At 53.9% G+C, this 65,493-nt stretch overlaps 1 protein-coding gene across 1 annotated transcript; it reads right to left on the minus strand.

The window, feature by feature from the left end:
- Positions 1–14,221: 14,221 nt before the first annotated feature.
- Positions 14,222–39,809, minus strand: LOXL1 (lysyl oxidase like 1). Its single transcript, XM_045449128.1, has 7 exons — positions 37,434–39,809; positions 23,080–23,188; positions 20,053–20,190; positions 19,412–19,568; positions 18,507–18,602; positions 16,735–16,850; positions 14,222–14,562 (listed from the first exon to the last, which is right to left on the minus strand). Exons 1-7 carry the CDS (start codon positions 38,587–38,589, stop codon positions 14,556–14,558), a joined length of 1,779 nt encoding a protein of 592 aa, XP_045305084.1. The 5' UTR covers positions 38,590–39,809; the 3' UTR covers positions 14,222–14,555.
- Positions 39,810–65,493: the final 25,684 nt, after the last annotated feature.

Here is a 65,493-nt window from a genome sequence, read left to right on the forward strand (position 1 = left end):
GGTGGGTCCCCCCAAAACCTTGCAATGAAAATGATGAAGAGGTGGGCCTTGGGGAGACTTGTGTATGGGAGGGATGAAAGCTGGGAGGAGAATACTTCTGGCTCATTCCGGTAAGTAGTTCTTGGAAGGGAGGGGAGGGGTGGGGAGGGAGAAAGCAGAGGATAAAAGGGGGTCATCTACCACAGTCCTCCTTCACCAGGAGCTATTCCCCTAGACTGAGACTCTGACTTGTCTTCACTGACTTTCCAGAGCCTGGGACAATGTCTGCCGCACTGGTTTTTAAAACTCACTTGTTGGGGCACCTGGGAAGCTCAGTCGGTTAAGTGTCCGACTCTTGATTTTGGCTCAGGTCATGATCTCACAACGACATGAGTTTGAGCCCTGCATCAGGCTCTGCGCTGATAGCACAGAGCCTGCTTGGGATTCTGTAACCCTCTCTTTCTGTCCCTATCCTACTTGCTCTCTATCGCTCTCAAAATAAATAAAAATAAACTTTTTTTTTTTTTAACGTTTATTTATTTTTGAGACAGAGAGAGACAGAGCATGAATGGGGGAGGGGCAGAGAGAGAGGGCAGACACAGAATCGGAAGCAGGCTCCAGGCTCTGAGCCATCAGCCCAGAGCCCCACGCGGGGCTCAAACTCACGGAGCGTGAGATCGTGACCTGAGCCGAAGTCGGATACTTAACCGACTGAACCACCCAGGCGCCCCAAAGATAAACTTTTAATAAACTAACTTGTTGAATGAGGTGGAGTAGTATTAGATATGTTGAGGCAGATATTAGGTATGGATGGCAGAAAGAGAGAGAGAGAGAGGGAGAGAGAGAAAGGGACTGAGAGGGACAGACAGGCACAGACAGGGAGAGGGAGACAAGAACAAGGAGAGACAACAAAGTTGGGAGACCAGGACAGAGAGGGAGCAGGAGTCAAACTGCTGTGCCCTGCCACAGTGGTGAAAACAAAGCCATGCAGATCACCCTGGAGGGGCCAGAGTCACCCCAGAGAAGAAGCCTGGGGCCTGGGGACGACACCCAGGGGCCTCTCCTGTCTCCTCTCTGAAGGGAGCCCACAGAAGCCCAAGCGTGAGCTTGTGGCACCACCTGGTGGCGATTTGGGAGATTGCTGGTTTCTTTAATCCAGAAGCTGCTTTCAAGGGGAAAGGGATTTTAGGGGGCAGTGACGCAACCTGAGTGGAAAGCAAATGAAGAGGGGACCAGAGCCTGGGAAATGTACACCTCGCCTGACCACACACACACACACACCATGTGTACCAAAGGCCAGGGTCGGTTTGTTGGAGAGAGTGGGTAGGGAGTGGGGGGAGTGGTGTTGGAGTAGGAAGCCGGGAGGACTTGGCCAGGAGAAATTGGGGAGGTTGACTAGTGTGACCAGGAAACTGCAGATCATAGAGTTAAATCTGTAAAATGGGGCTAATTTTATCAAAGAACAATTTTAAGAACTTAAACATTTTAAGAACTTCCTAGGATGAAGTACTATCACTTTTCAAAGTTCCTCCCCAAATCAATTATTAAAACGCACAGAATTGCCACATTAAATATAACACATTTACTCTAAAATAATACGAAGTGAGGGGCGCCTGGGTGGCTCAGTCAGTTAAGCGTCTGACTTCGGCTCAGGTCATGATCTCGAGGTTTGTGGGTTTGAGCCCCGCATCGGGCTCTGTGCTAACAGCTCAGAGCCTGGAGCTTGTTCCGGATTCTGTGTCTCCTCCTCTCTCTGCCCGCCCCCCACCATGCTCATGCTCTGTCTCTCTTCCTCTCTCAGTAATAAATGTTAAAAAAAAAAATTAAAATAATACAAAGTGATTTTTGTAACTCTGCCTTGGAAATTATTTGGCTAAGAGTAATTCATTTACACTATAATTATCTGCGAATTCTCTGCACTCTTTGGGCATTCACTTGCATTCTTGAAGTGCTTGAAGAGTTTTAAAAAATCTAATCTACAAATTATTTCGAAACGTAATGAAATACTTATGAACACTACATTTAATAATTAAAGAAGTTGACAGAATTAATGACATAAATTAACAACTGATGACATTTTGTAGACGTTTCATTAAACATTTATTAATTTGGGCTATTGTATGTTTTGCATTTGGGAGCTGGGGCTTTTCTAGGGCTTTCAACTTTTATGCAGGTCTCCAAGCACGTGAGAAGGGCCATACATGCCTTGGGAGAGGGCCTGGGATATTCTAGAACAGCAAGGCAGTCAGGTGTGGCTGGCGTGGAGACTGGGGGAAAGTAGGAAGGGATGAGGCTAGAGGGGAAAATGGGGCCAGGTCACGTAGGGCCTTGTAGGCCATCGTGAGGACTCTGTGCAATGGGGACTCACCGGAGAATTCTAGCAGAGGAATGTGAGAGACCAAATCTACAAACTGACAATGGCCAGGCTACATATAAAAACAGAAGTCTGACCTGAAACCTGCAGAAACCACCCCCCTTTTCTATGATAACCAGGCCAGGAAGCCAGCCTGCCGTGAGTTGGGTTTTTGAGACGCCAGACCGCTATCTCTGGTGACAATCCAGGAAGCCAAACAATAGCTTCTGTAACAACTGGCCCCAAATGGTCAGAACTTGATGCATAACTGACAGGTCTCCTACTTCTTGTCCTTCCTTCCAACTTAGAGTCAACCAGAAAAAGCCAAGCATGCACTCCTAACCAATCACACAGGATGTCTGACTTCTGGTCAGCCCACCTGTAGCTTGCCTATGCCAACGGCCTTCACTGGGGGCACACCTGAGGCTTCCCCATTTTCCACCATCAAGCCTTCCCACTCCCCTGCCTGCCTTTGAATCTCTGCCAGAACATAAGTGACAGTGGCTGACTCCCTTCCAAAGCCGGCTTCCCATAAATAGCCTTTGCTTTTCTCCTTTGGTTGGTCTTCATTTATTTCCATAAATGACAGAAATTGCCTTCCATTTTAAAAGCTGCTCTTTTTGAGAACAGGCTGTATGTAAAAGCGGGAAGACCCATGAAGAGGCAGTTGCAATAATCCAGCCAAGAGATGATAGTGGTTTGGACCGACCTGGTAACAGGGCAAGTGACTGGAAGGGGGTGGATTCTGGCTATATGTTTTTTTAATTAATAATTAATTAATTAATTAATTAATTAATTTTGAGAGAGAGACAGCATGTGAGTGGGGAAGGAGCAGAGAGAGAGAGAGACAGACAGACAGACAGAATGCAAAGCAGGCTCCAGGCTCCAAGCTGTCAGCACAGAGCCTGATGCGGGGCTCGAACTCACGAACTGTGAGATCATGACCTGAGCCGAACTGGGACGCTCAACCCACTGAGCCACCCAGGTGCCCCTATATGTATTTTTTTTTTATTTTGAAGTAATTATAGATTCACAGGAGGTTGCAAAGGAATGCACAAAGAAGTCCTATGTACCTGTCCCCCCACCCCCCTCTCCATCTCCCATAACCCCAGCACAGTAGCAAAAACAACAAATTGACATTGGCATAGTGTAATTTACTCAGATTTCACTGGTTCTATGTGGACTCGCTTGTGTGCGTTTGCATGTAGCTCTATTTAATTTTTGTCACAATGTGAGCCTGGAGTAACCACCACAACAATCAAGATGTCCAACTGTACCATTGCCATGAGGTCCCTTGTGTCACCCGTTTTTAGCCACATCCCTCCCTTCCCATTCCTGACCTCCAGCAGCCACCGATATGCAGCCCTGTAATTATGTTACCCACAATTGTTACATACGTGGGATCATGCAGGATGTATTCTTTTGAGACCAGCTTTTTCATGCCATGTAATTCCCTGGAGATTCATCCATATTGCTGCATGTAACACTAGCTCATTCCCCTTTGTTGCCAACTAGTGTTCCCCGGCAGGGATGTACCAGGGTATGTTTAACAATTCACCTGGGTAGTTTCCAGGCTTGGACATTTGGGTAGTTTCCAGGTTTGCACTATTGCAAATGAAGCTGCTTGGGAACATTTGTGGACAAGTTCCTCCGTGAAAATAAGTCTTCGTGCCTCTAGGATAAATGCAATTGCCAGGCCGTCGGTAAGTGCATTTTTAGTTTTGAAAGGAACTGGTTATATTTTGAAGACAGAGCCACAGGATCAACCTGATGGGTTAGATGTGGGTGGGAGAGAAAAGACAGGAGTCAGGGAAGGTTTGAAAAAAACTTAGCGCAGTGCTGGGACGCGGTAAGGGCTCATGTCAACTAAATGGCAGTTACGCCAGAGACAGCAAACACAACGCACACTGTGGGGAAATGAGAAGTGAGATACTGGAGGTCATGGGCACCGGGGAGTCACTCAGAGGACACTCAGGGCATGGAAACCCCTTTGACTATCTGCATGTATTAAAAGCGAAAGAGAGGAGTTCGGCTTTCTCCCGGGATGCAGAAAGCCCCAAGAGAACGTCACTTCTAACAAGACAGAGCCAGATAATCTGCAAACTGAAAGTTTAAAAACCCACCAGAGAACTGAGGTCGTTGTGAGCGACCAAGAGAACTGAACTCCAAAGAGTGAAAATTGCCCCTTAAGGAACGACAGGACAGTTGGCCTCGGGAGCTCAGGTTGGGGGCGGGGGAGCGCCCCGCCTTTCCCAGGAAGCTGATGGAAGGCCGAGTGGGAGGAGCAGGAGAGGGGAGAGACACCGCCCCCCCACCCCCCACCCTCCGCACGTGCAGGAGGTGATTGGCTGGAGGGCAGTCCCTGCGACGTCTCCTGTTTCTCAAGGAGGTTGTCTCTAATAAACCACTTCCGGTGGGGCTGGTTGGGGGCGCAGCAGACTCTGATCCCAGGGCTGCTGGAGGAAAGGCAGAAACTAAGATCCTCTGTTTCTGGGGAGGATAAAAGTCCACGCCACCTCTTGCCTTTTGGGAGGTGCAGGAACCTCTCTTCTAAGTCCCACCGAGAGACACGAGGTGAGGGTCAGGAACACTGCCAGGACCAACCCTGAGGTCCAGGTGCACAGGTTCTGTGAGGCTGGCCGGGAGATCGGAGAAACAGTAACAGCAATCTACCACTGGGGGGGGGGGGTAGGGGAGCAAGAGCACGCGGAGGGACGACTCAGCCATTGGAGGCAGGCAGGGACCTCTGAAGGCTGAAGGTGGAACACCAACGGGGGGGGGGGGGGGGGGGCGGGGGAGCGGGGGGGCGGGGATCCCTCGCGAACCCTAAGCTGTGCCTCCAAGAAACCCGCTCTAAATATACAGACCTGGATATTAGGTTAAAAGCAAAAGAATGAAAAACAGACATGCCATGCAAACACCAATCCAAAGAAAGATCAAGTGCCTATACTAAGACAAAGCAGACCCCAGAACAGAGAATAATTCCAGGAATAAAACACATAATGATAAATGGGTCAAGTTCATCAAGAGGAAAACCAACCTCAGGGTGGAGAACAGACCCCCAGGATACATATAATTACAACTGAAAGAACTGAAAGCAGAAATGGACAGATCCACTTCTCTGAATACTTCAAAGAACGAGTGAGTAGACAGAAAATCAGTCTGGATGTGAATAACTCAAATAACACTGTTAACCAACTAAACCCGACTGACATTTATAGGACACTCCACCCAACAACAGTGGAATACACATTCTTTTCGAAGCACGTGGAACTGGACCAGCATTGATAATATTCTGAGCCATAAAACAAATCTCAACAAATTAAAAATAATGAAAATCATACAAGTATGTTCTCTCATCATAATAAAACTATAAATCAATAACTGAAAGATACCAGGAAAATACCCAGATATTTGGAAGTTAAACGATATATTTTTAAATAATTCATAATTCAAAGAAGAAACCATGAAAGTAATTGGAAATATTTTCATTAAATTAAAAAAAACCACACAACCTGGCAAAATTTGTGGGACAGAGTTTAAAGCACTGCTTAGAAGGAAATGATAGCATTACATGTTTATATTAGAAAATGTAGAAGAATATGTTGGTGACCTAGTTTAGATAGAGATTTCTTAGATAGAACAAACAGTACAATCCATTTTAAAAAAAAAGATTGTATTGGCTTTCACTAAAATTAAAAACTTCTGCTTTTCAAAAGGTACTAGGAAGAAAATGAAAATACAAACTCCAGATTGGGAGAAAATATTCGCAAAACACATAACTGATAAAGAACTTGTATCCAGAATAGATAAAGAAGTCTTCCAACTCAATAATAAGACAGGCCATTTAAAAATGGGCAAAGGATTTGAAGAGAGACTTCATCAAAGATGAGATATGATGGAAAATATGTACATGAACAGATGCTTACCATTATTAGCCATTAGGGTATGGAAAATTAAAAACATAATGAAATACCAAATACAACTACATACCTATTAGAATGGCTTAAAAAAAAAAGACAATACACAGTTCTGGCAATAGCCACTTTGTGGAGCAACAGTGACTTCGGAAAGCAGTTTGGCAGTTTCTTGTACGGTCAAACACGCATGTATCATATGACTCAGTAACCTCATTCCTAGATGTTTACCCAAGAAAACTGAAGATGCGTGTCCACTCAAAGATCTGTATGTGAATGATAACAGCAGTTTTCTTCATAATGGCCCCAAACTAGAAATGACCCAAATGTTCATCTTCTGGTAAATGAAAGAACAAACTGTAGTCCAGGGGATGGAATACTACTCAGCAGTAAAAAGGACCAAGCTGTTGATACATACGACAACATGGGTGAATTTCAAAAGCATTATGTTGGGGCACCTGGGTGGCTCAGTCGGATGAGCATCAGACTTCAGCTCAGGTCATAATCTCACGGTTGGTGAGTTCGAGCCCCGCGTGGGGCTCTGTGCTGACAGCTCAGAGCCTGGAGCCTGCTTTGGATTCTGTGTGTGTGTGTGTCTCTCTCTCTGTCCCTCCCTCGCTCGCACTCTGTCTCTGTCTCTCAAAAATAAATAAACATTAAAAAAAAAAGCATTATGTTATGTGAAAGAAGACATACAAAAGGCCATACACTATATAATTTCATTTATATAAGATTCTAGAAAAGGCAAAACCATAGGGGCAGAAAACGGATTAGTGGTTGCCAGGGGCTGGAGGTGGGGGTAGAAAATTGGCCACACGGAAGCATGAGAGAACTTTCAAGGTGATAGAAATATTTTACATCTTGATTGTGTGTGTGTGTGTGTGTGTGTTTTACAACTGCACATACTTGTCCAAACTTATCAAACAGTACACCTAAAGTGGGTGAATTTCACTGTATGTAAATTATTCCTTACTATATCTGCATTAATTTAAAAGTGAAAGAGACGATTGCTGTGAATCAGAAACAAGGTGGCCTTTGATGTCACATAGCCTGTAAACAGAGTCCTGCACCTTCTGGTGGCCTCCAGGTACAGTGACAGTTTGTTTTCTGGCTAAGAAGCTCCCAGACAGCTGGGACCCCAGACAGAGGCCAAGGCCCGCACCTCTTGTCCAGCGTGGGTGCACTGCCAGCTGGATCAAATCCCTTGGGCCCAGGATTTGGTTGCCCAAGTCACCGCAGGCACTGTCCCCAAGTTTTTGGGGGGTATGTATATTGATACCTCAAAGAGGGGATTCCATCAAGACTTGATTATTTAATCAGATGTTACCAAGCCCAGCAGGGAGAAGGCAGAGGACGTAACCTATTTAAAAGCAAACAAGCAAAGACCTAAGAGCTTCTCGAAAAGAAAAAGAAATGACAAATTATCAACCTCACAGGGTATTCCAGCTGACCACAAGTTTCTAGCAAGTAGCAGTAATTCAAGTGTAGCCTTTTTGTATTTCTGCGGGCTTTGCATCCTGTCTCTGCATCCTGCGAGGGGCAGTTAAGAGTGTAAGGGAATGTTGGGTACCTTTTGTTTGGACCCAGATATTAGGGTCCAGTTTAGCCCCAGCACAGAGCAGGGGTGTGGGAAAGCATGCCAAACACCCGCTGTTGGATAACTGTGGGCATCACTGACTGCATTAGAGAACACGATAATACGGGGTTCTGCTCGCTGGCCTTTTATCCAGGACTTTTGTATCCAGTGCCAAGAATAAAACTGGTCTGTGGTTATTCCTCATGAGGGTGGGCAGGGTGACACGGTTATCTTTGTCAGATTTCTGTGTCAGGATTATGTTAGCTTCATAAAATCAATTCAGAGGCATAAAATCTCTCTGTCGTTTCCCCCATATGCTCTGGAAAAGTCTAGCCTAGAAATGACCTCCTCCCCTAGTTTGAAATAACTCATTCTAAAACGCTCTACCGGTGGTGTCTTTTTTAGAGACGACAGCTTGTAAAATTTCTTCTGCGGTGACTGGCCTTTCACTCACCGAGCCAATTTTGGCAACTTGCAAATATATTCCTAGAATATTATTATTCAATGTTGAAACACTAATTAATAAGCGTGGAGTTGTATGTACTGTTCTCTTAAATTTCAAAAATAATCGCCATGGCTGCGTTAACATTCCCTTTCTAATCTCGTATTTTGTGTTGTTATTTTTCTTGACTGGACTAATTGATGGTTTGCCTATTTTATTTTCTTAAATGTATTTTGTTTTTATTTTTAGAGAGAGAGAGAGAGAGAGAGAAGATGCACATAAGCCAGGGAGAGGGACAGAGGGAGAGAGAGAGAATCTCAAGCAGGCTCCATGCTCAGTGCAGAACACAACGCAGGGCTCGATTCCACGACCCTGGGATTATGACCTGAGATGAAAATCAAGAGTCAGACGCTCAACCGACTGAGCCACCCAGGCGCCCCAATGACTTGTCTATTTTAATTAGCCCCTACCTTATAAGCATTCTATTTATTTATTTATTTATTTATTTATTTATTTATTTATTTATTTTAATGTTTATTTTTGAGAGAGACAGAGACAGAGCGTGAGCAGGGGAGGGGCAGAGAGAGAGGGAGACACAGAATCTGAAGCAGGTTCCAGGCTCCGAGCTGTCAGCACAGAGCCCAATGCCGGGCTGCCTTGGCTTTGAGCCGAAGTCGGACGCTTATAACCAACGGAGCCACCCAGGCACCCTCCTTTAAAAAAAATTTGTTTTTAATGCTTTTTATTTATTTTTGAGAGAGAGAGAGACAGAGAGCGTGAGTGGGGGGAGGGGCAGAGAGAGGGGGACAGAGGATCCGAAGCGGGCTCCGCACTGAGTGGTGAGCCTGATGCAGGGCTTGAACTCACAGACCATGAGATCATGACCTGAGCCCAAGTGGGACGCTCGACCGACTGAGCCACCCAGGTGCCACTTCCCATAAAGAGCCATCTAAGTGTGATTTATAGGACTTCTAAGAGGAATTTTGCTTTCCTTCTCCCAGCCACTTTTTAAACTGTTGTTTCCAGGAGTCATGATTCCAGAGAGTTGCAGAGGAAGGAGATGAAGGTTTGAACAGTGGTCTGGCTGTGCTTCAAAGCACAGGCATATGGCTTTGGGTCTGGTCCCAGATGTCTTTGAGGATCTGGTGGAAGCCACGCCCCCATCTCCAGAAATGTGCCTGCATCCGAATCCTGGCTCTCTTATTTACTAGCTGGGGGATAGTGGGACAAGTCACATGGCCTCTCCATGCCTCAGCTTCCCCATCTGCAGAATGGGAATAATAACAGTGCTGCCTTTATAGGGTCACTGTGAGGAGTAAAGACTAACATTTGTATAGCATTTAGAGCAGAGCCTGGCACATGGCTGTGTTCCAGACGTTAGCCATCATTATCATTTCAATTTTTTTATTAGTTTATTTGTTTAATGTTTATCTTAGAGAGACAGAGTGCAAAAGGGGGAAGGGCAGAGAGATTGGGGGACACAGAATCCAAAGCAGGCTCCAGGCTCGGAGCTGTCAGCACAGAGCCCGATGCGGGGCTCGAACTTACAGACGGAGAGACCATGACCTGAGTCAAGGTGGGACACTTAACCGACTGAGCCACTCAGGCGCCACCCCCCCTCCTGCCCTGTCTTTTTCTCCTCCCCTGCCCCACCCCCAGAAGGTGCTTGTGCTTCCCCAAGCCCTTGGCTTCGTGATCGAAGTGGCTTCGTGAACCCAGGCACACACCATGGGGGTGAGGGAAGGTTGCCCCAAAGAGGAAGAGGAGAAGAGGGAGGGATTAGGGAGGACACGGTGGAAGCAGGCAGAGGAAGGGGGAGGGAGACCTCCCCTCCCCCACCCCGTCCCCCACGACCGAAAGATGGGCCGTCCCTCTGTTAGTAGCAAGGACAGTGTCCTGCCTGGGCAGTGCCCTGGGGGGTGAGGTGGACCTCAAGGGACATGGCTGCGTGGGGCCCTTGCGCCCAGCCTTGCAGGAAGCAGGGATGCCCTCCCTGGGGAGTTGTCAGTGGGCAACTGTGTGCTGCCTCCCGCCGACTGGAGACCTCAGGGCCCCTCCCTGTTGTTCTGGGCCTTTTGAAACCCTTAAAGTAAACCGACTCAGGACATCGGATTTCCCACCTAGTAGCCAGCAGCTCAAAACTAAATTTCATTTTGAAGAATTAAAAAAATTGGGGCGCCTGGGTGGCGCAGTCGGTTAAGCGTCCGACTTCAGCCAGGTCACGATCTCGCGGTCAGTGAGTTCGAGCCCCGCGTCAGGCTCTGGGCTGATGGCTCAGCTGATGGCTCAGAGCCTGGAGCCTGTTTCCGATTCTGTGTCTCCCTCTCCCTCTGCCCCTCCCCCGTTCATACTCTGTCTCTCTCTGTCCCAAAAATAAATAAACGTTGAAAAAAAAATTAAAAAAATAGAAGTGATTTCACACAGCCAGGGAATGTGGAAACCCAAATGCATACCTACTTCCCTTGCCTTGAGTATTTTGAGTGTCACTGCTAAAGCCTTTTCAGGACCTTTTCATTCTCAGAAAGTTCTGCGACAGTTTCCAGGGTGGCGTGTGTCTTGTGCACCCTTGGGTCTCAGGTTCTGGCTGCTCTCCTCACCCATACCCCCAGGCCCCAGTGAGCTTCCTGGGGTGCGGGCGCCACCACTCATTCTCCCTGGCCAGCTGGTGCCAACCTTGCCCACGGGGACCATCTGCACGATTCAGTCTGGGGGATGCTGGGCGGCACTTTCCAGAAGTGCCTTGGTTGTTGTAGGTACCCGGATGCAGCCATAGGGAGGAGCAGCTAGGGAGGGCCCGGCCCTATCAGTGGCCACAGGGCTCAGAAGCTGTGGTTGGGCAGCCAGGGGGGTTTGGCCTCTTGTGGGCAAGAAGGGGAAGAGATACCTGGTGGGAGCTGGGAAATCGGGTCCCCCACCCCAGGCTGGAGGGGTAGGTGCTGTCAACCTCACTCAGTCTGGAATCCGCAGGGCCCCACAGGAACCTCTCTCAGGAGGCTGGCCTGAGGGGTGGCACCAGGCGTAAGATGTGGCCTGGGGCCACCGTGGGTGCTGCGGGATCGGGCTGAGAGACCTCCGATGCAGAGGGGTAGGGGCTGGGTCCCGGGCCCCATCTCTTCAGGGTCAAAGTTCAGAGGCTTTTTTTTTTTCGCGAAATCTGTAAATAGCCTCACAGCACCCCTCCCCCGCCCCTTGCTGAGCAGTCTATGAAAGTGCTCTCTCTTGAGTCAGTTCTACAGAGGAAAAGCTCCTCGCCTAAAAGAACCAGCTCTGCCGTTCACACTGTGCTTACCAGATGCTTCCATGAGACAGGTCTAAGTAGCTTCTCAAAAAAGGTGGGAATTTTGTGGAGCCGGGGGAGCCAGGACCGGTAATGTTTTCTCCCAGACCCTGCCCTAACGAAGAAGGTGCTGCTGTCCTGGGTAAGGAACAGGTGTGGAACTATGTTCCTCTGGGGAGGGAATGGAGAGAGGATGGAGGCTGTGACTAGTGAGCAGAGGGATCTGGGTCCAAGCTGCCCCATTAGCGGGATTTCATCGGAGGCCCCGTCCCTGGCCAGGGTCCACCCAGCCACACCTCCCCCTGCCCAGGGCCTACGGACTGCCAGCCTTTCTGAAGGTTCCAGATGCAACCTGGTTTGGCATCTGATGCCCCCGCTTCAGGCCTCTGTCTGTGGCGTCCCCCATGGCCAGTGATGCCCCAGGCCCTCCTCAGGCTGCAGTCTCTCCCTTGGCTGCCCTGCTCTGAGCCCAGCAGCAGTCCCCAGGCCTGTCCCCACACAGCCTGGGCTTTGCATGGGTCACCTCTCCTCTCCTCTCCCTCCCCTTCCTCACCCTCCCCTCTCTTCTCTTCTCCTGCCCAGTTCGCTGGCAGATGAGGATCAGCACTAGAGCCCTAGGAGCCCAGCCACTTAGGGCACAGATGGGGAGATGGGGGCCTACCGCAAGGGAAAGTTAGGGCCACAGGCAGGTCCCCTGCCACTTGCAAGGCGTCTGCTCTCTGTCCTTCCTGCTTTCCGGCCATGCCCATCCCAGATTGTTAGTACCTAACATTCTGTGGCCTCGACCTAAGAGGAGGCTGAAGGGAAGCCCACTGCGCCTCGAGATGTTTCTAACAGCGTCATCTGAGAGTCGTAAGCTTCTCTGCATGGGCGCTGAGCAAGCCCAGGGTGGGGGGTACTGGGCAGGTGTCCGGGACGCCCTTTGCAACCTAGGTGGCTTCCTGCATGTGAGTGCCTAGATGTGCTGGTGGAGACCCTCCGGCTTTGTGAACCCCCGGAGGGAAGTGGTGAGAGTCATGGCTCACCCACCAGGTCTCCCTTCTTCCCCCTTGGGAGGGGGTTGAGTGCCGAGCTCAGGTGGGGCACGCAAGCATTGCCAGGGACCAAGAGGGACCCTGTGTGGCATTGAGGACCTCACTGACCGGTCAAACCCCATAGCGTTTTCTTGGAATGTGAAGAATTCCAGGCAATCACCCTTTTCGGGCTCAGGTGGGGAAGGCAATCTTGCTCCTCTTGCTGTGATGCTCCTCAACCCTCTGGTCCCTGGAGAGCAGCAACCCCCCGGCCCCTGAGCACTGTGCATCCCAGGGGCCTTTCTTCAGCTGGAAGCACAGATATACCCCCCCCCCCCCCCGAACACACCTGGCATGCGGCCCTGGCCTGGGTTAGAGCATGGGTTCCGGCACTGGGTCTGGTTTGAACTCACCCGTGGCCTCAGACAGGCTTGCATTCTGGACTCCAGCCGTCTGACCTGGAAATTGGGGACTTTTGACTCTACCTTATAGGGTCCTTCTGTCTGGAATTGGGGACCTTGTCTGAGACCTCCCTTGCTCACTCCTGGGGACACCTAGAAAGGAGAGGGGTGGGGCTGGAATCAGACAGCATCCCTGAGGCATACGTGGGCAAGAAATACAGCAGAATGGGGTGACCCCTGGATGACAGGCTTCTCCAGCCCCTCACAGAGAGTGGCAGGGTCTCAGCACCCACCCTGTGCCAGGGGAGAGTTGAAGCCTCTCACGGCTCAGTCAGGGAAGGTAGGAGGGTACAGCCATGCTTCACCCCGTCCTGCTGACTGGGCTGGGGAGTGGTCCAAGGGCTCCAGTGGGCTGGGGCCAGGACCCTTCTAGAACTGTGTGGCTCCGAGAAGCCCTCCCTCTCCACAATGTCCTTCACAATGTCACCCAGCCAGTGAGCAGGAGAATTGGCCCTGGACCCTAGAGCCCTGGTTCTTGGACCAAGTGCCCTGCCCTTTCTCACTAGTGTTAATCCCCTAGGAAAGAAGGAGGCCGGCAGCAGGTGGCAGGGGCCAGCCGAGATAGCCTAAGGGCTCTTGGGAGGGACAGAGGGGAGGTGCCTTCCTTCTGCTTCTTCCTGCCCGGACTCCCCTCGGCCAAGTAGATTCTTGTCCCTTCCCTTCCTGGGAGATGCCACCTGCCTTCAGAAGTTTCTACCATCTCCCCGGGGCTGTCTCACTAGGTGTGGTGAACACTCTCCTCCCTGCCCTGTGAACTGCCCCAGAGCAAGACTGATGCTCAGCCCCGGCACAGGCCCGGCATTCAGTTGGAACTCAATATGTGAGTAAGACAGTAGGTGGCTGGAAGAGTGAGTGACTGTGGGAGAAAGTGGGGGTGGGGGGGATGGCGAGGCTGCAGGAGGAGGGGAGGCAGAGGAAGGAGACCCCAAGGAGGGGTGAGTGGGCTAGAGCTGCCCACCCCATCCTGCCAGGACCCCTCTCTCAGGGATGTGGGCCCCTTCCCACACTGTGGGCTTGGCCTTGGGATAAACCCACGGGGTTTCCACAGTGGGCTGGATGCCCTCTTGGTCGAGCTGTGGTCCTGGAAGGTGGCGGCTGCCATTTCCACATTCTGCTAGGGGAAGGAAGAAGCCCGAGGATGTCCCCTGAGCCCAACTTTGCTTTGGCCAGTCCAGCCGGCAGGCCACATGCAGAACCGCAGAGTAGAAAAACCTTGTTTTATTCAGCCCGGGGCCTGGGCAATCTTGCTCTGTGGTAAGGCCAAAATACAAACAATAAAAACCAACCATCGACAAAATAACGTTGTAGAGAAGAGTTAAGTACAAAATTGGGCCTGGCATCCGGAATCCCTGTGGTTTCGGTCTGCGTTTGCTCCCTGAGGCCGGCAGGGAGGGATGCCTGTGGCTTCCGGCTGCCCCTGCCTGTGGGTGGGGGCTGGGCCCCTCGGGGCCAGGTCTGTCCTGGCAGGAGGCTTCCTGGGGAGCCGGGCCGGCTTTGGGAAGTGGGGACATTGGCCGTGTGTCCATCCTCTCCAAGATCAGGATCTAAGGAAAGAAAGAGAACAGTGGTAGGCTGCAGGGCAGGACCCCTCACTCGACTGTCAGCAAGCCCACCTCTGCCTCCCAAGCTGAGGGCTCCCCTTCCGCAGCCCAGATCCCTGGGACGGGAGGCCCCAGCTTCAAGAAGAGGGGCTTCATGGACTCACCGACCCACTCAGGGTGCGGTCTCTGCACCACCCCCTCCCCATGCCCCGAGTTCCACAGTGTTTTCTAGGCCATTAGTAGAGCTGCTACTGTCTGGAAACACTTTTTTTTTTTTTTTTTTTTTTTTTCTAACTCAGTACTTTTCAAAAAAGCCTCCTTCTTCCTTTTCAGAAACATGAGCGAAACCCACAGGCGTCAGTCCCATGGCCTTTCTGGGAACACTGCGTCCGGCTTCCTGTGCGCTGGCCCGGCCGCCCGCCTGCGGTCAGGGTAGCAGAGACGCTCTAATAAGACCTGAGCCTTTCCAAGCACTTATGTAAAGGGCTTGGAAAGAAGGGCCTCAGCCTTCCCTGGCCCGCAGGCCCCAGGGGAGCTGGAGGGGTGCATGGGGCTGCTTCTCTGTCTGCCCTGCTGAGGGGCCTAGCTCATGGCATCACCGGAAAATGGGATGCTTTTCAATCCACCTTTCCCAGCAGCAGGCAGGACAAGAGAGGGATGCAGGCTCCCTGCTTCCCTGCGTATCCCTCGACCCCCTTTTTTCTTAGCTGCCCCTTCCTTCCTTCCTTCCTTCCTTCCTTCCTTCCTTCCTTCCTCTTTCTCCTTCCCCAGAATTGCTTCCCAGAGGCCCTCTACCACTGAGATGGCCCCTGAACTGGGAATGGCTGAATAAGAGAGGCCCTGAGGAGGAAGGAGGTCAGAAACCCAGGCCTATGAGAGAGCCAAGTTGCCAGGGATGGGGCAGGCGTCAGTTGTTTTAGACAGACTCTGTGACCTTGACAATTTTGATCAAATTCAATTTATGAGGAATCTGATCTCTGTATTCAACTAGAGGCTGCTGTTCTCATTTTTAGCATACGTGGTGTAGTGGGGGTGGGGGTGGGGGTGGTGTGTGTGAACAGTTAGCTTAATGGTAGCAGCCAAGGGTAAAAGGGCTGTATCTAAATGGGCCCTGACTCTGATCACACACTGAGCCTTAATCCTGGTCACACACTGAGCCCTGACCCTGGTCACACACTGAGCCCTAATCCTGGTCACACACTGAGCCCTGACCCTGGTCACACACTGAGCCCTAATCCTGGTCACACACTGAGCCCTGCCCCTGGTCACACACTTAGCCTTGAGCCTGGTCACAGGCTAAACTTCCTACCTGTCAATCATTGATAAGCATATGCTGACTCTCTGGGCCTTGGAATCTCTGCCATTTGTCACCCAGCTGATGGCCTAAAGCAACTCCTGGGCTTTTTGTTTGTTTGTTTTTAAGTGGAAAAGAGTTGCTGTGGTCTGATCATTTTAAATTCACATGGATGGGGTGGGGTTTCTTTGCGAGTTTGTAAGCAGAGGGTCCCTTTGCAAAGTGGCAGTTGAGGACCCCGCCAAAGGCTTGGGCCAGAGTGCATCAGCTTCCCCTACGACTGGGCCCAGGCGTGGATGAAAGCTCATTCCAGCCAGTATCAGTTCTAACTCGGGGCTGTTTAACTCAATCCACTTGATAAGGCCACTAACGATTCACTGAACACCGTTATGAAGGATTCTCCAACCCGCAGACATCAGGCCTTTCAATCTTTCAGTCTCACAAGCCTACAGGGGAAGGGCCTATTTTGTAGTTGCGAAAAGTAGTTCGGAGAGGTGAGGCGAACTGCCCAATGGTCACAGAGCGAGGAAGCCTCAGAGGCAGGACTGCAGACTTCCACCCAATCATGCTGCCTCCTGCTGGTTCCCACCTGGAGCCACACAATCTGGCCCCAGATCAGCACGCCAGGGCCCGGCTTCCACCGCGAGCACTCAGCCTGGGGCTGGCATGGACGAGGCTCCTCCTGCTTAGCCTGTGGGCTGGGCCCAGCCACAGCTGGGTTTGGCTAGGAAGGTGACCCAAAGCACAGGTATCTTGTGTATTTCATGCAGCCCTGCCTGCCGCTCCCTGGCCACCCCTCCCCCCCCGCCCCCCCCCCCCCCCCCGACCTCAAGGGTAGAAAAGGGGCTGGGGAGGGGAGGGTGGTGGGTGTGCACACTTACTGGACAATCTTGCAGTTTGTTGTAGAAACATAGCGACCTGTATAGTGAATGTTGCATCTCACCACATTGTTGGTGAAGTCAGACTCCAAAACAATATACTTCGGGTTCACGTGAACCTGAAGAAGAAGGGGAGCAGAGGGCAAAGGGACCTGGTCAGGGGGCTGCATTTCACCTGGTCATTAGGGAAGGCCCCGGAGACGCAGACAGACAGACTGGAGGAGACAGACGACAGAAGGATATAGGACGATGGAGGAAGACCCCTCAAGACCAAGAGATACGGAGACACAGCCACACTGGTGGGGAGACATGGAAAGAGAGAGAGGAAAGAAGAGACAGCTCGTGGTCAAAGAAAACATCGCCAGATCACCCTTATAGGAATGTGGGAAGCTTCCCCGGAGCCAGAGCCTGGGCCAGGTGGGCCCTCCACTGGGCACTCAGGGTCAGAGAGGTGGAGTCACTGCCCCAGGGAACACAGCAGTGAATGGGGGGCAGGGGCTGGGCAGGGATACCAAGGCTGGTCTCCTGAGTCTGAGGCTGGCACCCTGTTACCACCCATGCCTGTCTAGATGACCGATGGAAGGGTTGTCTGCTGCCAGGTGGCATCTCCCGCCCTGGAGCTGGAGAACCTGATGCTCAGTGAGATGATGGCCCACCCGTGCCTTTTGTCTGAAGAACCACTGGGACACAGGAAGCCTTCTAAATGTCGGATTAACTGGGGAGGGGGCGCTTCACTGGGGTAGGCTACACCCAGACTAATGTTTGCAGAACATGGAAGAACATGTTACTTTTAAGTCCTTTACACTCCCCAAGGGCAGGAATTGTGCATTACTTAAGCGGTTCCAGTCCCTAGTGCCTGGAACTCAGAGGGTCCTTTGTACATGTCTGGTGAGTGGATGAACCAAGGGAAGGAGAAGAACCCAGGCCCCTGGGTGAGTTGAGCAGAGGGGCCTCTGAGCCTGCTGGGAGGTGCTTGGGACCGGACTGTAACCAGTGGCTTCCGGGTTGCTGTGTTCTGAATGCAGCTTTCCCGGCAGGCTGTGTTCATGCAGGTTGGAGCACCTCCCAAGCCCATCGTCACTGCTCACAGCTCTGTCTTTGCTGCTCTGGGGTGTGGAGCTGCGGGTCCAGGGGCCCTGGTGGAATGGTTCCCCACCTTTGCTTTGCACCTTCACAGAGGAGGCTGACCTTTGACTTCCCCAGGTGAGACCGCGATGCCCCGGCCCCAGCACAGCCTGCATAGATGTACCACATGGGGCTGTGTGTCCTTAACATGCTTTTCTACCCACTCTCACCCCACCCCCAGGGAAGTGGCTCTGGAGTAGCATTCATTGCAGGAGGGGTTCAGGCCAGAAGGGACTCTTGGTCACAGGAGCCCTGGGCTTTGCAGGGGTCACTGTGAGGAGTGGAGGGTCTCTTCAGAGAATGGCAGGGTCCCCTTCCAGATGGCACAAAGCCTGCCCTGTCTGCAGACAGGGGGGTGCACCGCACTTCAAATCCTCTGTCGCTTAGGGAAGACAGTGTCACTGCCTCCTGTAGCATCACCGCACCTGGGCCGAAGGTGCCTTGGTGTCTCTATGGAAAGAGAGGCTCTGTCGGCCTGAGGCTAAGAGCCTCCAGGGGGAAGAGGAGACCCCCACTCCAGGTTGATGTCCAGGATGCCACCTCAGCAGCTGGGGGAGGAGGGGGTGCCCCAGTGGCTAAAGCATATCCCAGAGGCAGGGGCACTGAGCACAAGCAATAGTAGGGGGAGTGGCCCAGACCAGGAGGCCCACCTTGAGGACATAGTTCCCGGGCTGCACATCAGTTATGTCAATCCACTGGCAGTCGATGTCCGCGTTGTAAGTGTCATAGCAGCCGGGGCTCAGGCCCTGGGAAGAGGGGACAGGATCAAGGCTGGGGTGCCACCCTGTGCCTTTCCAGCAGTCTGGCCCCACCTTCCTCTGGCCCGGGGTAGCTGTTCAGAGTGGGTGTGTCCCTTCTTTTTTTTTTAATTTTTTTAAAGTTTATTTCTTTATTTTTGAGAGAGAGGGAGAGAGGGAAAGAGAGAGTCCCAGAGCCGGGTGCGGGGCTCAAACCCAAGAACCGTGAGATCATGACATGAGCTGAAATCAAGAGTCAGAGGCTCAACCGACCTAACCACCCAGGTGCCCCAGGGTGTGTCCCTTCTGAAACCAGTGGGTGGATGGACCAGAGAGACAACAGGGAGGTATAATAGCCGGGCAGAAGGGACTGAAGGAGGGGGATGGCTGGAGAGATGGATGGAGGACTGGATGAAGAGACAGAGGGGCAGGACAGATAGACACTCGGTGGATGTTTGGACAGGCTGATAGAAAGGTGGGTTTGGGTGGACGACCAGGCAATGGAACACCACGCCATCTACATTTCGCTGCAATGTTCCTTTCTCTCCTTGGGCAGCACACCTGGGAGGCAATGCAGGGAGGGGCCCAGGCAGGGGAGGGGGGTGGGCGGCCCCCACAGGGCCCTGTGGTGGCCTGATGACCCGTGAGAAGACCCTTGCTCTGATGGAGCTGAGTGGAGCCTTGGCGTTGACCCGTCTTCAGCCTGGCCCAGCTGGACATCGCTCTCTGCTCCCTGGTCCCCTCTGGCCCCACTCCCCTGGGCAGTCTTCACCCCCATGCTCCCGTGTCCCCACCGCGGTGCCCTCGCCTGGCCGGACCTGCGTGTGAGAGGTGCATGCGTAGCGCTTGAGGTTGCCGAAGTCACAGGTGCTGTCCTCCAGGCAGAAGCTGGCCTTGTGGCCCTCGGCTACCTTCTTGCCTGTGGCTGCATCCAGCAGGTCGTAGTGGCTGAACTCATCCATGCTGTGGTAATGTCTGGGGGCAGAGGATAAGAGAAGGGAAAGAAGGGGGCCTAGTCACCCCTGGGCTTCCTGTGACACCGCCTCCTGACCAGTCTGGGCTCCTGGGGCTCCTTGGTTCCCCGTGTCCCTCAGGGCAGTGTCTCTGGGGCTCCCCACCTGGCCAGGTCCCCTGGGAGGGCACCCCCTCAGGATTCCTCGCGTCCTTCTTGGGCTCCCACGTGTACCAGCCTCCCTCGGGCAATTCCCCGTACTCTAGACATTTCTGTCCCCTAAGACGGATCCTCCTAGGTCCCCCTCCTGCAGTCTAGCTTTTGCTAAGGAACTCTTGCCCTAGTGGTGGATCCATGGCAGCAAATGTCTCCCGGGAGCGCCTGCCCCCCCCCCCCCCCCCAGCACATACGCGGTGGGGGCGGGGAGAGGAGAGGCCCCACCCGGGCCCTCCCACCAGCCCCTGCCCATCCCCGGGCACCTATGGGGGAGAAGAGGGCCCCACTCACTGGTGACAGCTGTGCCACTCCCAGGCGTGCCGTGGCCGGTGCGGGAGGAAGTCCGCGGCGCCCTGGTTCTTCACTCGCTGGGGGAAGCGGAGTAGCACCCGCACGTCGTAGTCAGTGGCCTCGGGAGTGTAGGCCGTGCTGCAGGGACAGGGTGGGGGACCGGGGTGGGGCTGGGTGCCGTGTCACCAACGCCCAGAGCCAGCTGACCTGTCCCTGACCGTCCTCACAACTGACTCCCTGTACTGAGGCTGGGGCTCAGGTCTCTCCCCGTCTCTCCTGACCACACGGGCTTGGCTGTACCCTCCTTTGCGGCTTCCACCCTGTGGCCGGCAGCTGCCAGAGGGGTCTTTCTAAAGCAGCGTCTGGTCTGGCGATGACAATCTCATCTGCAGGTGACTCTCGGTGGGGGACAGCCTCTGGGGGTGGGGGGACCTATCGATATCTCTGGAGGGCTTTTTAAGAATGGCCCCATCCAGGAGATTCTGATAAGTGGTCCCTCCTCTGGATGGGGCCCCGGTTGCTGACCAAAGTACGCCATGTCTCAGGTGCAGGACTAAGACACAGGCTCGGGCTCTTCCATGTCAGAGTCTCTTCACTTTCCCGTTCCTGTCTGCCCTGCTGCTCCCCCACACATCCTGGGTTCCAGCTTCAGACACTGTTTCTCAAAAACAGACTTCACTCATGCTAATCTATACTTTTGCCCGTGCTGTTCATCGGACCCAGAACTCACCCAGCCTCCTAAGCGCGACACAGGCTCCCTCCTCCAGGAAGTCTGCCTTGATTGCCCCACCAAGAAGACCCTTGATGGCCTGTGATCACAGCTCTAACAGCACTGCCTACGGCACAGCCTGATGCCACATGCTCCTCTGAGCTAGGTCGGTGTGACTAGGTCCTTTCCCTGACGGTGTGGCTTCTGGAACAACGATCTGCCCTTTTCTGTTTGGGGAGCACAGGTCTGAGGCAGACTGCCTGCTCACAATTTGCTTGCTGACCCCCAATTCCCAGCTGACATGGGCTTTGTGAAAAGAGAAAGGGAGGGGGAGGAGAGGCGTGAGGGACAGCAGCGAGGGGAGGGAGGCAGACAGAGACACACACGTGCAGAAGGGCTGACTGGAGCTCCCCCCCTTCGTCAGAGTACTGCTGATAATCGTCCAGGCCGGCCTCAGGGGCACTCCCCTGGCACTCATTAAGGTCTGGGTCCTAAAGCCAGAGGCAGGAGGTGGCCAGTTGTGGGGATCAGCTCTCTCTGAGAGGATGTCTGCACAACAGGCAGTGCAGGCTCCTGTCTGCCAGGACGTAAGGCCCTTGGCCTTGTCTGGGGGAGGCTTGGAATCTGTCTGTGTCTGGGTTGGAACAAAACATCCTCCTTCCCTCTGTTCAATTAAATCCTGCCCTTCTGTTCAGCCCAGCACACCGTGGGAACCCATCAGGGTCTAGGTTCTAGGCCCGGCTTGGCCACAAACTCGCGGTGAGACTTGGAGCACGTCCCCTCCCTGGTCTGGGCCCTGCCTGCAGCCCACGCCGCCCGTGATCCCAGAGAGCCCCACCATCCCAGGCCTCAGTTCCGCTGGCCCTTCTAGCTTTGTGCCCCAAGCCCAGCTTCCTCTGCCGCCTCGGCCCTTGCTGGCCTTTCCTCCTCTGACCATTTTCTCCTCCTCTGACCATGAGCCACTCATGCCAGCTCTCTCCCCACTCTCTGTGACTGGGTCCTGTCATCGGGGCGGCTGAGGGGCCGCTCTCCAGTGGCCCAGGACAGGGGGCCGGGCTGCCTCTTCCCCCAGCCCATCTGGGAGCTCGGGTCAGGGCCCACAGGATGCTTCATGAAGATGGGATGATAATTTAGCTTTGACTCAAACTCCTCAAAACTCAGCTTCAGTGGACTGCCTTGCAGGCTGTCGGGTGCCCACTGCTGGAGGGACTGGTGACAGCAAGAACACGATCATTATGCTCCCTTCCCAGGGACAACTGAGGGGAGACCAGACCTGACTGGGCAGGCCAGCGGAGTGGTACAGTGGACCTCCTTATCCGCAGTCTCGTTTTCCGTGCTTTTGGTCACCCACGATCAAGGGCAAGACATTCTGGACCTAGGAAGCGGTGGGTGAAGTTACAATCTGGTGTAAGCGTCTTATCCCGTGACAGACAGATAAGGCCTTGTGGTCAGCTACTGAGTGGCAGTGCACTAGCAAGTCCGTAAGTGGGAAAATGTGGAAATTCCAAAGGGCTTCCCAGATACTGAAAAGTGAAAGTAAATAAAGACTCCAAAGGGGGGGGGGCGGGGAAGGCAGCAAGTAATTAAGAAAAATAGATGTTCTCAACATAGAGAGATGTCAACAAACGAGTCAGGACAATGTAAGCTCTAACAGATTCTTTTAGCACAGGGAGATGTCCCCAAAGCATATGTATTTGAACAGAATATTCGCCTTCAATAAATTCAGAAGCAAGGGCTGCAGGAGGCAGAGACGCCCAGGAATAACAGAGAGTTGGCTGTGCTCACCTTCCGGTTCTTGCAAACTGGTCTCCTTTCCCGGTCTCTCTACTGCCACGCATAACTGGGGCCCCTTTGTCACCCGCGCCCACTGCCCCTGCTGGAGAGCCACACCTGTCCTCCTTGGAGAGGGCTCTGTACTCCTGCCCTCTATCCTGAAGGCTCTTTCCCCCATTGGACTTCCCTGGGTCCTTGTGGGAGCACCTTCTCGTGAGGCAGCTCAGATTGGAAAAGTTTTAGTTCCTCTCTTTGCTCCCCAGTTGCCTGGGGCGACTTCATACTTGCAGGGCTGGAGTGAAGATTAAATGCCCCAGTAAAGTTCCTTGTATAGTGACTTATACAGAAATGCTCACTTGTTCCCTTCTCTTCCTGACTCCCTGCGGGCAGGCAAGGCTCACAGATGAAGAGGTCAGGGTCCTGAGAGGCTCAGAGGCTTGGCCAGGGTCATTCAGACTGTAGGCAGCCTGGCTGGCATGAGCACAGGCTCAGGGTGAGTCCCAGAGCCTGTCTGGACATTCCATGCTTCATCGTCACCTCCTTACCTGGCCAGACACTTCTCCTCCGCAGCACAGCGCAGAGAGTACAGGTGGGCTCTCTGGACATAAGTGGATGCTTGCACGTAGTTGGGGTCCGGGACCAAGTCAGGGAGACCTGGGGATGGAGTGGGGTAGATGGAGGTAGGGGAAAGAGTTGGCATCGAGGGGTGTCAGGCTGGCCACGGCTAATGCCCAGAGACCTCCCCAGCCCCAAGCACCCTTTGCTGTTCTCCTTCCTCTACACAGGTTGTCGCCTCCTCCAGGAAGCCTCCCAACCTGAGCCAGGGGTGTGACTGGAACTGTTTCCCCTGGGCTCAGGTGTGGGCCAGAGAGGTGGGGGACCTCCATGCTGTGGGAGCCTCTGAGCGCCCCCTGGAAGAGCTGGGACGTGAGCGAGGTCTGGGAGGCGGGATAAGGTTTGGTGAGCTAGAGAAGAGGAAAGGGTATTCTTGGCAGGGCGACCAGCACGAACAAGGGCCTGGAGGCAGGACTAAGTTGAAGCAAGCAATTTCCGTACACTGCCTCCCCTGTCCTTGTTCCCCAGGCCTCCGGACCCCAGCCCCCGTCTGCAGACAGCTTTCTTCTTGAACCACCAGGAGAGCCCTGGGTTCTGGCCCCACGTGGGTCCCAGAGAGCTCATGGGCAGGGCCAGGTAAGTGCTGGTTGGCACAAGTGGGGTGGACAGGAAGGGAAGGGCTAGTGGGAAAACACATCCCCAGAGCAGGCTGCTGACAGGGCAGGATTCTCGGACTGGGCGCCCAGCCCGACCTTCTTCAGGATTCCTTTCTTCCTGCCATCGGCCCCCAGACCTGACCGCACCCTCCCCTGTCTGCAGCTTCTGGCCTGCAACCTGAGGGGCCCAGCTTCCTCTCCTGCAGGACCCAGGGAAGTCGGGAGTCTGCTCAGCTCCTGTGATCACTTGTACCCCGGGACATGCTAGAGCCAGGGATCTGTCCACCCTGCACCTCCCCCACGTCTGTGCACAACTTGGTCCCAGGGAGCGTAATTAGGAATTAGCAGAAACCAAACTCAGGTGTCTAGACCGTCTCCGCACTGGAATAAAGAAGGAAAGATCTGATCTGGTGCCGGGCGTGCGGGAGTGGTGGGGGCAGGGCGGGGTAGGAGGTGGGCAGGGGGCACTCCAGAGCCTTCAGCTCCATCCCAGCTTGGCCACTGACTTCAGGGTTTGCGAGCCGGGGGCTCTTTGTCCCCTCACCCTCAGGCTTCGGGGATTCTGGCAGATAAGCAATGACATGAGCCTACAGGTTGCTTAGTTTCTTTCAAGCTCTCTGCTCTTGGGGGACAAGTAAGGTACGGGGACTTGAGTCACACAGACCAGATTCCAGCCCCTCTTCTTGCTGCCAAAACCCTCTTGTCAGGTTCCAGGTCCCGAAGGTGAGGCAGACCCTCACACACACACATCCCTTGGGCTCCAGACCCCAGCCCCGCTCACCCTGGGCCTGGGCCTCATGCGGGAGCCTGGTCCAGGCAGCCAGCGTGATCTCACCTACTCGGAATGGAGAGGAAGCTTGGAGCACAAGGGTGGGTGAGGATGAGGTGGCTCCTGGCTGAGGGGGGCCGTCTTGGCCAGCCTAGGTCCCATTACTCAAGCTCCAGGAATGCCTGCAGTCATTTCCCAAGGGATCCTAGGGCCCTCAAAGTGAGGGCCCACCTCGGTGCCAAGCTGGTTCTCGCGCTCTGGTCCCCGGAAGCCTCTGGTGCGGTGGGGGGGGGGGGGGGGGACGGCGGGGGAGGTGAGGAAGACGGGAATGGTCCCTCTCCCCATCATCAAAGTGCCTTTCCCATAGCAACATGTGGGGGTGGGTTAGCTGGGCCTGAAGCCTCACGAGATCCAGTATTTGGCGCCAGACGGCCTGCCTCCCCCACCCCAGGCCCGGTTTCAATAAACAATGCACAGATGGCTCCTCAAAGCTTTTCTGGCCCGACCCTTCCTCTCTAGGCCACTCCATGGAGTGGCTGTGCAGTCCAGGGAAGTTAGAAAAGCCAGCTACAGAAGAGGCCAGAAGTACTCAGGGCCAGCGAAGGCTGGTGCCACTCCTGGCCTGTGACTGAGCCCTGACCCTGCTCCTATACTGAGCCCTAATTTTGGCCACACACTGAGGTCTGACACCTATCAACAACTCGGAACCTCAAGATTATGGACTAAAAACTCTGTACTTAAAACCATTTTTAGGGAATTGCTTTGACATCATTAATCCTTGTTGGTTATAACTGAGTGGGTGGAGGTTTTTGGTTTTTGTTTTTTTTTTTTGTAAACTCCAAAGCCATGGGGGGAGGGGCACCTGTAGCATCTACATGTGGGGATTCCGGAGGAAGACTAAGGACAGACAGCTCAGAGCTGCTTGCTGGTCACAATCTGAGCCCTGGCCCTGGCCACAGGTGACCATCTTCCTCTTACTGTTGAGGAATCTCAGATTCACACGGGTGCCTTCTGCTCCAAGAAGTCTCCCTTGACTGGCAGTGACATTCCAGGCTCACGTACTTCTCCTGTCTCCCTGCTGGATCTGTATTGATCTATAATTAGATTTCATCGTATTTACCTGTGTCTACTTCCCTCCAGATCCTGCACTGGGTACCCCTCACCCCCTAAGCAGGCAACCCACCATGCTTTGGGGCTGACTAACTGCCCCGTCCCATTGGCCTCTGTCAGGCAAGTTTCTTTAGTGATTAGTGGCTTAATACTTCATATTTTACCCTGTTCCTTGCAAGGCACCAGGGCACATGGAGGTGCTGGAGGGAACCAAGGCTCAGAGAGGGCAATGAATTTGCCCATGGTGGCACAGTGAGTTGCAGCAGCCCTAGGAGGAGCTCCCCACCCCTTCCTAGGACTCTACTTATCACTCTTTTTATACAAATGAACTTTTTTGAAGTATAATCTATACACAGTCAAATGCAGATTTAAGATACACAGTTTGATAAGTTTTGACAAATGGTATACACAGTGTGACTACCACGACCATCAAGCTAATTATTGTTTCCATCATCCCGGAAAGTTCTGTCCTGCCTTTCCCAGTAAGTTCTTTCCTCCCCCAACCACCCCAAGTAACCATTGATCTGCTTTTCAATCACCTTAGACAGTTATGCCTTTTCTAGAACTTAAACGGAATCACTCCTATTATCTTCTTTGTTCTGTATCTCCGATCATCACAGGGGTCCTGTGACTCCCCTAACTGGCTTCCCCTGGCCATACTCCACCTCTGTCACGCTGGGGGAAGCTGCTGGAAAAGAAAGTAGCCTTGGGAGTTCAGGCTGGGTCCCCCTATGCCTTTCAGAAGAGGGGATCCCCTGGGAACCCCGGGCCCTTCCCTCAGCTGGCATGTTTCTCTAGGAAGGAACAATGCCTCCTTCTCCTCCTGCTCTCCCAGGAGGCATTCCATCAGCAGTGGGACCTGCAGGCTTGAGATCTCAGCCCCCAAGGGCCGGGACTTGGGGGGCAGCCCATGTGTTGTCACAAGGGGGTCAGGGAAGGCTTGAGTGGGGGCTCGCGGATGCAGGAATAGGGGACTGGTCTCCCGTTTCTGGCTTATGGGGTACAACCAGGCCCTCCAGGCAGGGTGGCCAACGTGGAGTGAAAGACAGTTATAACTGGACCATGTGCTTATCCCCCATCCCCAAAAGTGTGCATTTTTATTTTTTTTTTATTTAAAAAAAAAATTGTTTTTTCAACGTTTATTTATTTTTGGGACAGAGAGAGACAGAGCATGAATGGGGGAGGGGCAGAGAGAGAGGGAGACACAGAATCGGAAACAGTCTCCAGGCTCTGAGCCATCAGCCCAGAGCCCGACGCGGGGCTCGAACTCACGGACCGCGAGATCGTGACCTGGCTGAAGTCGGACGCTTAACCGACTGCGCCACCCAGGCGCCCCAAAAGTGTGCATTTTAAAAGGAAGTCTCTAGAGAGAGGGTAAGGCTTACTCGGAAGGCAGGAGAACGCTTAGTCTTGGAAATACAATTTTGAGGAGGGCCTGGAACCTTTTATCCAGAATATATGGAATCATGCAGCCCTTGGACCTAGCACTGGAGATTCTATAGAGTGGGTTCCAGTGGGAACTTCTCCCAGACACCCCCATTTCTTTAAAGGCAGAGACTGAATTAAGCATAATTCTCATTTCGGAGCAAACAAACCATTATCACTGGTCTACACCAGGCTCCCCCTTTTGGAATAACATTTTTTTAGTGTTTATTTATTTTTGAGAGACCGAGAGACAGAGCACAAGTGGGGGAGGAGTAGAGAGGGAGACACAATCCGAAGCAGGCTCCAGGCTCAGAGCTGTCAGCACAGGGCCCCAGGTGGGGCTCAAACTCATAAGCTGTGAGATCATGACCTGAGCTGAAGTTGGATACTTAACTGACTGAGCCACTCAGGTGCCCCAGAATAACATTTTTTTTTAACCTTCGTCATCACCCCTGACCTTCAGATATGTCCCTGAACATCTGTGTCTCTGTATAAAATCTGCACCGTGTTGGGGGTGGGTATGTATCCTTAAAGTACATAAATGATATTGTTTCACAGTCTCATCCTGTTTCTTGATTTTTCAGTCAATGTATAAACTTTTAAGATCTACCTAGCTCATTATCTGTCATTGCTAAATAGGACTCCACAGTGTGTACCCTCCGTGGCCAATATGGCCAGTCTTCTGGGTTGGACACCCAAGATGGGGCCAACCATGGAAAGTGTGGCTGTACGGTCTGCCCAGGCTACCCAAGGAGTCCCTGGTCACCAACAGCATCCTGCCTTCTGCTCCCAGGAGGCAGACAGGAGCTTGGCCTCTTACCCTATTCTGTCACAGACTTTCTGCGTGACCCGAGGCAGGACTGGGTCCTCTCCAGGCCTCACTGCCTCCATTTATCCAGCTCTGATCATTCTCCATCCTACTCAAGGCCTTTTGGAGCCCTGGGCCAGTCCTGGGCACCCTTCCCCAGAAGCAATGTGCTGACTGTGGGGGTTGGGCACATAGGGATTCAGGCTACACCAGGGTCTGGGCCAGGGTTAGAGGGACACTGAGTCAGAGGGCAGTAAAGGCCCTTGGGGTAGCTGAAGCCGGGCTGCTGCTCGGCCGGGGAGGGGCTGGGCATAGGTGAATCAGGTCCCAAGGCCATGCTGCAGGCAGCCTTGGAGGGGACCCCGTCAGACCCTCCAGGGCAGGGAAGACACAGAACCGAGGATAAGGATCTTCTGCATTCCTGCTCCGTCCCTGGGGCTTCTTCTGAGTGGGCATCCAGGGCCCCTTCACAAGGTGCTCTGGACAGTCGGCCATGCTCCCCACCCCAAGCTGACCTATGTGCCAGCCTGGGGGAAGCTAAGGCCTGTTTCCCTCTTCCCTGGCAGGACTTGGCTGGGACCTTCTCTGGAAAGACATCGGAAGGCAAGTTTGCCGTCCCATCCAAGCCCCCATTGTACAGTCCCTTCCCTTTCCTTAGGCTCAGTTTCCCCATCTGGACTATGGACACACTAGCCTAACCTGCCCATGAGCAGTTTAATGGCTCCCCAAACACTTGGAGATTAAAAGACTTTTCAGGAGCTCTTTGGTCTATTCCCGAGCCTCGGGCAAGAGCCCAAGACCTCTCACAACCTCTACAGACGATACTTCAGCAGCCAGGAAATTCTCCCACTGTCTGACCTAAATCCTTCCTGCTTCATGAGAAATCTGTTCCCTCCTGCTCAGCGGTTCCTGGAGACTGCCCAGTGCAGAGGGCCTGTGGTTACATTCCTGTCCCTTGCCCACACCTCACCTGTTTCCCTCTTGGCTTGCCCCTTTCTGTGGGTTCCATAAACCTCAGCTCCTTTGAACTCTTTCCTCCCCAGGCCTCCTGCTCACAAGAAGCAGATGAAGGAAAGTGGAATGCAAAATAGCCCTAATCTCTTGAGCCTGGGGCTGGAGGATAAACAATGTCCAGCAGGAACCGGTCAGTGGGTTGTGAAATATGTGTGCAGCAGGATGTTTTGGCTCAGCAGCCAGACTCCAGAGGAGCCCTTAGGTAGGGAAAGCAGCAAGCTCACACAGAGATGAGCTGACAGGCCCTCCGGGGTGGAGGCGGGCAGCTCCCAGCCCTGTGAAATCATCATCTGATAATCAGGACATTAAATTGTCAGGGTTGGTCTGGGGGTGCCACCCCTGTGTGGCGAGCAGGTCGGCGAGGTGGCTGTGGGGTTCGCCACATCCTACCATGAAGGGGCGATCCCGGCCCGGGAGAAGGAGCCATGAGAGTCATAAAGCCAGGCCCAGAGCCTGCAGTGGGTCCCCACTGCCTACAGAATCAAGCCCAGACTTCTCAGGGTGGCAGCTGAGGCCTTTTGTGGTCTGGCCTTCACCTGGCCTTTCAGATCTCATAGCCCGCAGGGTCAGGAGGCAACTCGCTAGCAAACCTGACCTCTTCTGCCCCTGGCCTCTGACACCACGGTGTCTCGTCTTGGAATTCCGGGCTTAAACACGCACCCAGAGCCTTGCAGGGGCACACAGATCTCAGGCCCCAAAGCCTACCTTGTCAGTCCTGACCACCGCTCTGCCAGCTCACGTCAGCTGCCCCCCACTCGACTGGGAGAGACAGTCCTCACTCCTCCCTGCTGCAGGGCCCAACTCCGAGGAGGGGATCTGGGGCTGTGCGTTCAGATGCGTGACAAGGGGAACAGGCTGGGGCTGAGCTGGCAGGAGGCAGACATTCACCTTTGGGGAGGTCAGCCGCCTTTCCCTCTGCTGCCTCCCTGCACGCCTCACCCCCTCACACTCTACTCCGTGTGAACACAGCCTCCGCCCCTGCTGCCCTCCCTTCCCCTGCAGGCCGGCGGGGTGCCCCCTGCCCCTACCTCCAGAAGTCTTTGTGGGTGCTTCTGTCCCCTGGGTCCCTCCCTGCCCCTCAGACCCTTCACAGGGACTTGAACTTTCATCGTTCTTACAAAACCTGCTCAGCCACCGCCTTCGCATCTCAGCGTATGGCAGCTGAGACCTAGCGGTGCAGGCTACACACCTTTGTGTTACGCCTGGCCCCTGTCTTTCTCTTACACCCCACATCCGGCCCATCAAGAAATCCCATCAGCTCCCTCTCCAAAATAGATCCTGAATCTGCCAAACCCCCCCTCCCCCGTCGTTCCTGCTCTGCCTGCCGCTGTCACCTCTGCCTCTATCTCAACGTTTATTTATTTTTGGGACAGAGAGAGACAGAGCATGAACGGCGGAGGGGCAGAGAGAGAGGGAGACACAGAATCGGAAACAGGCTCCAGGCTCTGAGCCATCAGCCCAGAGCCCGACGCGGGGCTCAAACTCACGGACCGCGAGATCGTGACCTGGCTGAAGTCGGACGCTTAACCGACTGCGCCACCCAGGCGCCTCACTCCGCCTCTATCTCTATACCAGCTTCCTGTCAGCCTCTTGCCGGCCTCCCCACTGCCCATCCCCGCCTAGTGGTCAGAGACCTTGTTTAAATGTCACCGATCAGCTCAAAGCCTGCAGTAGCTCTCCAGCGAATAGAGAGTGGAAGCCCAAGTCCTCACAGTGTCTTCCAGGGTCCTGTTACCTCTCTGACCTGCCTCCTATCACGCCCCTAACTCCTGGGCTACTCTGCTGTGAGCAAACCGGGAACACACTTGAACCCCCCTACCCCCACCCCAGGAATTCCTGCCTCAGGGCCTTTGTACTGGCTGTTTCTTCTACTGGAATGCCCTTCCTGATTGCTGCGTGTCTCATTCATTCGCCTCCTTCAAGTCTCTGCTCCAATGTCACCTTCCTGAGGCCGACCTTAACCAGCAACCTGCTCATCCGCCCTCCCCCTCCAGATCTTATCAGTGCTCGCCACATTCTATTATTTACCTATTTATTATGTTTATGCACGAAAATACAATATCCACAAAGGCAACGGTTTTGTCTCTTTCATTTCACTAATGAAGACCCAGCTCTAGACCGTGCCCAGCATGCAGTAAGACACCCATAAATATTTCTTGAATGGATGAGTTTCCTCATGAGAAACCTGCCACCCAGCTGTGGGTCCGGGGGTGGGTGCACGGCGGTGGGGGGCTGGAGACACGGGTGAGCTAGCGGTGGGCTTGGGCCCCTGCACCCCGTAGCCTGGTTTCTGGCTGCTGGGCCGAGATCTCGGAGGGCACAGGGCTGGGTCTGATGCACCCCTGACTTCACCGTACCCAGCTCGGGGCCTGGCACCTGTGTGCCCTGGGGAGCACATGCCTCAGTCCCTGCAGGGTCTGGCGGCATCTGCCTGCACGAGCAGACTTCATTACCAAGCAAAGGCTGGGACTGACTCCCAAAGTCCTTTCTTTTGACAAAGGATCAGCTTTGGGGTTGGAAAACTCATGGTTCCAGTTGGTTTACAAGCAGGAGGAAGGGTGGGTTGTCTCCTGAGGCTCTGATGGCAAAGCCTTCCCCACCCGAGTCCCTTCCTGCTCTGGCGTTCCGACACCTCATTTCTAGGTGGCACTAAAATGCCCAGTTCCTGAGTGGCCGTCAGCAAGGGGGAGAGGACCCGGACCCAACCCTAGCCCTGTGATCCCGAATCCGTACAAAAAGGCCCTCTGGGTCCGGCTGCCTGCGGCGAGGAGGCTGTTAGGTCAGAGCAGGGGAGGCGACAAGACCCAGCCTTTCCTTCCGGCCTCTGAGCCGACTGCCGCTCCGCAGGAATGCCCGGCACGGGAATTGGAAGCAGGTGTGGGCTGCCTGGGCGGCCCACCCGCCTCCTCCCTCCCTTCCTCTCCTGCCATTCCAACACTGCCCTGGGGAGTTTCCCATGTGTTCCCGGCTTGGACACGAGTGGGGTGGACTCAGGCCGGGGCTGCTGGCGGGGGTGGGGGGGCCCCTTCAGAGATGAGAGGACACTGAGATGGGGGCTCCCCGGGGTTAGGGGAGAAGGAGGAGGGGGGACAAGAGGCCAGAACTCCCAGGTCGAGTGTGGCCGCAGCCTGGTGCCCGTAAGGCTCTGATGACGCCCCACCCTGCTCGGAGGCTGTGTGGGGCCTGCGAACTTGAGGCAGACGTCCAAATTTTGGCTTTCCAGGAGGTGTAGACCTGAGAGAAACAATGGACAAGGAGCCGTACCCTTCCCAGAGAGTCGGCTGGGGTCCTTGGATGAGGGACTGTGAACTTCTCTAGCCTAGTCCTGGTCTGCACCATGGCGGTGATAATACTCTCTACCTCACAGGGTTGCTGGGGGGATTAAATGAAAAAGAAAAAAAAAAAAAAAAAAAAAGAAAACAAAATGCTTAGCATAGTGTCTGGGGCATAGCGCTCAAGAAATATCAGCAGCTAATATTATTATTTAGAATAGGAACTGTCTCTTTTTGCAGGGATGGAGGGTTTGAGAGCAGGGGAGAAAGGATGTGGCCTTACGACTGGATGATAACAGAGGAGACAGGAAGTCTGCCTGAGCCGAGGCTGCCTGGGACACAACTTGTTTGTTCCGACACTAGTGACCTTCAACTGCCAAACAGGGAGCAGGAAGAGGACCCAGGCCCCTCTGTTGCCACAGCTCGCCTGAGCCTTTACAACAGCTTCCTCGGCCTGAAGGCTCCATTTCTTCCTGAAGGAGCACCCAAAGCAACCTCAGGGAAGGAAGAAGGGAGGGAGGCTGAGCTGTGATTCCGGCTCTACCGGTCACCAGTGATGTGACCTTGGACAAGTCACTGAACCTCTGAGGGCCTCAGTTGACTCATCTACAAAATGGGGATGAATGATACCCAGGGTTGTCCTGAGGATTCAGTGCCTCTAATCCTGAAGCTCCAGGAAGAGTATAAGACACTTAGTGAGCATGACAGAAGTGCTTGTGAAATAAATGCCCTGGAATCTGCAGTGAGAATTGCAAGGCTTTGTGGATACCACGCCGAGAAGGGACTCTTTGCGTCCAGGGCCTTGCAGATCCACTGTCCCATCTCACCCTGTCACCACAGGGCCTGGAACACAGCAGACAGTCAAATCTCTGTTGAACTACCAAATGAATGAGTGGGTAAATGAGGAGTGCGGGATAAGCAAGAATACAAAACATTTTAAAAAATTACGTATGGCCGTTAAGAACCCAGGATGGGACCGCCATCCTGGTTTCACTACTAAGAGGTCGTGTGATAATCAGCAAATGAGCCTGTCACCTTATCTATGAGATGGGGCAAAGAGCAGTAGCTGGCTGGTGGGGCTGCTGCTCCGGGAATGAAGAAGGGTGATGTGCAAAGTGCCCACAAACGCTAGTGCCATTCTCTGTCCCCGGGTTGCAGTTGGAGGAACTGAGGCCCAGAGAGCTGGTGGAGGAGGCCCAGGCTCTCTCCCTGCCCCCCAGCCTACCCCATCCCCCGCTCGTAGGTGGAGTGTGGGTCCTCCTGGGGTCATCTCCGTGCAAGGCAGAGATGACGGGCTCGGTTTGAATTCTGGCTCAGGGGCACAGCTGTGAGACCTCCCTAGGTCTCAGTTTTCTCATCTGTGCCAGAGGAGCATAACCTCTACCTTTCCAGGAGGCTGTGAGAATGAATGAAATTGCACATTTAAGCCGCCCAGCTCAGCGGGTACCCTTCAGCAAATGGCTGGGTTGTTATTATCTTCCCTGCCTTGGGGCCTCAACTCTGGACACTTTCTGGGTAGAGGTCTGCGAGATGGGGAGGTGGCCTGGGGGGTGTGTGGGGGGGGGTGGGTAGGGGCTGGGCCAGGCATTGGGGCTGCTCTCAGGGACTAAGGGGCCCCATCTGGCTTCCTGAGTGCAGGACGCTAGATGGAGAGGGGAGTACCCTAGGAACATCCCTGGGTGTGCAGGGAGGTGAAACATCCAGGTTGAGGAGCAGCCCAGTTCCCATGGGGCTGTGGGGGCGTGAGACAGGGAGGAGAAAAGGAAGGAGATGCCTCTGGTTCTGGAGCAATAGGCTGAGGCATTTAAGTTTTATCCTGAAGGCCTTCGGGAGTTATAAAACTCTCTCGAGCGGGAGAATAATATGGTCAACACTGCAAGGATTTATCCGCCCCACATGTAGAGGGACTGGCCAGGGACAGGCTGAGAGCAGCCCCAGCTTCCTCCTGGGCTCTGATTGGCCATGCAAGGACAGAGACGGAGGACGGCGCCAGGCAAGGCTGGCACAGCCATCAGCGATGCCCCGGGAGAATGGCCAGGGAGGCGGCTCCATGTTGCTTTCACAGGGTTGCCAGGGCCGGGGAATGAGGCCGGGGCTGGAAAGGGGAGCCCTGCGAGAAGAGTTGTGGTTTTCTGGGACCAGGAGTTATCTTAGCCCAAAGACCACCAGCTCAGAAAAGCTGAGGCTATGGGAAGGCAGGAGCAGAGAAAAGGGGCTGGGAGAGGAGGGCCTGGCCATGGTGGAGGGAAAGGCAGGGGCCACAGCTGGGCCTGGGAATCCACCAGTCACCCTCCGGGCCTCTGCGTGGATTTGCCGAGAGCCAGGCGAAGTATGTGACCCTCTCTGGGCCTCTGTTTCCTGGTTTTCTCTCCAGTTACAAGTTTCAGAGTCAGAGACAATGGTATTGCAGGAGGCCTGGGCAGCCCCAGCCCTGGGTGGGAGGGAAGAGGGTGAAGGCGCCAGAGGAATAAACCGGGCTCTGGACAGGCGCTTGGAAACTGCCCAAACATGGAGGGACGTGGGCGGTGCGCACATGTGTTTGGTGTTGTGAGGACACATCCACGCCCACACACACACAGGCTGCCAGCACCCAGCCTCAGACCCCTGGGTGTGTGGCCAGGAGGAATGAGGTCAGTCCCGGAGAATCTGCCCTGGACTCCCACACCGGGCCTGGGGGTCTGATCTCAAGCACAAGGCTTGGCCTTCTCTTAACTGGGATTTTCCATGGTCTGGGCCTAGCAGGGTGGGGAGGGGGAACCAATGATCGGGGAGAAGGTACTGTTCCCTCTTTGGCTTCTCAGTGATCCCCAAACTAGCCTGTACCCTCCTCCCCCCCAACTCCCTCCCACCATCCCCTCCATGACTAGGGGAAGGAGCACCTGGAGGATGCTGATGGCCATCGCTTGCAGCAATGCATGGGTACCTCCTCCTCCGGGAAGTCCTCTCTGAGCCCCTAGCCCCTGACTGGGGAGGCCCCTTGTGTGGGCCCCCCTAGCTCATCCCTCTAGTGCCTGCCCAACCATAGCACTGATGTGTCCCCCTATGCTATGCCTCCCCCAGAGCACGGCCTGGATTGGATGCATACCAGCACACTGGGCGCCTGGCAGTCTACCTTCAGGGGGAAATGTCTTTAACCCCAAATGAACTGTGGGGCTCAAGAGCAAGACCAGAGGCCCTGATAAGCGCCAAGCACCCCCAGTCCAGACTTGGCCTTGCCCTGGCCGGTGGCCTCTGAACTTTAAGAACTGTCAGGCCAAAGAGGGGGCCCTAGAAAACACACTGGCTTGGAGCACAGGTGGGAGTCCCAGGCCTGACTCTGCCAGCAGTTCTATGGCATCTGAGGTCTCAGTTTTCTCCCCTGCCCAGAAAGTGGGGCACTTCTGGCTGAGCCCCACTCTGAGGTTGTGTATTCTAAGAAGAGCCACCGTGAAAGCTTAGCTCCCTCTAGACGGGATGACCTCTCCTCCAAGGAGCTCTAGGAGCAAATGAGGCACAACTATGAAGCACCCTGCAGCAGGATGGTCCTGGTGAGGACCAGCTGTGTGTGAGGCCACGCTGGGCAGGAGGATGTTCGTCATCACAGAAGTCCCCCGCCACCCCCAGCTCCTGTCCTGAGCTCCTGCAGGTTCTCGAAGTGGGATTCAGCACCCAACTTGAGTGCTGTGCCAGGGATGTGAAGGAGTGGGTGCTACCAGTGTGGACCTTCCTCACCCCTAGCCTTGGGCTCCAGCTGCCCCTAGGGAGACAGAAACCTTACCTCCACCCCCAAGAGGCAGCCTCTCACCCAGGTCAGTGTGGCTGGAGACAAGAGAGCAGTCCCAGTGCTGACAGAGCCAGAGTAGCAAAGGCTGGCGGAGGGGGGTGGGCGGTGTACCTGTGCCCCTGGGCCCTGCAGGGCTCAGCCCTCCCCTGGTGAGTCCCGCGCAGCGACCTCAGTGCTGAGCAGAGAATCGGGGCACCGACTGCCGCCTCAAGGAGGCAGGCCAGGGTTGCGATGTGGACACACAGGGGACTGCATGGAAAACCTTGACCAAAGCTGACTTTGGACTGGCGGCTACAGAGGCGGAAAGGGGGAATTCTAGGACAGCAGAAGATGGGCCAACAGTCAGCTAACCTTGGCCAGACCACAAGTGGGCCCTCACCACAGTAGCCTGCCTGCTAAGAGCATGTGTGGAGTTGTCCATCTGAAGAAGGAAATCTGCCCCTTCGCTGTGTTCTCACGTACAGACGGCTTGGGCCTTCCCTAGACTAGGTCCTGTCTTCACGTCCCCTCTCCCCCCAAAAGATGCCAAAAGGGAGGCCTGTCGGCAGCTCCCTCCCAGGACTCTCCCCCACGCCCAGGACTAGAGTGAGCTGAGCGAAACGAGTGAGACACTGGCCTGGGCGCCAAAACACTCAGGAACCAAGATGAGTAGTATTTGAGGCAATACTTTTAAAAACCAAAGCTGGTGCCAAAACATCTGTGATGAACAAAATATCAAAAGTTTAAATAAAGACAGGATCAGTATTTCTGAGCTTTCAGTTTGCCTCAGGCTCCAATAGGGCTTGGCATGGCACCACTAACTCTACTTAAAGGCTGGATATTTTGTTCATCACAGGTTTTTTTAATGTTTGCATTATTGTTGATCTAAAAATGCCATTAAAATATTACTTTTCTTGATTACTGAGTTTTTTGACATCCCCTTAAATTTTGCACCCAGGCCAATGCCTCACTACCTCTCTAGTCTGGCCCTGGCTGTGTCCCTCTGAAGGAACTCCTGTCATCTAGTCTGGACTCTTGCCTAGGGGAAGGGCTTCCTCCCTAACCTCCTGCTCAACCAGGCCAAGCTCACAGATGCTAGTGCCTGGGACCTTGCCACACCTCCAGGGGCATCCCCTAGGACCCTGCTGACCCTGAAGTTTTCTGATGTTGATGCTCCCTGCTTCACCCTGTGTGGCTGGCTCAGGGGCATCTCCAAGGGTGCCCTGATTGAAATGAGGGAGGGCCAGGGAGAAGGGCTCCTTCCCTTTGTCCCCAGATGACCCAAACCAGGTCTGGAAGGTGCCTCCTCCCAAAGCCTGGCCTCCAGCCCCTACCCATCAAGCCAGGGTCAGAGCCCAGGCTTCCCTGGTCAAATGCTGCCACTAACGATGAGAGGACCCGGGGAAGGTTGGGAGGTGAGACGCACGGTGGCTGTGGAATTCCTTTCTTACTTAGCTCCGGGGAGGCCCATGGAACAGTTCCGCCGGCCATGACCGTGACCGATCGTGCCCCCGGAGGGTGGGCGGCGGGGCGCGGAAAGGTACTCACCGCGGCCGTTCTGGTTGGGCCGGTACACGCTGCCCACGCTGAGGCGGCCCTGCTGCGCGCCGCCGCGCTCCCCACCGGGCGGGGGCGCGTCGGAGCTGCGCACCGGCAGGTAGGGCGGCTCCAGCACGCGGAACGGGGGCTGCGGCTCCACGGCCCGCGGCGGGACGTAGGCCTCGGGCGGCACGTTGGCGTAGGGCGGGTACCAGCCGAGGCGGGGGTCGGCGGCGTAGGCGCCGCCGCCGGCGGGCGGCGCGTCGGGGCCCGGGTCGGGGTAGGGCTGCTCGAAGCCGGCGGTGCCCTCGTGGTACAGGCTGTGCGAGTAGCGGCGATCCAGGCCGTCGGCGGGCGGCGGCGGCGGCGGCGGCGGGGGCGGCGCGTAGGGCCTCTCGGGGGCCGGGTAGAAGGCCTGCGGCGGGTACTCGGGCTGCTCCTCGCCTCCGCCGTACTCCTCGTAGCGCGCCCGCGGCTGGAAGGGGTAGATGACCCCCGCCGAGGCCACGGCCGCCGCCCCCGCGCCACCGCCGCCGCCGCCGCGGTAGTACACGTAGCCCTGGTCGTAGGTCCGCGACGCGGGGTCGTAGGTCTCGTACTGGCTGACGAAGGGCGCCTGCGGGTAGGGGAACTGCTGAGGGAAGGAGGGCGGCTGGCGGTAGGTGGTGGCGAAGGCCGAGGCCGAGGCCGAGACCGAGGAGGCGGAGCCCCCGTGTCGTTGCTGGGAGACGGAGGTGCGGACCCGGGCCATGCCAGTGCTGTCCCCGACGGCCACCTCGCGCCAGTTGTCGGGCACCTGGCCGAAGCCGAACGGGTGCCGCGCCTGGCCGCGCACGGTGTCCGAGCCGACGCGCCCTGGCAGGGGCAGCGACGGGGCTTGCCGACGCCGGGGGCCTCCTTGGCTGCGCCGCTGCGGGGCCTGGGGTGCGCCGGCTAGCAGCACCCGGGAGCTACTGTCGGTGCGCTGGGGCCCGGCCGGCACATACTCTGAGCCGGAGTTGAGCAGGCTGTACACCTGCCCGTTGTTCTCCCACTGAATCAGCTGCCGCCAGCGCCCCGGGTCCGAGCCCTGCCCCTGCCGCGCCTCCTGCCCGTGCACCAGGACGCAGAGGCAGGCGCCCCACACCAGGGCCCCCAGCTGCCAGCATGCTCGGGCTACAGCCATGGTGGCCCCTCTGCAGAGGCCTGGTGGACCGAGAGGCTCTCAGGAGTGTACTCCTGTACGTGCTTCTCTTCCCACGGCCTCGAGGACAGGACGGCTCCTTGCCTGCCCCAGCTCTAGCTTTGTCCATCCTGGCCTTGTCCCGAGCGGGACTGCTCCTCCGATGACAGCATTTCGAGGCCAAGGGGTCAGGGCAGGGCAGGGGCGGTGCCCAGGGCTGCACGAGGCTCTCTGCAGGGCACCGGACAGGCAGGACTGCCTGGGGGCCTTACATGGCCAGCCCGGTACTGGCTGGCCGCTGGGCTGGCGCTTTCCCACTCTGAATGAATAAGCAACAGGCTGGGAGCGTTGGGAGGTTTCGGGCAGCCTGGTCCGCCTGCTGGGGCCTCCTCCGCGGGGCCCTATGGCCCGCCGGCTTTTAGCTATGTTGCCTGTCCCACAGCTGCTGTGCTCCCTCAGTCCCTGGAGCTCCTAGCCAAGCCACAGACCTGCCTCTGAGGAAGGGAATGGAGCAGGGAGTAGAAAGGAGCCTCTGGGGGTGTGTGTCTGTAAGTGGGGCCCTGGCAGGTGGAGCAAGGCTGGGGTGTCTCTACCACTATGGCCATTTCTCCCTGCTTTGGACCCAGCATCTCTGGTCTCTTTGGGCTTGAGCCCCTGACTCCTGTCCACTCCAGCCTCTCCCCAGGACCTCCAGAGCTCCCCTTCTCCTAAGTCAGTGCTAAGAGACCCCCTCCTTGTTGGTGGGCTATTTGGGGACATGCTGAATTTTGGACCCCAGGTGCACCTCAGTTCCTTGGGCTGAGTACAAAGGGGCTGGAGCTTTAGCTTTTTCCTTCTTGGGCCTTACTCACCCAGTCTATAGAATGGGGGCATGCCCTTGTGGTGAGCAGAACTTGTGAAATCCTGGGAGAGGTCAGCTTCCCACGCATCACCTCACTCGAAGTTTCGGTTCTGTGTCTTTTGAGTCAACATAGCCTGGCAATAACCTGAGTGTGCACGTTGCTAAAAACGAGACCCAGGGGGCTATCTTTGACATGAGATAGGAGGCCTTAAGTGCTGTCAGCATAGAAAAGCAGAAAGAGGGATTCAGGGGAACTAGGCCCGGTCCTGTTGCTGTGATTAAGTTGCTGGGTCATCTTGGGCAAACCTGTCTCTTCTCCATTCTGATCCAGTTGTCACATCTGATCTCTGGAGAATGAGACGAGATGGTCCTCAAGAGTGCTTTGGGAGTTTCTCTGTCCTCTCTGAGGACAGCAGAGCTGGGAGGTTCCAGAAGTTTGAATGTCTTAGCATCCAAGAAGTCACCCTCTGCAATCCTCCTCTGGGCTGCCTTCTCCAACTTTGCTCATGAACTGAAGGGCAGAAATTTCCCTCCTGTGCCTATACACCACCTAGGAAGAACTTGCCCTTAACTTGGCCCCTGCAGATCCTCCTCTACTTTGGAAACTCCTGGAGCCCCCCTGGGGGAAGATGGCCAGTGTAGACATTCCTGGGGGGGCCCTGGAGCCCTGGCCCTCAGCATTCATTCACCCATTGTGCTGTGCCTCAGAGTGGGGCTTGATTCAGGTGACTTCTGGCATCTGTTTACCCTCCTAATCCAGCCAGCAACCGATGGACATGGGCCCCTCAGCAACCCCGCGTGGGGTTAGGTTTCATAGTCCAGACAGGACCCAGCCTGATGCCGATGCCGAGCCAGGCTCACTGGGGGCCGGGACCTGGAGGGTTAAGCCTTTCCTGCCTCCTGCCTGCCCCCTGCAGTGCTGGCCCCAGCTGCTTGGAATCCCTGGGGTCCTGTAGGGCCCTCCCGCCAGCCAGAAGGGCAGCAGAGCCAGGAGAGGAGGAGGAGAAGGAGAAGTGGAAACAGGCCTCAGGGTACCCCCAGTCAGGGAGGGGAAGGGAAGGGAAAGGATGGAGGGTGGACAGAGGATGGCTGTGAGGTAGGGGAGCCCCACTAGCCAAGAGTGGAGAAGGCAGGACCCCTCTTCTAGAGCCAGGCAGCGTGCAGGGGCTGCCTCAAGTGTTTGGGGGCTGTGGGGAGATCAGGGCACAGGCTATCGTGCTCCGCTGGCCCCTGCCTCGGAGCCAGCTCTTGGCGTGAAACCCTACCCAGTGCTGGCTCCTGATCCTTTTTTTCTTAATAAGGTCGGATCAGAGTGAGTCAGAGGAGCCAAGTTTCCTGTTAGGCTCTGTTGGAATAAACCCCGCTCGGAACATAGCTTGGGCCTCTGCGTAGGTCCTCCGGGCCAGGGCTGTGGCCCTGCTGGCCATCTCTGCAGAGACCAGAGAGCTGGGGTCCCTAGGGTGACCCTGCTGGGGACCTGGCCTGGCCCTCGGCCATTCCCTGGAGAAGCCTGTTAAACTCAGAGCTTCAGCCTTCATCTGTCTCTTGGGGGTGACAATACCTTTCTTGTGGTCAATTTGGTAGGATGAAATGACATTATGAAAAGTCCCCCAGGCACAGTGCCAGGCACGCGGCCACCATTTTCTTCCCTCGGCCTCCCGAGGGTGTTCCCCCTCCCCCCATTTTCTCTGACCCTTTCCTGTTTTTATCTGTCTTCAGCATCCTTCCTAGTTTGGGGCTGAGTGCCACCCCTCTTCTTCCCTCCTCTCCACTCCCTCCCTCAGCCTCCTTCTCCCTTCCTGTCTGGATCTCCTGCAGCTCTGGGAGCCCAGGGGAGCCTGCCTGGCTCCCCCTCTCCAGCCCCAGGGCCAGGCCTTGCCTCAGTAGCTGGAGGTGTCCTGGCATCCTTCAACTGCAACTTTCAGAGTGGCCGTCTGAGAGAGACCTGGGCGGGCTGTAGAGGGTGCAGAGCTTGGCTCCAGGGAAGGCCTTGAGTCACCAGGCTGGGCTGGGCTGAGCTGTCTGGACCTGAGGGGGTGGGGTGGGGGCTCCTGTCTAGGTCCTGTCCTTACAGGCTGGGATTCACACCCACATTTTTAAGATCTAGCCGTACTGTTGAGACGTGTTACCAGTCCCTGGCACTAGGAACCAGTCTCAAGGGACCTCGGAGGGCTGACGATGCAGGGCTGAAAGCTTGTTGAGAGCGCAGGATTTCGCTAAGCACTTACTATGCTCTTGGATCTGGGTTGGGCTGCTCTGTGGCTGGGGCTCTCTCATGGAGCAGTTAGTGTCCCGTGATCCTGTGATGGAAGTCCAGGTTCTGGAAAATCCATGCAGGAGTGAGAGAGTGTCAGTCCTGACCAGCAGAGGGGAACAGAGAAGGGACCGAGTGTGGGACGCCTCACTGCTTCTTTAGAGGCCGGGAGGCCCATTGTGGGTCCGAATGTTTCTGTGATTGGGGGGTAGGGATGTGTCCCACACAGGGCAGGGCCTGGTCTCCCCCTCCTCCCTGCGATCCCTGACTGCTGAGCCCAGGCCCTGGCACCTGGGCGGGCAGCTCAGGAAAGGGCATTGATGGGATTTGTGTTGAATCGGGAACAGAAGGCCCAGCCCAGCCAGCCTTGGACCATGAACTACATGGCGCTGCCTCTGGAAAGGGGGCTGAAGGAAGTGCTGAACGAGGAGGCCTGGCGAGCTGGCACGGAACTTGCTGACTCTGCAGGGAGAGGACCACCGAGTGACCATTGCCAGCTGAGGCCTGTGCTCTCCGCTCCCCAGCAGCCACATCTGGCGCAATGGTTGGGGAAGCAGGGGGGCTTTGGTCCCCAGAGCCAGGCCAAGGGAGGGGCCCATGGTGGGGACTGGGGCCCTTTGGTTTGGAGTGTCTCTCCTCAGGGCTGGAACTCTGGAGAAGTCCGGAAGCGGGGGGTGGGGGGGTGGGGGGGGTGGAGGTGAGGTCAGGACCTTTGGGGGGGGGACAGATGGGGTGGGGGTGGGGGGAGGGAAGGAACCCATCCTTCTCTAGGACCCAGGGGAATTCAGTAGCCCTGGCCGCCTCCCACTCAGTTTTCCCTCCCAGCTCTCTGGGCCCCTTCCCCTGTGGTTCCCTGGGGAATTGGAAATACCAGAGCTGAAATAACAGTCTGGGCACAGAGGCAAGTCTCCATGGAGGCAGGAAGCCCCCTAGATCCCCCTCAGCCACCCGCCTGGCCATCTTCTGGTTTTCCTGACTTTCTCCCCCTCTCAAGAGGCAGGCGGGGCTGCGAGCCTGCTGAATGGGTAACCTTGCCTGTTCCCACCCAGACCCCTCTGGCCCAGGGCTCCGGAGCTGGTAGAGGCTCAGCTGATCCTCAGTCCAGGAAGGAAGAGAGGGGATCTCATCCCGGGGCCTTCCTCAATGAAGGGATTGTGCAGAAACTGCCATCTGGGGCCTGCTGAGCGGGAGAGCCCCTTCTGTCAAGGTGGGGGGTGGACCTCAGCCAGGAAGCAGTTGGGGGGGGGGGGTGGAAGGAGGTTAACAGTCCCCTGCCCAAAGGAGAGAGCCAGCCAGACCAAGCAGGGTGCCAGTCCCCTGGGTTACGGCCCTGTAAACCCTGAGGAGAGAAACTGAGGAAGGAACCCAATGATGCTGACTAATAACATCCTGGCAAGGCTGAGGGAAGTCGCTCTCCTCTCCTCTCCCTGCTTTTATTTTCCTGCCCCTGTTCATTTGGGTCTCACTGGGTTTCTCTAGCTTTTTTCTTTTTTCTCCACACCTTCCCCCATCTTGTCATTCATTTGTTCACTCATTCATTCACTCATTTACCTTCATCTCCATTTCTGTGGCCTGCGGTCTCTTCCATCTGTCTGTCCTTTTGTCTGTCTTCCCCACTCACTCTGTCTCTGTCTGCCCAGTTTGTCTCCCAACTACTCATCTTCACATTTTTTTTAATTTTTTTTTTATTTTTGAGAGAGAGAGTGTGAGCAGGGGAGGGGCAGAGAGAGAGGGAGACACAGAATCCAAAGCAGGCACCAGGCTCTGAGCCGTCAGCACAGAGGCCAACGCGGGGCTCGAACCCACGAACTGTGAAATCATGACCTGAGCCGAAGTCGGATGCTTAACCGACTGAGCCACCCAGGCGCCCCTCTTCATCTTCACATTCTGTCAGCATGTCCCCTGCATACCTGCTGAAGGCCAGGCCCCGGGCTGGTGGCAGGGGTGACAGAAGCCTCACCTGGCTGGTCCCCAAAGAGCCCCAAAGAGCAATCTAGTGAGGGCAACACAATAGACAAGACCAGAGTGACAAGCCCCCAGTGGAGGCGAGGGCGTTGTGCCAACTCTCTGTGACCTTCGAGAGAATTTCTATCTGTCCATCCAACCATGGTCCCTGTCCATGTGTGACTCTGTGTGTGACTTCACCCTTGGGAGGTGGCTCGCTTTCTGCTTTCCCTAGGGCTCATGCAGTTTGCTTATTTCCCTCTGGTGGGGGGAGGCCAGTGTTCTGGGGCAGGTGGCCAGGGCCCGGCACTCCAGTGCGCTTCTGAGGCGTGAGTCTGACGCCTGGGATTCTACTCAAAGGGTGTAGCTTTGCAGGTGGTTAGTGGTGGTCATGGGTATGGATTAAGCTCCTACTGTATGCCACGGGACTGGACAAAACAAGGTTCTTCACTGATGGTGTTTCCTGTAGTTTAGTGTGTGGGACCACCTTTCCCTCCCACCCCCCCCCCCCCACCCCAGGAGCCCTCCAGGAGTTTAGTTTTGCCCACTCGGGGCCTGGAAGTAGGGGGTCACAGCTTATGAAAGAGGAGTGGAGGCAAGGTGCTAGCAATCCCTCCTTCACGTATTCTATAGCTTTTTATTTCAGTTTACAAAAGAAATGAGTTACAGGAAATTTAGAATATAGACAAATCAAAAAAAAAAAAAAAACAAAAACCTTACACTGTAACCACTCTTTATTTTTTTTTTAATTTTTTAATTTTTTTAAATTTTTTTTTCAACGTTTATTTATTTTTGGGACAGAGAGAGACAGAGCATGAACGGGAGAGGGGCAGAGAGAGAGGGAGACACAGAATCGGAAACAGGCTCCAGGCTCTGAGCCATCAGCCCAGAGCCCGACGCGGGGCTCGAACTCACGGACCGCGAGATCGTGGCCTGGCTGAAGTCGGACGCTTAACCGACTGCGCCACCCAGGCGCCCCTGTAACCACTCTTTAGAGTGACCACTCTTTCAGGCTTTTTCCTTCATTAAAAAAATTGAGATCATGCTGCACACATTGCTTTATAACCTGCTTTGCTTACGCAACGATATTGGATGACCATTTTCTCATGTCAGGGTAACCGTCACGACCTGCTTCCCCTTTCAGCATTCACACTGACCCCCGGGAGCTCCTCCTTGCCCAGAAGAAGAGGTGGCCAAGACTTTGTTCCCTCTAGATGCCTCTGTTTGGGGCTAGCTCCAGCCTTCCCTGTTAAGCCCTCCTCCCCTTCAGGACTGAACCTGGATCCTGAGGCTGCAGTCAGATCCTCAGTTTCACTCTGGCGGGGGGAACTCGCGTCTAAGTTGGGGCATCCTGACCCACTGGTCAAGATGGAAGGTAAAGTGCCGATGGAAGGATTGCCGTAACTTCTGTCCATCCGCTTCCTTCCTTTGGTAGCAAACTCCCCAGGGAGTAGGCTGGTGGCTGCCAGCCTTATGCCTGCAGAACCAAGAGGGACTCTGGGGACCCCAGAAGACTAGCTCCATAGACGTGACTGAGTTCTCCAGGAGGAGAAGCATCTGACAACATTTTTAAAATAACTTAAAAATGTTTTACTATAGGGGAGCCCAGGTGGCTCGGTTGGTTAGGGATCCGACTCTTGATCTTGGTTCAGGTCATGATCTTGAACATGAGAGCCCCACATGGGGCTCTGTGCTGACAGCATGGAGCCTGCTTGGGATTCTCTCTCTCCCTTTTTTCTCTGCCCTTCCCCTGTTCTCTCTCTCTCTCTCTCTCTCTCTCAAAATAAATTATTTAAAAAAAATTTTTTTTACTATAATGTACACACAGAAAAGTATGCAAAGTGTAAAGTTTGATGAATGATCCCAGAGTGAAGACACCCATGGAACTACCACCTAGATTGAGAAATGGAACATCACAGCAGCTGGCAACTTCCGGCAGGAAGCTCCTTGAAGTTCTGCTTATGTCAGCACTTGGCTACATCTAAAATGATTTTTCTTCAACAAGATTTTTGATGACTGAATTCTATGTTTAGATCATAATTTAACTAGTAACCTCCCTTTGTTGGTTTCATTTTACTTTCTTAGCTCTTATAAACGAGGCTGTAATAAGCAACCTTGCACGTAAACCTTTGTCTGCCTCTGCTATGTAGTAGCCTCAAGTGCCTGGGTTTGGGTCCAGCCCTCCTTTGTGAGCTGCAGGACTCATTATGCCTTTTTTCTTTCTGTCAAATGGGAATAACGGTAAGGACTTAAATGAGGTGACATATAGGGTGTGTTTAGTACAGAGTCTGGTGCTTACAAACAATAAGCATCAGGCATTATTAGTTCCTTAGATTCATTTATTAGAAGCTGGATTTCTGGAGAAAGGGTGTGAATATTTCTAAGGTTTTAAAACAAGTTACTCAGCTGTCTCTAGAGTGCCCTGGCTGTTATCGCCACTGGGTACTATCTTCTTAAAGAGCATTAAACATTGGGTAGGTTAAAAACACATCAATGCATTTTTTTAGTTGCATTTCTTTGATTACCTGTGAGAGGGAGCCTTTTTCTAAATGTTTATTTAATGTTTTGTGTGTGTGTGTGCGAGAGAGAGAGAGAGAGAGAGACAGAGAGAGAGAGAGAGAGAGAGAGAGAGAATGAGTGGGGGAGGGGCAGAGAGAGGGAGACACAGAACCTGAAGCAGGCTCCAGACTCTGAGCTGTCAGCACAGAGCCCTACGTGGAGCTCGAACCCACGAACCGTGAGATCATGACCTGAGCTGAAATCTAGAGTTGGACGCTTAACTGGCTGAGCCACCCAGGCACCCTGCATCAGCATTTTTTATACTTTGCTGATGTGCCAAAGCACTTCATTTTTAAGCTGTCAAATTATTAATTTTACCTTATGATCCCAGACTTTATTGTTGTGTGGCCTTTGCTTTCAAGAATATATACATTAAAAAAAATTTTTTTTGTAATGCTTATTTTTGAGAGAGAGTGAGGCAGAATGTGAGCAGGGGAGGGGCAGAGAGAGAGGGAGATGCAGAATCTGGAGCAGGCTTCAGGCTCTGAGCTGTCAGCACAGAGCGTGACGTGGGGCTTGAACTCACAGACTGTGAGATCATGACCTGAGCCAAAGTCAGACGCTTAACCGACTGAGCCACCCAGGCGTCTCATGTATACTTTTTTTTTTTTTTTAAGTAGGCTCCGTGCCCAGTGTGGAGCCCAGTGCTGGGGTTGATTCACAATTGTGAGATCAAAATCTGAGCTGAGATCAAGAGTTGGACGCTTAAGCGACTGAGCCACCCAGGCACCCTCTAACCATTTTCAATTAAAATTTCTTTCATGATGTTATGATTTCATTTGTTAAGCTTTTAGTGTATTTTGTCTTCATGTATGGTGAGAAGTAAGAACATAGCTTTAAAACAACTTAAGCAACTATCCCAATATGGATCATAAAAGAATTAATCATTTTTGAGTCATCTAAAGGCCATTTTTCATCATATGCTGAATATATTTTATGTGTTGGGCTTTCTATTCTGTTCCGTTGGCCTATCAGATCATTCTTGCACTGATATTGTCCATTGCAATAATTATGACAAGTCCCCTTTGTTATTTTTTTAAATTATGTTTTGCGGTTGTCATTTATATGAACTCTAGATTTTTTTTTTTCTTTGCCAAAGTAAACAGAAACGAAACAATCCCTCTGGGAATTGGAATTGGCTAAAATGTATAGATTAATTCAATGATGATCAACTTCTTTGTACCATTTGAGTGTTTTCATCCAGAAACATGGCGTTTCTTTTTATTGTGAAGGTCTCTTTTATTGTTATTCTTCAGTGAAGTTTTATTTTATAGATGAGTGTGTTTGGTGCTTCTTTTCATGAAATATAGAATGTGTGTCTGTGGTTGGTGGCTCCGGAAATGGCTCCCAAGGATCCTTGAAAGTCCTCACGTGTATGATCTTCTCCCCTTGTATGTGGGTTCCACCTAGTGACTGCCTTCTAATGAATAGAACATGGCAAAATGTGATGAGATGTACTTCTGTGATTATGTTATAAAACACTGTGACTTTGTCTTGCTACAACTCTCTCTGGCCCTCTCACCCGCCTGCTGTGATGAAACCACCTGCCACATCATGAGCCACCTTAGGGGAAGCCCATGTGGCAAGGAACTGAGGGTGGCTTCTGACCACCAAGTAACAAGGAACTGAGGCCCTCAGTCCAACAACCCATGAAGAATGGAATCCTGCCAGCAATCACCTGAGTGCACTTCCCCAGGTGAACCTTCAGATGAGACCACAGCACTGGCTAAAAACTTGATTGTAGCCTCGTGAGAGACCCTGAGACCGAGAACTCAGCTAAGCCACACCCAGATGCCTGACCCGCAGAAGCTGTGAGATAGTAAATGTTTTTTTTAATTTTATTTTTTTTAACATTTATTCATCTTTGAGACAGAGAGAGACAGAGCATGAGCAGGGGAGGGTCAGAGATAGAGGGAGACACAGAATCCGAAACAGGCTCCAGGCTCTGAGCTGTCAGCCCAGAGCCTGATGTGGGGCTTGAACTCACAGACCGTGAGATCATGACCTGAGCCGAAGTCGGACGCCCAACCGACTGAGCCACCCAGGCGCCCCGAGATAGTAAATGTTTTAAACCACTAAGCTTCGGGGTAATCTGTTATGCAGCAATGGATAATTAATATAGTATCTTTTGTGCATATTTTCTTTTTTAAAAAATATTTATTGGTTTATTTTGAGAGAGGGGGGGAGAGAGAGAGAATGTTCACGAGTGGGGGAGGGGCAGAGAGAGCCTGATGCAGCACTCGGCCCCATGAACTGTGTGATCATGACCTGAGCCAAAATCAAGAGTCAGATGCTTAACTGACCGAGCCGCCCAGGCGCCCCTGTGCATATTTTCTAACGGGTTAGTAGTAGAAAAGACATTAACTTTTCTGTAGTTATTTTATGTCTGGCCACTCTTCTCTTCTGGTATTTTGTATTTCTTTTCCTAGTTTTTCCAAGAAGATCATCGTATCTACAGATATGTTATAATATTATAATTTTTTCCCCTGTCTAATTGCATTAACTAAGATCTTTAGAACAATGTTGAATAACAAGACAGTAAAAATCTTTGCCTTGTCTCCATATTTAATGAGAATGCTTCTTGAATTCCACTCATTTGCCGCGGGCTATGGGTTTGAGAGTTAGTATTTTTTATCATGTGAAGTAAGTACACTTCAATTTCCAGTTCACTGGAGCTTTTTAAAAAGAAAATGAGGAATGGATCTTGACACTTACCAAACATTTATTTGGCATATAAAATGATTTTTCTCTTCTCTGACCTATTGCTGTGGTTAATCAGCTTACTGCATATTTTTAATTAAACTTTTTTCTAAGTTTATTTATTTTGAGAGAGAGAGAGAAAAAGCACATGCCCAAGCAGGGGAGGGGCAGAGAAAGAGGGAGGGAGGGAGAGAGAGAGAGAGAGAGAGAGAGAGAGAGAGAATCCCAAGGAGGCCCTGCACTGTCAGCACGGAGCCTGATGTGGGGCTTGATCTCACAAATTGTGAAATCACGACCTGAGCCGAAATCAAGAGTAAGACACTCAACCAACTGAGCCACCAAGGCACCCCTACTGCATTTCTAATATAGCATCATCCATGCATTCCAGGAGTGTTTGCTCATGGACTTAAACTTTCCACTTAATCTGATTAAAGTTTTATTAGGACTTTACGTTGATATAAATGAGACTAGTATATGATGCATTCATTCATTCTGTCTTTCTTTGGTGCCATTTGTCAGGTTTTTAATTTTTTTTAATGTATATTTATTTTTGAGAGAGAGGCAGAGAGAGGACATGAGCAGGGGAGGGACAGAGAGAGAGGGAGACACGGAATCCTTAGCAGGCTCCAGGGTCTGAGCTGTCAACACAGAGCCCAACGTGGGGCTTGAACTCATAGAACCACGAGATTCTAACTTGAGCTGAAGTCAGATGCTTAACCAACTGAGCCACCCAGGCTCCCTGTCGGGTTTTAATAACAGGGTTATTCTGGCTCTACAAAAAGAATTGGAAGTGTGTGAGTCAGCGTCCTGGCATGAAACATTCTCCCCAAGTGGTTTTAAATAAAGAGACTTTAATGAAGGGACTACCTACAGAAGTGCGAATCAGGTGAAGGGAACAGACAAGGGATGGCAAGGCACCCAGAGACTAGCAATGACCAGGAGCCATTGCCGTCCCCGTCCCCGGGGCCGTGGGGACAGGGTGGGAGATAGATCCACACAGGCACTGAAGCTGGTGACAGTGCATAGAGAGAGGGCACTAAAGTAGGGAGGGAGCAGGAAGGATCTACTAAGACTTGTCTCCTCTCACCCTCCAGTCTCCTGCCCATGCCTCCTGCTGTGAGAACCCAGCCCAAAGCTGGAGGACCTGAGCCTGGCCTGATAAATGCAGCTTGCGGGGTCAGCGCCACCCCCTCCCCCCTGCATGCAAGCGACTAGGCAGGGAAGGATGTAGTTTCCGTGACTGGAGCCTCACATATCCCTGCAGAATCATGTGCCTAACACCTTTTAAATATCCATTTCCAGGTCTTTTACACAACAGCTTCCTCATACAGATTTTTTTGTTGTTCACTATGATTTTGCTTATTTGGATCCTCTCATGCTTGCTAAGAGTGCATGGCTGAATATGTTTCCCCCACAGAAGGTAGAGCCACGCGTGACAATGTGTCCTAAGTTCTGGTATGTACAAAAGTCTTTCTCTCTTGTCTTCAGGTACGAGTGCCCCTGGCAGGTTGTTGCAATTTTAGATCACAGCTGTGATCTCTCAAAATTCTGTAGAAAAGGGGTTCCTAAAGTGTAGTCCAGCTTGCCACACGGTCAGTGGAAAAGGGTTTCATCATCAAATAAATGTGAAAAAACTGTGCTTGCTAATCTTGCTAATAATATGCACAAACAATTTAAAAGCCCTGAGACAGCCTCAGTCTGGGATTTTCTCTCTCTCTCTTTTTTTTTTTTTTATCTCATTCAGCATTTCCCATGTTTGTTTTATGGCAGAAGCCTCTTTTCTCCAGCAGAGAAGCCCTTCCCGACATTCCACGGAATCTCTCTTCTGATTATACAATTTCAGAAATGTTGTAGGTGTTCCCCGCATCTTTCCCTTCCACATGGGTGCTTATAGGATTATTTCTTTACCCTTAAAATGGACAAAATCCTGCGTGGTATTTCCAAGGACACCTTTCGTTTTATTAATTAGACTTAGATAAAAAGGAACCTTTTAACTTTAGAGGCGCAGGCTTTTCATCAGCTCAGGAGCATTGCTGTCTCCTTTCTACTTTGATTCCTGCTTTGGTTTGGTTTCTTCTTTGAGCCTCCCTGTCTGTTACATTCTCTCCTATGTGTCTCTCCCTTTGGGTTTCCCTGTGCGTTCTCAGAGCGCTCCTATCTGCCACATTTACGGATTCTCTTTGCTGCCGCGTCAGTGTGTTCTTCACCATCCAAATGCAGTTTTAAATTCCGCTGCTGCTTTTTGGTTTCTTTATAGCCGTTCTTTTCCTTGTATGGTTTGCTTTGGATTTCCACCTGCTTCTGAGCCCGCAAACCTTCTCCCGTCGTTCTTTCCATCATGTTTTCAACTCTCCTTTCTTGGAGTTCACATTTTAATTAAATGAACTGAGTACAAAGCGAATGTGGCCTGAAAGTTATTCATGTTTCTGTGATAAACCTTTTTCAAAGGAATTCTTTTTCTCTGCCTTTTGAGGGACATGATCTTGTCCCTTCACGATACAGAATCTTTCCAAAGGCTTTGCAAGCATGTGTTTGCATGTGGGTGTGTGTGTGTGTGTGGGTGTGTGTTTGCTTTCATTCCTCCTTAAAAAAAGAGTGTTTTGTAAAATCTTATTATTTTCCCCAAAACAGGAGGGAAAGAAGTTTGTCTTTAGCTCACCATCCACCTGGACATTTTTCCAATTGTCTTGTCATAGCTTAGGCTGAAGGGCTGGTCAATGAAAACTCATGTCACCAGGTGGCTGGGAACACAAATTGCCTGTGACATATGTCCCTCCCCCCTCCCCCCCCCCCCCCCATTGCCTGAGTTGACATGTGGGTCTCCGGGGCTGCAGAGTTTGTATGTGTGTTTGTGTGTGAATGTGCATGCACACACAGTTTTCCCTACTCAGGTCAAGGCTTCCCAGGGCCATGATGAGCTCAGGGATCTAGCTGAGGGAAAGGGGTGGACATGGCAGGGAGCAGGCGCAGTGGGGAACTTTGCCTGTGCACCAGGGCGAGCTGTATGCTAGACTCCTCTTCTAGGTAACTGATGAAGCCAACGCAAGGCTTGAGCTCACCCTGGCACGGCAGAAGAGGTATGGTAACACGGGGGAAACTGATCCAGGGAGGAGCTTGCCCCGCTTAACTACTTGGCCTGGCAACTCTGTGCCCACCGACCTCTCAGTGAGCTTCTCCCAGATGTTGTAGATCCCCATGCTTCCCACCTGCCCTCCAAAGCCAGGGGCAGTCAGCCGATGCTGTCAGGATCTCATCCACTTGCTTCTCATGAGGGAAGTTTTGCTTTTGCAGAAACTGGAATTGTGAACCGGCCCTCAGGGTCTCCCTTCAGTCTGGACTTTGCCCATTTCCCACAGATCCCCGGCGTCTCTGGCTTAGGGATGCATGCGCCTTCCCTGGCTTCCCGGCCAACACAGGCTTTCCCTTCTTTATATTCTTTTGATCAATTCAGCTGGGATTTGGGCAGGAGGAGAGCCCTGCACCAGCACAACAGGATGTTGCGTGGGACTTTTCCTTCTGTTCTGGAATGCAGCTAAGACCCAAAACTGTGTATGAAAGACACTAGGGAGCCTGTGTCCTTACACTCAGGGAGTTGCCAGTGAGCGGACACCTCCCTTCAGCAGGGCTGGCCCCAGGGCAGGGGCGGGGGGGGGGGTGGGGGGAGCTGTGCTGGCTCTTTTCTCATCAACCACCACCTCCTCCCACAGCCAGTGCAAGGGGCGGGGCAGGGGGGTGGGGAGTCATCTGCCTTGTGGGGGGTGCAGGGTTTGTAGCAGAGGCTGCTCTCTCCCCTTTTCAGAGGGGAGGGCTGCCTTTTCTCCCTGAAGCCACAGGGAATTTCGAGTAAGGCAGACCAGCACGTCCTTCCCCCCCCGGAGGGCGTCTGTGGACCCTGTGCCACTCCTCTGAGCTGCCTGAATAGGGAAAAGGGAAAGAGGAGACAGATGGCAGGTGGAGAGAGCGGTGTGAGGTGGCTGGGTTCAAGCCCACACGCTGGTGCCCAGCCTGGAAGGACCTCGTGCAGGGCTTTAAGGTGTGCCCAGGCCCTCCAGAGGGAGCCAGCTTTTGAGCAGAGGATGAGTTGGAGGAGCCAGAGACGCAGGGGACAATCCACCCAGGACAGGACAGTCTTGTGAGATTTGCTTCCACATCCCTCTGTCCCAGAGATCCCCGGAAGAGAGGGCAGGAGGATGGGTGTAGCCGGATCCCCCTTGCTCTGGGTCCTGTGGCTAGGGGGGCAGCACTCTGTCTGAGCAAAGGCGGGGGTGCCTAGAGGGGATGAACAGGCTCTGCTCTTGGGTCCAGTTACAGAAACCAGACTGCTCCGATAGGTGAAAATGGTGGGGATGGGGCGCTTGGGTGGCTCAGTCGGTTAAGCGGCCGACTTCGGCTCAGGTCATGATCTCGCGGTCCATGAGTTCGAGCCCCGCGTCAGGCTCTGTGCTGACAGCTCAGAGCCTGGAGCCTGTTTCGGATTCTGTGTCTCCCTCTCTCTGACCCTCCCCTGTTCATGCTCTGTCTCTCCCTGTCTCAAAAATAAATAAAACGTTAAAAAAATTAAAAAAAAAAAAAGAAAATGGTGGGGAGCTGTGCCACTCAGCCCTTGTCATTGAGAGCCCTGCCACCCAGCAGGAGAGGGGATTTGAGCAGGACCCAGTGTGAGTGCGGTGAGGAGGGTGGCTGTTAGAAAGCAATTTTATACCTCAACAAACTGCGACTCAAATAAATGTATTACACGGGAACAGAATCATTCTTAAAAATAAGAAGGAAAAAAAAAAAAAAAAACCCCGAGCTTTGGAACCTTGTGGGGTGGGGCAGGCACAGAGGTGTGGGATGGGAGCATCTGTGAGTGAGGATGGAGAGAGGCCATCAGCAGGGGACAAAGGGGGTGGATGAGACGTCTTGCCCTTTTGCTTGCAAGTGACAGAAGCCTGGTTCACACTAGCTTCAGCAGAAGTGGGATTTATTGGAAGGGTCCTGGAGCATCTCACAGAATCTAAGTAAGAGTCTGACAGTTGAGACTGCTGTCTCTCTCTGCAGGAGGGGCAGAGAGAGAGGGAGAGCTAGAGAATCCCAAGCAGGCTCCCCGCTGTCAGCCCGGAGCCCAGTGTGGGGCCCGATGCGGGGCTGGAACTCACGAACTGAACCGGGAGGTCATGACCCGAGCTGAAACCAAGAGTCCGACCAAGAGTCCCACTAAACCGTCCAGGCGCCCCCTTCTTTTTTACTTCCTGCTGCAGGCCAGCCTCGCTGTTTCCTCTCACTGTAGACTGGTCTCCTCGCAGGGCAGAAAATACCACCACTGACAGCTTCCAAGCGTTGGAGTTTGGAGGTTCCGCCACAAGACAGGACTGACTGCCAGTGGCCCCAGAGGAGGCCTGGACAGTTAACCTGGCCCCAGGAGGGCAGCTCCACAGAGAAGCAGCGAAGGACCATCCCGGGAGAAAGAGGCTTGCTGTCCGTCAGATAGTCTGACGCTGGTCTCCTGCAAAGGCGTGGCTCCCATTAGAGGTTCTGATGACACTGTGCCCTTCAGCCTCATGAGACCCATGGCAAGGGAAACAACAATAATATAACTAGTAGTCATAGCTGGTGTTTACTGTGTGCTTACTGTGTGCCAGGCCCTGGGCTGTGCTCTGGATGAAAAATGTCTTTTATTCCTCACAGGAACCCTATTACTTACACCCATTCGGAGGATGAGGGTCCCGCAGCTTGGAGAGGTCAGGAGCCCAAGGTCATGTGGCTAGTGAGGGGCTGTCCCGGCACTCTGCCCGTGTCTGTCTGGCTCCCCACCCCACCCTTTTTCACCGTCAAGCTCTCCTGCCTCCCAGACTGAACGGCTGGGCCCTGGTGTTTCCAGAGAAGGAAGGAGAATCTTTCCGATCTGGGGTGTAGTTCCATTGTGTGGACTTACAGGCATCATAGCCAGAGCCTGGGAAACTCCCTGGGACCTGGCTGCATCACCGTGAGGTCTCAGAGGGTGGTTAGGAGCATCCGAGATGATTCTGTGGGAAGCCCCTGCTGTGGTCGGTGGAGTGGCTGCGTGGCCGGCCCCTCCATCCTGGTGACTTTGAGGGTAGAAGGAACCCAGGTTCTGGTTTTCCCTCCTCCTGCACTAGAGGGAGGGGTTTCCTTGTCCCTGTCCAACCCCCCCCCCCCCCCCCCCCCCACTCCAAACCTGGGTTTGCTACAAGGGCTCTAGCTGGGTCCCTTGTAGACTGCAGGCAGCGCTATCCTCAGCAGAGGGCGCCAAAGCCTCTTCACACACCCAAGGCCCAGGCCTGGTGCAGGAGGGGAGAGCAGAGAGGCAGGCTGGCTGAGGGCAGGGGTTGGGGGGGTGGGGTGGGGGGGCGTGCAGCTGGAGGCTCCCTGCCCATTCCTCCTGCTTCAGTCAGCCTGAGGTCAGGTCTGCACCCCTACACCCTGAGCCGCACCCTGAGCTCACAGATACGCGAATGCCCTCGTGGGTGCCCCTGCAGCGTCCAAGGTCAGAATCAGGGTATAGGGACAGATACTCTGTCCATAACAATCCACTGATTTTACAGGTCCCAGTAAAGCCATTTTCTGGGCAGGCAGTATAATTCCAGTTTCTGTCCTACTGTGGGGCAGGCAAAGAATGACTTTGCAGGAAGGGAGGTTACCAACCCTGGAGGTCTTGGCCAGGTAGGTCTTGGCTATAAGCTCACCCTTGGCATCCTGGTTGACCATCCCAACAGTCCAGTGAGCCAGGGCAATAGTAGCCTCACTTTACAGCTGCGGATGATGAGGCTCCGAGAGGTTAAGGTACTTGTCTGAGGTCACACAGCTAGGAAGTGGTGAAGCTAAGATCTGAACCCTGGTCTCTCTGATCCCAAAGTACATGCCGGTTTCGCATCCTCAAAACCGGATTTCTCCAACTCGTGTTTTCCTTACGCGCAGACCCCCGACAGTGAAGTTTCCGGAGCCGCAGCTGGCTCGTGGCTGGAATGACTGAGCTGAGAAATGAAAGTTGATGGACTGTTAGTGGCCAGTTTCTAGGAGTCAAGGAGTAAGAGACTATATTTAACAGTTTGCTGTGGGCTCGTCAGCTGATAGGGCGTAAGGGCCCAAGTTGGGAGAGAGGAGAGGGAGGCAGAGACAGTGAGACTGAAATGAGAGAGACAGAGAGAGAGAAAGAAAGAGAGGGAGAATGAATATAAGGTGCCCGGCTGCCTGGCCTGGCTTCTCACCCTCACAGTGGGTCTCTGTCGCCAGCTTTGCACGGAAGCACGATGGTTGGTTGAGGTCTCTTTATGAAGGGAAGGCCCGGCAGTACCTCCAGGCTCATGGGACAGAGAACAGGGCTTGCGGAAGAGAATCTTCCAGGCCTGAGGGTGTCTTCTCCGCATCCGTGACTTTGGCGTACGAGCCATTCCAGCTTGGGGGTGCTGGGGCTCTCTCCACCAGCACCTGGCACAGCTCAGGTCCAAACAAGAGTCTCTCAGGACTACAAACATGTCCTAGATGTGGTCAGGCTTTGATTCACCTGACCTCAGTTGCCCCTCTTTGTGGGCGGGGACATCTCTCTTCTTCCCACAAGAGGAAATCCAGACACTTGCTCTAGATATGCTTGGGCTTGGTTTTCTGGAGCAGTCAGCTTCCAGGGGAACTGAGAGATGAGTTCTGGCCTTCTCACACAGAGGTCTGTGGTTCTGCCCCCGCCTGCCCTTGACATGCTTTCTGGGCATTTCTCTCCACCCCATCTCCACCCTTCTCCCCACTCGGTTCTCCAGCCTCCCTGCCTGTCCTCAAATCCCTCAAGATGGGTAGCACATAGGCCACCGGTCCCCAGGCCTCGGCTTCCCGAGAAGGCAGTGAAGCTATACATAACAACAGAACTATGTGTAGAAGTTGCACCAACTTTCCAGGACTCTCTTAGGCAAGCAGAGAGGCACTGGGCTGGAGACCAGGAGACCAGCCTGGCCCATCCCATCCGTGTCACTTGTGACTGAGAGCCAGCCACTTCCCTTGCCCGGCCTGCGTTTCCCTGACTGACACGCAGGATTCTCTGCGGTTGCCTGCCGTTCGGGCCAGGGCTCTTCCCTCCAGACCACACTGCCTTGAGGGGAAGCACGAGGGCCCAGCACTCCCACCCAGGCTCTGCCACTTGACCTTCCCCAAAGGGCATTCTGCTCTGCCCCTTGAGGGAGGCTCACACCTGAGCAACCTGGGAACCCTAAATGGGTGGGGGTGAGGGAGGTGGGTGAAGGAACTCACCTGAACAAAGAAAAAAAACCTGTTTGTTGCAGCTACCAATTCTCGTGGTGTAAATACTGCCCCCCATGATTGATTTCAAGCTATCAACATGACGCCCCTACATGCAGAATTGGGAAAAGCTGTGCAAATAATTTTTTTCGGAGCCAGTACAAGCTGACTGCGGCATGCCACCGACTAAGGGGAAGGGGGTGAATCTGGGGGTCCTAACCTCAAAGATTCGCAGAATCCCACGGTGGAGGGTGGGGGAGCCCCCAGGCAGATCTGTGGGTCTACACGTCCCTCCCCCGGGTTGTTTAAGAAGGAGGAATGAAAAACCCAAGAGCGCATTGGGAAGGAATTTCTTTCAGAAACAATCAAATCACTTCGCGATTTAATTGCCTAAATATTTTTTTACCTAATTTAAAATCACTCGTCATGTGAGTAATTGGGCAACGCATTATCGAATTACGGAGGAATCTAGTACCTAAATTGAAGAAGCAATCAAACATTTGCTTTTTGGGTCAAGTAGTTGATTGATACCTGGGGAGGCGTCCACACCGTGGCTGTGGGGCCTTGCTCTCCGCTCTCCGCTCTCCGGGCCTCTCTTGCACGTTGCCGCGCACACCCCGGGACCCTGAATGTGGCAGAGCCTCCGTGGGGCTCCCCTGGCCCGGGACCCTCTCCGGCCTCCCCTGTTGCTACTGTTTTTATTCCATTTTTGCACCACTCCTGAGTTGTCCTTTTTTGTCACTGGATTCTTCCCTCGCTGCCCTTGGCTTTCACGTTTCTGTCCTCTCCCTTTCTCCGGCTGTCTTTCTGCCTCTCCGTCTGCCTCCCTGTTTGCCTTGTCTCACTCCCTTCTCTTCTCCTCTGCGTATGTTGTTTGTCTGTGAGCTTCATCTCTCCACGTCTCTCTTTCTCTTCTCTCCTGGGCTCTTCCTTGCCGTCCCCGTATCTCTTACTCTCTGTTTTTCCTGGAGTCTCTCTTTACTACACAGACACACGCAGAGACACGGACACGCATGTAAACACACACACACACAGACACACGGAGACACTTAGACCCCCCTGCCAGACACACAGACCCACACAGACACCCGGCTGCACTCTGGTCCCTGGCTCCTGCCTGCATCCATCCGGGTACCACGCTGCCCAGTAGGCGCTCCCCCTCCCCGCCCCCGCTAATTCAGCCCTGCCTCTTGAAGGAAGCCCTGAGCGGAGTCCTGTGCCATGAGCCCAATGACATACCACATACCGACATCCCTGACATACCGAGATGCCATCACACCTGGGAGCCACAGGCTGTGGGGAGGGGGGAGGGGGAGGGCCAAAGGCCATGATGGCTCGCTGAAGAAAACTAAAGCCTTGATTTGCAGCATTTGCCAATTTCCACGGTGTAAATACTCTCACCACAGCTGACGCAGGCTAACCGACACAATGTCAGTTGAACGCAGAAGTGGGAAAGGATGTGCTTTGGTTCTTTCGAGCCGGTGCAAGCTGACTTTAGCACACCACCGGGCAAGGGGAAGGGGCTTCCCGCCTGCCTGCAGGAGCTGGGGGGTCTGCTAACGGGGCTGGCCAACGAGCGGCCACTGTAGTCTCCCTCTTAGCATAAGAGGGGACAAGGCGTTGCAGGTGGAGGGCAAGAGCCAGACTGGAGGGAAAATTGCTGTTGTGGGCGGCGCAGGTGACCGTGAGCAGTTCAGTGTGGCCAGAGTGTAAGGGCTGAGGACGGGAAAGGTGAGAGGTGCTACAGAAGAGGCAGACGCGGGCCAGGATCCCTGAGGGCCTTGAAGGCTGAATGAAGGAGTCTGATCTTTCCCGGTGGGCAACGAGGAGAGTAACATGATCTGTTGCCTTAGTTTGGCTTCCCAGGAAACAGGTTTGTTGATAAGGATTTGAGTTCAGTCCTTTGCTTGGAGAGGATTTCGGGAAGCAGGTGAGGGAGTGGGGCAGTGAGACCAGATGGCGAGGAAAGCGGAGCAAATGTGTACTGTTCCTTCTGCTGTTGGCGATGGGGGTCCAGTCCCAGTGGGGACGTGCCTTGGAACTGTCCAGTTGAGGGGCAAGCATCCACCGATTCTCATTCCTTGTTGGTTGGGGGTTGTTCCTGGGGGGTTAATGCCCTTGGCATTCCAGTCTGACCTATGTGCGGGCCAAGTTCAGTCCAGGGCCAGAGAATGCCCTTGTGAAGAGAGACCAAGAAGCCTATGGCGTGGGCACCAGGGTGGGAAGCAGCAGAGAAGCTTGTTCCGGTCAGTGCCTTTTGAGTGATGCCTTTGGACCAGGTGACACAGAGGTTGCTGGTGACTCTGGGAGGATGGTCTCAGTGGGATAAAGGGGCCGAAGCCAAAGAGGACTGACTCATGGGGAGAAGGAGAGACAATACAGAGAATAGAAGCTATTCTGAAAAGTATGGAAAATGGGAGCCCTATTGGAAGGTACTCGGGGCTGGGGAGCAGGGGAGCTGGGAGCAGGCTGGGGAGTTGCCCATAGCCAGGGAGAGCAAGTGGGTGAACCGCAGGGGCAGGAATGCACTACTCAACCAGCTGGCAGCCCCAGATGGATGGAAGGGTGGGTGGGCCCTCCCCAGGGAGCCCCAGCCTGCACTGACTCACATAGAACAGCCAGAGCATGGAGCTGACACCTTGTACCCCCATCTTTCATCTTGGGAGCCACGGACAGGCACGGCATGACCCAGTTCTGCAAGCATTTATTTGATCGAGTGGAAGCAGACGAGGCCTCTTCTCTCCAGGGAAGCAGATCCCATGCCAGGCATCGAAGGGGGAGAGGAAATGAGGAAGACCCATCCTCACAGTCTAGGGAAGTTGCAGGTGAGCAACGAGATGCACACAGCAGTTTGGGGGCATATGCACCAGTGGGGGCTCCAGCGAGCACGGTGGAGGCCCAAGAGGAGGCAGCTGTTTTGCCTGGGCTGGGGCAGCTGAGCCTTGAAAGATGAACACGTAGAAGCAGAGAAAAGGAGTGGGCATTCCCGGACTTCAAAGCCTCCCCAGCCTGCTTAAGCCTTCCTGGTAGCTGGTTATCACACACCCTCAAGACCAGGGATCTACTTCCATAGCCAGACCCTTCCCCCGCTCCTTGGGTGGAATCAGCCTGTCCTTGTTTGGGAGATGTCCAAAAGAGGGTGCTTGGGAGGAGGTGAGCAGCGTCACATTGGGCCTCCAGCTTGAGGGGAGAAGGCTGCTTGCTTGGGTTCGGTTTCTTGGTGTCAAAGGCTATATAATAACACCCTCCCTTCCCTGCAAAATATCCAAATCCTGATCCCCAGAACCTGTTATATGGCAAAAGGGACTTGGCAGATGTGATTAAGTTAGGGATCTTGAGATGGGGCGATTCTCCTGGACCATTACTTGTCCGATGTAATGCCAAGGGCCCTTATAAGAGGGGGGCAAGAAGGTCCAAGGAGGAAGTAAGACATATGACAACAGAAACAGAGGTAGGCCAAGGATGCTGGCGGCCTCCAGAAGCTAGAAAAAGCAAGGAGGGGCACCTGGGTGGCTCAGTAGGTTGGGCGTCTGACTTCAGCTCAGGTCATGATCTCACAGTCTGTGAGTTTGAGCCCCACATCAGGCTCTGTGCTGACAGCTCAGAGCCTGGGGCCCGCTTCAGATTCTGTGTCTCCCTCTCTCTCTGCCCCTCCCCTGCTCACGCTCTGTCTCAAAAATAAATAAAAACATTAAAATAAATTTTTTAAAAAAGGCAAGGAAACAAATTCTCCCTTAGAGCCTCCAAAAGGAACCAGCCCTACTGACTGATGTGAGCTCAGTTGAGACTGCTTTTGGACTTCTGGTCCCCAGAACTGTAGGAGAATAACCATGTGTTTTTTATGTGTGTTTTAAGTCACCAAGTTTACAGTGATTTGCTCCAGCACCAGAGGAAGCAGACCCAGTGACGAAGATTTGCATGCTCTTAGAGAGTGCCCCTCTCCCGCGGGGAGTGAAGGGAGCAGAGGTGGGTAGAGGGAGCAGCTGAACTGCTGGGGAGTCACAGACAGTTCCAGATGGACGCGAGAGCACTTGGCACATGACCCACACTCGCTGAACGGGGCTGCCGTGGGCAGGGGGTGTGGCCTTGGATGAGAGCAGTTCTTGGGGAGGGACCGTGAGCCCTCTGCAGGCCACACTCACCTCGTCCTGAAGGGGGTCTGGGGGCACAGCTCAGTATCCCCGCAGCTCTGGAAGATGCCCCCTCCTGAGCCTTCCTCCTCTGGTCTGCAGGCCTGGCACCGGACCACTTTCTAACATTCTAGCCTTCTTCACCTACCAAGGAGCTCCACAGTGTGTCCACATCTTTCCCTGAGCAGGGAACTGGGGTTCTATTCCCAGTTTCTACAGCTGCCAGGCACCGTCCAGGCACCGCTGTCATTAATCCTGGGAAGAACCCTAGCTGGCATTCCCATCTTACAAATGAGCAAATGGATACTTGGAAGGGTGATACGAATGCCCAAGTTCAGGGCCAAGATGCTCCCTAGGTGTGCCTGGTGCTTCTTCACTGCTCTGTGACTTTGCCTCCCGTCACTCACCATTTTCTTGCCAGCTGTGCTATGTTGAGCAGGCCATTCAACCTTTTGCTTGGCACAAAGGCACCATCTGCCAAGGGGCTGCATCTACCCAGGGGGGATGGCCTTTTCACATTGTCACAAAAGTCCAGCAGTGGTTCTCAGTGGGCAGGGATGGGTTGGTTTTGCGGGAGGCCATCGTTACAGCTCAGACCTCAGAGCCTGGAATCCAGAGTCTAGAAGGGAAGTAAGAAGCAAATGCCTACCAACTCACTGTCGCAGTAACAGAAGCCACTGGAATCCCTCTGTGGGTGTTACCCAGGCCCTCCCAGAGATACGTGGGGGGAGCCTGGGGACTCCAGGGTGGCCCATTTCTGAGCCTTTGACTGCTTCTCTCTGCCAACCACAGAAGGGCACAAGTCCACATTAACTATCCCAAAGCAGTCACTTCCCTACTCACCTCTCCCTTCTCCTTTCCCAGTCCTCTCTGCATGAGCTCCAGATTGCTGTGCCTCAAAGCCAGACTTTCAGAAACTTCCATGGTTCCACCTTGTCTAGACTGGCGGTTAGCGCACATCTCTCTCTCTCTCTCTCTCTCTCTCACACACACACACACACACACACCCTCCAAGGCCAACAGCTGCTCCTTTCTCTCCCCTCATTTCCCTTTGGTTCCCTGCCATCTCCTGTCCCCCAGATCCCACCTCCAGACCTTTGCACAGACTGTTGCCTTCCCGGAACTCTTTCCTTATCCTTTCCACCATCTAAATATTAACATCCCTTACGTGTTACACAAAGGCCCTCTGCTCCTGCGGGGCAGAACGACATCTGGCATCAGCTGGGCAATGGGCCAGGACAAGGATTCGGGGAGTGTGGCTTGGTGCCTTGAGTGCCCTGGGGACTGGGTTTGAAGAGCGCCCCTGGTGTGCCCTCTGTGGGGCCCGCACCAGATGGCAGCCTCCTCCAGCAGGGTTGATGGCCCTTCTGGCTCTGAGTGGCTTCCAGGGCCCCAGGAGGCTCCCAGGGCCCCCTAACTGGGAGAACCAAAAGTAGAGAAACTAAAACTCATCAGGCCTTTCAGTCACCGCTGCTGCAGGATTCCCAGGAGACCACCAGCTTGTAAGCCAGTCAACACACATTTATTGAGATTGGGGACCAGAAGATAGCGAGTGTGAGCGACCAACGTGCACTGGCCCATCCAGGAGCCACTAGCCACAGGCGGCTACCGCACACTTTTAATGTGGCTCATCCCAATTAAGACGTATGTGCCGAAAATGTACAATACGCACTGGATCTCGAAGACCTAGTAGAAAAAAGAGAGAATGTAAAAATCTCGTTAATAATCTTTATATTGATGGGGCGCCTGGGTGGCTCAGTCGATTAAGCGTCCAACTTTGGCTCAGGTCATGATCTCACGGTTCGTGAGTTCAAGCCCATATCGGGCTGTACTGTCAGCACAGAGCCTGCTTCCAGATCCTCTGTCCCCCTTGCTCTGCCCCTACCCCCCTCTCTCTCTCAAATGTAAATTAAAATAACGTTAAAAAAATTTTTTTTAAATACTCTTTATATTGATTACACAGTTGTAACAGTAATATTATGGCTATATTGGGTTAAATAAATCTTCTCACCCGTTTCTTTTTACTTTTTAATGTGGCTACCAAAATATTAAAAGATGCTTCTGTGGCTCACGTTGTTTCTGTTGGACATTGCTGGTCTTGGGTGGAGAAAACATAGGGGAGGTCCCTGGATGGTTGTTCACACGGTGAAACAGGTAATGTTTAGAAGTTGGGTAGAGAAAACAGAGGCGGCCTCCCACTCCAGGCCCACATGGGGACCTGCAGGCAGCTGGAACTGGCCGCAAGCACTGGCCCTGAGGCTCACCCTGCAGCGGGAGGGCAGGGCTGGCGCGGATGCTGGCTGTGGGGGCGTGTCCTGGAGCACGGCCTCTGTTAGTGGGGACAGCGCATCCTGGGTGCGTGAGAGGGGCGGGGGTCGTGGATGGAGGCCTGCGGGCTCAGGGAGGAGTCTGACAGATCCTCTCCAGGTGGTCCTCATTACTACCCCGAGATGATGACTCTGCTAGGTCCCGCTCTCCTCAGGCCACCCTGGGTGGTGATGGTCCACAGGCCATCAGGACGATTCTCATCACTCACAGTGAATGATGCTGGACCACGCACTGTATGCGTGTTTTGGGAAGGGAGGGGAATTCCCAGTCAAGAAGGGGGGCCTGGGAGAGGGCACGGTGCTCCCTGCACCTGCTCACGGGGCTCTGGGGCTGTCCAGAGATGCTTCCAAGGGGATCCCAGGGGCTCCTCCTTCTCAAGCTAACGGCCGGCTCCCGGCAAATCTGCAGCCAGAGTAGAAGGCTTAGGACTTCTGAGAGCCAAGAACAACAGATTCCTTCCCTCTGCTCCCCTTCCAGTCCCCCAAAACAGCTCTGGCCCAGGGGACTAGGCTTCCTCCCCTGCAACCCCTACACCCAGCCAGAGCAGGGGAATTTCTGGGCAGGTTGCCTTCTCCTTGGAGCAGCCTTGCCTTCCGGGTGGGATCCTGGTTCGTGGAGGAGGCGCGCCCTCTACAGGACGAACGTGCAAGTGCAGGTTCCACAAGAAGGAGGTGGCTTATTGTAGAGGCTATACCTTGGGGTTGTGGGAAGTCATGGGCCCTGGAGATGCCCTCTCCTGTGGCTACTTCTTCTGGGGTTACAGAATAAGTGATACTGGTGCACCTTACTCCTTCAGTATCTTCCCGACAGCTATGGGGTCTCTAAGTTGACGTTTGCTGGACCAAACACATTTATAGACATCCATACTATAATCTATAAGGTAGGTATTTTTATTTCTAATTTATAAGTGAGAAAACAGAGGCGCAAAGAGGCTTATTGTCCAGGCTCACCCAGCTATTACCTGGAATCTGATTCCGGAGCCTATGGACTATAGGGTGTGGCCTTTTAGGAGGGAAATAGAGCTGTGAGCATAGTGTCAGACCCACAGCTCTGGAACCCTTCGCTGAAGGGACCGAGATGAAGGGAGGGTGATGGAGAAGTGCAGAGGATCCGGGCCATGGGGTAGGAGAGACATTGGGAGTTTCCAAGTTCTCCCGAGGAGACATTTGTCAATGTCTCCCAAGCCCCAGTTACCGTGTGCTATTTTTCGACACTCACCCCTCTTCCCTGCTCCACAAGGCAGCTTCATTCCAGAGTCAGTGACCCTGCCATCAGCTACCTCTGCTGGGAATGGAAGGAGAGAACAAACTCACCTGTTCACTTGGTGGTCACACTTCCTCCCACTTCACAGAGCTCAGTGGGGCTGTGATTTCTCCAACCATGGGGTCACTTGCACACCTCAGGCCTGCCACCTTCCCTGAGCGGAACTGGGGTGTAACAGCCGAGTCTTTGCCAGGGAGACAGAAGTCAGGAGTTGTCTCTGAGCTTTCTCTGGGTCTGTTGTTGGGGACCTCCCCCGACCCTCCCGTCCCCATCACGGGAGACCTTGTTTGTCCTCTTCACATTCCCCCCTGGTCCCCCTGCCTTCATCTGACAGGTTCTCAAACACTCTCCCCTGCTGAGGTGAAGGGTTTTGAGAGCCCGTTTTCACCAACTCCCCCTCCCCATCTTCTCCTCTGTCGTGTCTCCACCCGTCAGTCAGCTCATATTGGTCACACAATGACCGTCACCACCCATCACTCCACCCGGGCCACCTATGCTACCGGCACCGTGGCCACGGTCACCCACCACCGTCACCACCACTGCCCTTCACTCTCTCCCAGCACCCCTGCATCACTGTCCTCCTCCTCCCCACTGCATTCCTTTCCCTCATGACTACTGTTAACATTACCTCTGTCATCGCCCCTTTGCCCCCAGTGTCGCCTGCG

The sequence above is a fragment of the Leopardus geoffroyi genome, chromosome B3, assembly GCF_018350155.1.
Source record: "Leopardus geoffroyi isolate Oge1 chromosome B3, O.geoffroyi_Oge1_pat1.0, whole genome shotgun sequence".
In the NCBI taxonomy this organism is placed as follows: domain Eukaryota; kingdom Metazoa; phylum Chordata; class Mammalia; order Carnivora; family Felidae; genus Leopardus; species Leopardus geoffroyi.

Coding starts and splice junctions, on each gene's coding strand:
- LOXL1 (XM_045449128.1), bottom strand. CDS start 38,589: ATGGCTGTAGCCCGAGCATGCTGGCAGCTGGGGGCCCTGGTGTGGGGC. Junction 23,189..37,433: donor GCCCAACCAGAACGGCCGCG/GTGAGTACCTTT, acceptor CTCCATCCCCAG/GTCTCCCTGACTTGGTCCCG. Junction 20,191..23,079: donor GAGGAGAAGTGTCTGGCCAG/GTAAGGAGGTGA, acceptor CTGTCCCTGCAG/CACGGCCTACACTCCCGAGG.